A 72,089-nucleotide genomic window follows, 5' to 3' on the forward strand; every position below is an offset into this window, starting at 1 on the left:
TTAATGGTTGCTATTACTAATCCATTTAAAGGGGGCATCATACCTTCTTCCCCACAACAGCTTCCACTCACTAGTGATACAAAATGAGGTCCATGGTCACACCCCGATACTTCGCAGGGGGTGTGGTACTATCTGGCCCCAGTGCCTGTGTTCATACTTCACTACACATTATGCTCAGGGTGCAAGCCCCAGAATTCTAACTGCTGCTTGTAGAAGTCAGGAAGGGCACCCTGGCCTCTTTCCTTTCCCACCCCACTCCAACTTGTGCACCTGTGCATGAGCAGGTGGATTCTTGTCCAGCATGCATAGATGTCTCTGCATTTTGCGAAGAAAAATAGCATCTCTACAACACCAAACTAAAGGCAACTTTCCCCACCCCCAGAATAATTTACAAACCATTACCTGTCTCAGCCAGAGTGTTACTGAAGCTGTCAAGAGAAAGGAATCCATGTAGAAACACCACTTTGCTGGGAAATGTAAAACGGCAACAAGTGGGTCCCTCTTCAGCATGTCCAATACTTCATATAAAATAATGTACAACTAACCTGCAGTGAGTTCAGTGCAGCAGCTCTCTTCTGGGATGCCTAGTTGTAGGTTTTGGGCTTGTTCTGAAAAAAGAGCTTTAAAATAGTGAATGAAAAAGCTACATGGCATTTCAGTTGTCAATGTTCTTTTTCATTCCTGATTATTTCATCATAGCTTTAACTCTCTCCCCACCTTAACATGTGGCTTCCAACCTATCAGATCTCTCGACAATTAAATCTATCAAGTGAGTGGTTGAATCCCTTCCACTTCATTCTCTCCTCTTCCCGTCATACCTTTGCCCCTCTCTCCCAATGCATAGTCTGTTTCTCCAACCTCGTCTTAAACCCAATATCCAATTCATCTGCTCTTGAGCCACCTCTAGAGAGTTCCTAGTGACTTTATGGATGTCTCCCACAATGAGTTTGTCTTGTGTGCTTTCATCTCTATTTTCTTTGTCAAACAAACGCTGTCTTTCCACCTGCATTAATTTCCACACCAACAAACCACATTGTCACTTGCAAACATTTAACTCTTTTTTTTTAAACAAAAAAAAAACCCCAAGGTCTTGTCAACATCTTCAAAAGAAGATTGACAGGATCCACCAAAATGTCCTCTTTCATCCCCTCTTCTTTTTCTCTATGACTCTAAGGTCTCTTGCTTGCTGTCTTCCTCCACCCTATAGACTTCATCCTGTCCTGGCTACTGATCTCCTTTCCCTCCTCTTTGTCCTCTCTCTCCCCCCACACTCTTCTGATTAACCCCTTCAGAGTTCAAGCATGTTCTGGTGTTCCATCCCCACCTGCTTCTCCAACTAATGCCGCATCTCTAAATTCATTGTACATGCCATGTACAATTACTCTGAGTTCCTTGTCCCCACCACAGTCCCGAATCCCCACCTCCTTCACTGAGACTGCTTTCAGCAAGGTTTTGAATAATCTCTTCCTGGCCAAATCACAGGGTCACTGATCCCCATACTCTGACACCTGCTGCTTTTAACACTGCTTGATGATCTTTCTCAACTGCTTGTGATCTCCAGACTTCCACACTATTGGCTTCTCCTGGTTCTCCACGTATCTCTGTCGCCATTTCTTCAGTGTCTCTTTCAGTGGGTCTCTTGCCCTCTTCTATGTTCTGTGGGGGGTCTCCTGGGCCACCTCCACTTCTCCCTTCACATTTTTCTGTGTGATCTTATCAGCTGATGTGGCTTCAGTGACTCTTTATACTGATGACTCACAAATGTACCTCTGTACTCCTGACTTGTCTCCCTCCACTCAGTCTTGAAACAAAGTCTCTTGGTGCATCATGGTCAACTTAAACATAATATGACCCAAAATGGACTATTTTGCCTCCAAAGCCTTCTCCTTTCTCCCTGTTTTCTGTCTGGTGGTGTGTTCAACTATGTCTCCCTATTGCCCAGGCCCACAACCTTTTACTCCCCCATTTCCCTCACCCCTCGCATCCAAGCTGTGTCTGAATTCTGCTGTCGTCATGGCAAAACCCAAAGGGGCATATCTTTCTTGCAGATCAGGTGACATCCAGATTGATCTCTAGCTAGATCCTTGAGATGGCAATAAGGCAAATTGTCCTCTTGAGATGGGCCTCTTCTCCTCTTGAGTAATACATGGAGTCTCCATAGAATTATTGCTGAGAAAGCACTTCATACAGGAACCACGCAATATGTAACTGATTCCTCTGTGTTCTGCAAATTCAGCAGAGTTATTTGAACTTAACTGTTGCAGGAAATGCACTTTGTGTGGTCCAAACATTTGTAAAAACTAGGTCAGAGTCTAGCACTTTAATAGTGTGGTAGAAGTCCTAAGGCAGGAATTTTCCAGTTCCTACTAGACATTATTGCCTATTAAGATGATCTGTTGTAACCGCTGTTCTTCCCTTAGGAAGCAGTAGAGAGTGACTCTTATAAATTATCTGAGTTGAGCTCTAGGCTGAGTAAATATATATGGTAATCCTGAAAGTATCATTTTGCACCTCACTCCTTTTGTTTTAATCACGGTTGTAAGACACTTGTTTTGCAGGCATTTTCCATCATCGGATCTTTGGGGCTAGTAGCAGATCTCAAAATGTGATGTATACATTTTGACGGGGAGGATACAGACAACATTTAAATGGAACTGATTTAAAAAATAAATAAACCAAGGTGTTTGTCACCGAGACAGAGACAGCTGTGTATTGTACAGCTACGTCATTGTTTCTTAAACTGTCTGTATTTGAAAATCAATGACAGAGGAAGGTGCAAAATCCCTCTGGGCTTCCTGCCATTCCATTATCTTAATCATGCTGTAACTTCACGTTCATTAAGAATACAAAAGGATTTTCAGCTATACTAAGGCCCCTTTACCCCACGCTGTCGAGTAAAGGAGGTTATAGTGAGTAGGCCTGTCACAGGAAGGGCTGGCCCTTACAGGTGGGGCTGAATCCAACTCCCCTGAGCCTAGTCATCTTGGGTTTGAGTGATTTGGGGTTGGGGTGGTGGTTGGGTCAGGTGACCAGCATCAGTGGGGGCATTGCTTCTGATAAAAGGCAGCCGGATCGCCTGGGAAAGACTGACAGGCAGGGTGTCTAGAGAGGCTCTCCACACCCACCACAGGGAAAAGCCTGGCTACACTTACCTATAGTGAGGGGGAGTAGGGAATTGATAGCCCTGAGGAAGGGTCTGGTCCTTCCAGAGGGAAGTAGCCTGGATTGGATAGAGCAGATGGGTAGTGAAGGGAGTTAACACGTGTTTAGGAATCCCGACTGGGACATCCTGTGCACTGGGCTGCTGAGCCCCGTGAGGGCACATAGGCCAAACAGGGCAGGACCCAGCATGAGGCTGCTGGGCATCTGTCCAGTTTGTGTTGAACTGTGTTGTGTTAATAATAAAGTAGATCCTGGCAGGGGTGGCCACTTGACTTGCCTGGTGTCAGGGACAGTTTTGAGAACCCCAAGAATGGGGAAACTAAGACAGCAGCCGGGTCTGATGGTGGATGAAGTGAAACCTTGTTACACAGCCCTCGTCTATTACCAGAGTGGTGTAAAGAGGTGATAGTGCAGCTGGACTAGATCGGAGTCTTTTTCAAGGAGTTGTTTGCCCACCCCAGGCACCCGCCAGCTTGGCTGGCTGGCTAGTCTGGGTGTAGGGGGTGCTGTGCACTCCCTACCCACTTATTCATATTGGGGATTAGTAGGCACTGCCCTCATTCCCCTCCCCCTTTCCTCAGCTAAAGTAGTAGTTTGAGCAGGGCTAAGCATGTGATCTCTATTCCCCTACCTGGCTGAATCAAATCCTCTGAGAAGGATAGTCTGGTGGTTAGCACGCTAGGGTAGGGTGCTGCAGAAACAGGTTCAACTCCCTACTTTGACTTACACACCTGACAGCTGTGGCATTTAATTTTGTGACTCAGTTTCTCATCTGTAAAATAGGGACAGTCATCCCTAGCTCACAGGGTGGTTGTGTGAGGAGAAATACATTCAGAATGGGAGGTTCTCAGATACTATGGTAACAGGGACAATAGCAGTACCACAGACAAGACTGACAGCCTAGCCCTTCATTTTTAAATAAAACACAGAACCTTCTCTCTGAATGTCTCTGCTACTGCTGCAAAATCCATACAGATGTGCACACACTGTGCGGTAATTTGATTAGGGAGACCAAGATAGTAACAATTAAACAAGTAAAGCCACATATTTATTCTGTCAGTCCGACTTGCTCACGCTTCAGTTGACACTGTTTGAAAGTTCCAGCACTTGAGAGAAAACCCTGTAGCTCAAAGGCCTGAGACGGGGTGAAGAATACCTAGACGAGATTTTGGTTTGTAGGGAGAGAAGCTCCAGTCTTGGAACTTTTGATTAAGGTAGGGACCTTTGGATCGTGTCATCCTAATGTGCCATAATTCATTTATTGGTTAGTTCAAAGGATAGTGCTGTTCAGCTGATTCATGCAGGCTGAGATTTGCTTTGAATGGTTTAATGAATTTGGGCTCTCTTATTTGAACAGGAAAAAAAAGTGTGCATAGGTTTGGATCATCTGGATCTGAACCCAGGTATTAATTTGAAGTATCACGTAGAAAGATGCTACAGCAAGTATTTCTGGGGGTTATGTTTTTCACAGCTAGAGAGCTAGTTCCACATTTTGGCTCTGGGTTCATGGGCGATGTGTTGGTTTGCGGGACTCTTGTCTTTAAAAAGGACATCTCTTCAGCCCACGTTACCATCATACAGAGTTAAACTCAGTTTGGCTGTTTGCGCTCAAGGGGGCCATGCCTGGGATATCGAGGAGGGTTGCATGTCAGGCATGAGATGTACCAGCATAGGAGCGGAGAGGAATCATATAATATCCAACCAATGTAACTATTCTTTGACAATTCCTTCTCTGAACCATAGGATCCAGTGGTAGAAAATAAGATCTTGGAAGAGGACGGATAATGTAATAATGAGATACAAGCCTATTGCATCTTTAACGTAACAGCCATGCCCCACTAACATACCACATTTAAGTATATTTAACAAATAAATAAAAGCACTCTCAGGAATGTGTAGTATTTGCTTAGTAATTCCTCAAACACTGCAGACAAATTTGCAAGTAATTTTTCACTTAAATGAATGAATAAAGTGATGGCAAAACTTACTGTACGGCCTGATTGTACATACACACTGCTTGTCAGGTGACGCTGCAAAGCACGGAGTACCTAACTCCCATTAAAGTTAGTCAAGAGTGCGTTAACTGAGGGTAGTATTGCCTAGTGGGCAGAGCACTGAACTAGGACTCAGCTGTAAAATGGGGATAATTATACTTTGGTAAAGTGCATGGAAATCTACTGATGAGAGGTGTTTTATAAGAGCTAGGTATTATCCTATAGCACCTTGCAAAATTGAGCCATTTGTTGTTCATTATTTAACCTTTACAATGTGTTAGTACATAGGTCTCCATCAGGTCAGTGTCCCATTGTGCATGGGTCTACAAACAGTTTCAGCAGTGGAAAACAGTTTACATGGATGTCTTTTACTTTTAATCGAAGTAAATTTATCAGCATATGCACACTGTTCCCCGCCATTCGACAGCATCATCATCAGCCAGATGTAGAGCTGGTAGCCAATTATTGATACAAGTCACTTGGCACTCATCAAGGCTATGAGACCTAGTCTGAAGTTGACCACAACTGCATTGCGGGTCATTAGAAACCCCTCAATTAAAGCTCAGAGGGGTAGCTGTGTTAATCTGGATCTGTAAAAAGCATGTATCTGACGAAGTGGGTATTCACCCATGAAAGTTTATGCTCCAATACATTTGTTAGTCTATAAAGTGCCACAGGACTCTTGGTTGCTCATTTAAAGAGAATGGCTGCACAGTTGCCCTGTCCCATTTGAAACAGGAGCGCATTACTCTGCTGTTGAATAGCAGAGGGCAAGAGCTGATGTTCAAAGTGTCGGGGTGCTCACACCTCAGGTTGAACCGGCCAATTTTCTGGGCAAGTTGTTCTGAGTATTGACTTTGACCACCAGCTTCCTCAAGTGGTTGCACTATATTAATGACTTGTCCAAGGTCACAGAGGTAAACGGCGTTTGAGTCATGCTGCAGGCATTGGCCATTGAAGAAAACATTTAACTCATGGCTTGTGCTTGCATTATGCAGATGAAATACACTAGAAGCCATCTTGGAAAAGCTCAGCTGCAGGCATCACTGACTACAATAGTCCATCAGGAACTTCCTATCATTCAAGGCCTTCTTAGTTTTAAGAAGGACTGAGCATGGTAGCTGCAGCAGATGTCATCAGCATAGATCAACTTGTGCGAGAGTGTAGCTGCTCATTGATGTACACATTGAATGGGATCAGTGAAAGAACTGAGCCTTTAGGAAGGCCATTGAGCTGACACTTCAAGAGCTACAGCAGTTTCCCATGGGTACTCTAAATTGCCTGTTTTGGAGAAAGCTCTACTATTTCGACCACTCGGCAACTTAGAGAGTTTAAACAAAAGGCCTCTGTGCCAACCTGTGTCATAGGCATAGGCGTCAGCTCCATGGGTGCTCTGGGGATGGAGCAGCCCCACTCGCTCCCCCATAAGCTCCCCCCCACCCCATCTCCCCAGCACCTCCAGTCTCAGCGCTTCCCCTCCCTCCCACCGTGATCAGGTGTCCCACAGCATGTGGGCAAGGAGGCTCTGAGGGGAGTGGGGAAGACTCAGTGCGCTCAGGGGAGGGGGCAGAACTAGGTGGGAAGAGGCAGGCTGGGGGTGGAGTGGGGGCAGGGCCTATGGCCGAGCTGAGGGTCGAGCACCCCCCGGCACTTTGGAAAGTCAGCACCTGTGGTCATAGGGGGCAGTCAAATCCAAGAAGATGGCTCCAGTCGTTGGTTTTTGTTGAAAACCATTTTCGATAAAGGTGGTCAAGGCCAGGACTTGTTCACAGGTGCTACATCCTTTCCTGAACCCTGCCTGCTTGACTTTCAAGACATCCAAATCCAGAGCAATTCATTGGTGTCTGATAGTTTGATCCTCCTTGAAGCACACTGACAGCAAGGATATTTGGCAGTAACTTGACATGTTGTAGGGGTCCTTGCCTGGCTTAAGAATGGCAATAATCTTTACTGGATGCCAAATACATGGTAACTTCTTTTCATTAGTGACCCATATGTAGAAGATAATAAGCCACTGTGATGCCTTTGGTCCAAGGTGTTTAAGGATTTCCAGTAAGATGTTATCATAGTCCGTCACTGTGCCTGGCTTGATGGAGTTAAGGGCCTTATCTAGTTTGTTGACTGTGAATGGCTCTGGTTGTCTCCTACCCACATTCTGATATCGCAGTTGGTGCCATTTGTCATATACTTTGCGTTTCAATCGCTTCTCCACCGGGACCTTTGCTACCTGCAGTAGATGACTTGAAGTAAAGACAATATATGAATACATCAGCCAGTTGGGTTGAAATTCATCCTCTTTCCAGGTCTATGCAGAGATTAATTGATTTTAAGGCCAGAAGGGACCATTAGATCATCTAGTCTGTCCTCAGGCATAACACCAGCCATAGAACTCAATTCAGGACACTCCTATACTGAGCCCATTTTTGAGTGTGTATGGTTCATAGGCCTTGTGTGAGCACACTTTCAGGAGGGGTGAATTTCACCCTGATATTCATAAATTTTTTAAGAATGAAACACTCTCCGGGCTACAAATTTACAAGTATCAAATTGCAACCTCTTCCTTCCCCCTTTTAGTACATGAATGCCTTCCCAAGGTCAAGATCCAATGGCACCATCTTTTGAATGTTCAAACTGCTGGGATTGAAAGAAGTGGGTACTGTTTTCTTCCAACCATGTATAAACTTGGCAACATGCAAGGATGGAAGCTGGCTCATTTAAACAGCAATGGAACAGTGGCATTTTGTGGCACTTGTCATGCTTACTAATGAGCTACCTCTCTGTAGTAGTATGCCACATGCCATCAGGGATATGTAAGACTTAGTGGACAGACTATGACCTGATAAAGAGCACATTAGTTACATAAACTCTTACTGTGGCATTGTAATGTTTTTATGCCTATTGTTTGAGAGAACTCATTTAGAGCAATCCTTTGGATCATCTGGGGCTCTTCTCTTTTGGCCCTAATGTGTATGTTCCAGACTACTACCCTGCAACTGATTCCTAGGGCTGCATATGGGTGCAGAGGGTCCATCTGTATGGACCCAGTTGTATGATCAGGGCCTATGTATCCACAGATAGGCAAGTGCTCATTATAATTTCAGATTATTAAAATTAGGCAGTCAGTTCTGTACTTGGCAGATCAAACATTACCTTGAACAGATAAAGTATACTCAACTATCGCAATACATATATCTATATGACTAGCTATTGGCTGAACAATGACCATTCATTTCTGGAGCGGGACACTTCAAACTCTTTCCCCATCCCTCAGGAAAGGTAGTAGATCAAAGCTGTGCATGTCAGGGCCTGCACAGGGACTAGAATAAAGTTGAAAGTTAAGTGAAAATCTCCCAGATGGAAGAATTTTATCCTGAGTTTGGATTAATATTAACTGCAACCATTTCTGACATGTCTGCTCTTAAAATACATATGTAGTTAAAGACAGACTGAAATACAATACAAGGCCAAACTGTGGAATCTTTAATTCATGTTTGATAGTACTTTTGCTCCATGAACAGTTCCATTGACTCCACTGGGATATCATCTTGGAGTAAGGCACTGCATCTGTACAAGTAAGGATATCACAATCTAGCCCTTCAAAAATCTGTATTTTAAAAAGCATTTCCCTAATTCTTAATCTCAAATACTTATATCTATTGGGAATCTAACAATTTCAAAAGAGATGAATAGCATCGCTGTCCAGATTTGCATTTTTTGAGCTCTGCTAGAATATCAAAGGAGTATGGACATAAGAAATTCTCAGACCTTTTAAACTGGTTATTAAAACAAAAAAAGAGCTTCCTTGCTCTGTTCCTTTGTGTCATTATAGGAAACATGCTATATTCTAGCATTAACTTAAGTTAGATACTTGGGAAAATATTGGAACAAATTATTAAACAATCCTTTGTAAGCATGGAGGATAATAGGGTTATAAGGCATAGCCAGCATAGATTTGTCAAGCACAAATGAAGCCAAACAAACTGAATTTCCTTCTTTGACAAGGTTGTTAGCCTAGTGGGTAGGAGGAAAGCTGTAGTTGTGAAAGATCTTGATTTTTAGAAAGGCTTGACACAATCCCACATGACATTCACATAAGCAAACTAGGGAAACAGGTCTAGATGAAATTACTAGAAGGTGAGTGCACAACTGGTTGAAAAACCATACTCAAGAAATAATTCTCAGTGGTTCATTGTCAAACTGGGAGGTTGTATCTAGTGGCATCCCGCAGGGGTCAGTTCTGGATCTGGTACAATTCAAAGTTTCATTAATTATTTGGATAATTGAATGAAGAATGTGCTGGGAGGGGTTACAAGCATTTGAGGATAGGACTCAAGTTCAAAGTGACCTTGGAGAATTGATCTTAAAAAAAAATCAACAAGATGAAATACTGTAAAGACAAGTGCAAAGTACTTCACTTAAGAAGGGAAAAAAGCAAATGCTCAACTACAGAATGGAGTAACTGGCTAGGTGGTAGTACGGCTGAAGAGGATCTGGGGATTATAGTGGATCACAAACTGATTATGAGTCAACAATGTGATACAACTGCAAAACAAGCTAAGATTCTGGGGGTGTTGTGAGAGCCTGGCACCCACCTCTCACAAGCACTCCTTCTGATTAGGTGTGTGTGTGGTCTTTAAACAGCCTCAGCCCTGGTAGCGGGCCATAGACCCAGTGCTTTGTCCCCGGAAGCAACAGTTTTGCCTCTTGGTCTATTCTGGTCTCGGCTGGGGCACTAAGTAGTTCAGTTCCCTTTCTGGGGTTTAATCACTGTCTGATTGTAGGTCGGTTCCCCAGTAACCCATGTAGGGAGACCCAGGCCAACCCACTACTCTGGGTCCCAGCCCAGCAACCCAAAGAATAGCAGCGACATATTGCAATGTCCCTTTAACTACACAATTTTCAGTTCCCTGGGCCACTTCCCCACAGCTCCAGCCTTCACCCTTACCTCAGTGCTAATCTGTGTTTAGGCCCAGCAGCTAAACAGGAGCTCTTCCTCACTGCCCCTCTCCATGAGCTGAGCTGAGCTGTCCATGGTGCTGCAGTTCCCTTTAGCCAGCCAGGAGCACCATCTACACTTCTTCCTAGCTCCAGCAAGGAACTGACTGTCTCTGCAATTCTTTTTATATGGCCCTCCTGGACCCTGATTGGCTGCTCCCTGAAGCCTCTCTGATTGGCTGCTTCCTTTGCATTCACTCTAGGCTGCTTGGAGAACTCCTCAACTGCTCCTTCCCTGGGACAGGTGTGGCAGGACACTGAGGCCTCTTCGTCTAGTCCACCTTGCCCCCCAGGTGTATTAACAGGAGTGTTTATGTAAGACAGAGGAGGTAATTTTCCCACTCTGCTCAGCACTGGGGAGGCCTCAGCTGGAGTACTCTACCCAATTCTGGGTGGACAAATTGGAGAGATTCCAGAAGAGAGCAACGAAAATGATAAAAAGTTCAGTAGAAAACCTGACCTATGAGGCAAGATTACAAAAATTGGGCATGTTGTCTTGAGAAAACAAGACTGAGGGGGAACCAGATAACAGTCCAAATATGTTAAGTGCTGTTACAAAGAGGATGGTGATCCATTGTTCTCCGTGTCCACTGAAGTTACGACAAGAAATAAGACAGATTTAGGTTAGATATTAGGGAAAACTTTTTAACTATAAGGGTAGTTAATCTCTGGAATAAGCTTACACGGGAGGTTGTGGAAACCCCCTCACTTGAGGTTTTTAAAAACCAGTTGGACAAACACCTCTTCAGGGATGGCCTAAGTTTGCTTGGTCCTTTCCAGCTCTACATTTCTATAATTCTGTGATTTCTGTGATTTTTTTATATTCAGGAAACAATTCTGGGGAAATTATGGCTTCTATTCAGCAAAGCGTGTAAGCACATGCTTCAGTCTCATTGACTGCAAGGTTAAGTTCTCTGCTGAACTAGGGCCTAGTACACCTCTTATTATGCCAAATTAGATAGTATTGAACCAGGGGCGGCTCTAGCTTTTTTGCCGCCCCAAGCACAGCAGGCAGGTTGCCTTCGGCGGCTTGCCTGTGGGAGGTCCCCGGTCCTGCAGATTCAGCAGCATGCCAGCGGGAGGTCCCCGGTCCCGTGGCTTCAGTGTACCAGCCGCTGAATTGCAGCCGAATCCACAGAACTGGCGGACCTCCCGCAGGCAAGCCACTGAAGGCTGCCTGACTGCCATCCTCGCAGGGACTGGCAGGCTGCCATCCGCGCCACCCCAGGCACACGCTTGGAGCGCTGGTGCCTGGAGCCACCACTGTATTTAACACACAGGGCTAGATACTAACCAAGACTGTGCACTCAAACAGGGACCTAAAGGAGTGTAAGCTAACATTCCTGGATCAAGGGGAAATGGGGGAGAATCATGGCTCTCCCTGTTACTGTGCAGTAATGCACCGCTCCTTCCTAAGAGCTGTATCCTACAGACATAATCTAGCCCAGAGATATCAATCATGATTCTGTGTTTTTAAAGTCTTTGGTATTGTGACTGTTTTTTAATGTGGAAGTCGTGCGTTTATAAAGGTAAGGTTTCCCACTAATGCATCTCTCTGTCTGTCTTTGGCAGTGGAACTAAGGTACACAAGCTTAGTGCCAGAAGATGAAAATTATTGAAATTAACAGCAGCTGAGCTTTCTCTATCTGATCTGTTTTTTCTCTCTCTCTCTCTGTGTTATTTTTCAATGCTTACTCTTGAACATGAAGCTCTATCAGGCATCAACACTATCAGAGAGAAATTGTTGAGGTACATCTGTTTGCAATCTTTCTCATGTTGCTTGTTTTCTTCAGTCCCTTTGCCAACCAGTGGAATGTTTTGTTCTTGTCTGTCACTGTCTCCTTTTCTTTCACCTTCCCGGTAATGAATGTGCTTTCCAGGAGTTTGAAAGCTACTTGGGATTCTCTGGGTGCCACATAGAAAATAATGGGCTCTCTCTAAAGATAGGTTAACAAAATGCACTATAGTGGGGAAAGGTAACAAGATCCGATTCCTTCAACTGGAAGCTTTGCTTACACTGGGAGACAAATTATTTTTCATCACTTTAGAAAGAATGTTTCATGCTTAATACATTCCTGCTGCTCTTATTTACTCTGTACAAAATATAGATTGCGACCATTTCACTTCTGTTACCTATATCCTATGTAAGCAGAGTCTGAATGAACTCTCCCCTGACAGCTAGTATGGGAGGGGGAGAGACTTCAGGAGCAAACTGTATTTACATGAACACACCTACTCTGCATAGGTATCCAACGGACAGGAGTTGTGTAGCTCCAAGTGATCAGCTTTGGCTAATGTTGGGTTACAAATTACTTTTGTATGGAATGCAGGGGTAGGTAAATGTTACCAATGTTGTTATCTTCGTTGTATGACTAAAGGGGAGCAGAACTGTGCTGAGCTTGTCCCAACTGAGGGGTGACCTCAGCTGAAATGAAACTTGCAAAGCCAGGAGCTCAAATGCCAGACCCTTGTGAAATTAAGGGGAATCATAGAATCATAGACTATCAGGGTTGGAAGAGACCTCAGGAGATCATCTAGTCCAACCCCCTCCTCAAAGCAGGACCAATTCCCAACTAAATCATCCCAGCCAGGGCTTTGTCAAGCTTGACCTTAAAAACCTCTAAGGAAGGAGATACCACCACCTCCCTAGGTAAACCATTCCAGTGCTTCACCATCCTCCTAGTGAAAAAGTTTTTCCTAATATCCAATCTAAAGGAAGGGGGATAGGTGTCCCAGACAGCCAGTGTGGACTCTCCCTAAGAGTTCCCTGTCTGGTTTTTAACCTGTTCCTCCCCACTGTTCAAAAATAGAGCTAAATAGACTTCATTAGGAGCCTTTTCTTATCTTGAAGTACTCAATAAGAGCTGAAATCACTTGGGGTGGGGCAGTGTTTCTTCCCAGCCTGCAAAGAGCTGAAAATCACAGCAGAGGTAGGTGGCAACAGAAGGTGACTGATAGTTGGCTAGCGAATGAAGAGGTGGTAAGCAGAACGAGTGGCTGGTGAGGGGGCCAGTGGAGAGAAACCACAGCTGGCAGGACGGCCAGCAGAGAGGGACTGCAGCTGGTGGAGCGGCCAGGTGGTGAGAAACAGTGACTGGTGGGTTGGCCAGCCAGAGCAAGGGCTCAGATGATGGAGCAAGCCAGGTGCTTTCTTCCCCAGGTGGGAGGTGAACTCAGAGATTCACCTCTGAACCCTGGGTCCTCACTGACCAAGGACAACCACTGTGAGTGGGGTAGGGTGAGGGAGCAGAGGGGGGCACAGAAAAGGAACTTTTGGTTGTAGAACTCAAGAACAGGAGGAAGAAGACTGCCCCACACTCTCTCTGGAGGGTATCATGCTCACAGTTTTATGATTATGAATCCTGCTTGTGGCATTTTCCCTTATTAATGCCAGGTGACTTCTCTCCTTTCATTAAAAGTTTATTTTCTACACTCAGACTCTGTGCTTGCGAGAGGGGCAGTATTGCCTCTCAGAGGTGACCAGGGTAGTGTGTAATTTCCCCAGGTTATTGGGTGGGAGCTCGAGCCGGTTCTGTGTTGTATTGTTGAAGAGGAACCCCTAGATATTGAACCCGGCTCTGGTTGCTGCCGGCTTCACCTGGCAGCATGGTTACATCTACCTATAAAGTAGTATCCCTTCATTTCTCTTCTCTGTTTTATTTCTGTCTGCACAAATTGTGGTCCTAATTCTGACACTCTTACTGTCATTGAGCTCTACCTTCTTCTACAAACAATCCCAATTAAGGCCCCTGATCCTGCAACGGGCATATGCAAGTTTTACTCATGTGAGTAGTAGCATTGAGTTCTGGGCCTTATCTACAATTTAAAAAAAAAACCTGCCAGAAAATTAGATGAACAATTGCATGCCTATTTTGCATGCCTAATTTTTTCCCCAAAATAAAGGAACTACCCACTTCAGTAATTGGCCTCCAATAAATAAATGTTTTTTTACATAATGTTGGTATCAATGGACCTATGCCAGTTTACACCAGCCCTGTATAATATTTCTGTTCTGCAATTAAGGACCTGATCCTGCAATCCTTTCACATCCAAAACTCACCAACTGTGTTATACTTCTGTTCATTTTATTCTGCTGTGCACTTTAATATATTAAAATTGCCTTGATAAAAATCCAGGGAGTATACTGAAGAATAAAATAAGTATAATGTACATGGCAAACACATATGGAATCATGCATGCTCCAAAATATACACAATTCCCCACCATATCTTAATTTAATTCAGAAGATTTCAAATGCAAGATACACACATGATCCATTTCTTTTTGCTTTAATTTTGTGGAGCAAAGCAAATTTCTAAACTGCTGTCAGACTTTCTCCTAGCCTTCCCTAATGGTTATCTAGTTAATGAACTGTTAGGTGTGGAGATGAAGAAATGACTACAGGGTTATTGCTCAGCCCAGTCTACCATTAACTACAGGGATTTGTGTAACTTCAACTGGTAAGTCTCTTTAACTACTGTGTGACTGTAGTGCTATGCTGTATTTGGAGTTTACAATATTGGGCATTCATTTTGCAGTATAAAAAGGGGTGGAAATCAAGCTAGATCTTGGTGCTATAGAAATGTTTTGATTGGGATATTTTAAAATGTATTGCTTTTAGTATTACTTTGATGGCAGCTAAGTAATTTGTTAGTCTCTGGGAAAGCAAATGAAGTAGTTAAAAAATGAGAACATCGTGTGAAACCTTGAACAGTAGTGTTTTTGTTAGTAATACAGACATTTAATAGGCACAGTCCTTCAGTCATCCACATGCAAAACTCCAACAGACTTCAGTGAGAGCTGTGTTTGTGTAAGGACTGTGGTACTGAACCAGTAGTGATCTCAGGCACAGCTTTAGATGGGAAAAGGGCAATGCAGAAACCAACTACTGTATTTCAAAGAAGTCCTCCAATTTTAAACTGTTTGAATAGGACACTCTAAGTACGTCTGCACTTACGGCATCATGTAGAGTACTGATACTGCACACCCAGCTAGCACAGAGCAGGCAACTGAACCTGGTACTCCCACATCCTAGGTTAGTACCCTAATCACTGGCTCTCAAATAATTGTCTGGATAGATGTTCCAGGAGAGGTGTATCCCTGACGTACACAAAGTCCAGTGTAGATGTGCATTGAATGCCATTTAATAAGACAGCACTGACAGAGTTACCACGTTGCGATATCTGAGATACGGCAGGTGTGCCTTGTGATGGGGTGTACTAACCCCGCACTGGACGACAAGGAGTTAAGGAACTGGTCTGGGCTCAGCCAGCCCCGCCCTGTCACACCTGTAGGAAACGCACCAACCGGAGGAGGAGTTAAAAGGCAGGGAAGCAGCTTGCTGGAGGCAGACCAGGGAAGAGAACAGACATGCAATCTACAGCTCCAGCAGAGAAGGGCTGAGAGCAAGGTGGACTCTCTCCCCATGACAACTGCCCAAAGGTCCCTCCCTGAGGGAAGGGAGGGCCTACTACAGAGACAGCTGAGAGGGAAGTGTTTCCCTCTCCCTCTCGTACAAACTCTGGACTTTGGTAATTCCCTTTGGTTGGTTGGACTACACCAGCAGGGGAAAGCCCTAGGACTGGGCTGGCCCAGGAGGGTGGGCCATACCACAGAAAGAGGTAGTTGCTGCCTGAGAGAGGAAAAGAGCTACCACGCTACATACAGCCTCCAGAAGGTACCTTTGGGTATGTGACCACCCTTCACACCACCTTAACCCAGATGGTGACTTTGGGACAATCACAGTAGGGAGATAGATGTGGCCCAGTGAGGGCAGCCTTAAGCAGCCCCCTGGCTGTCAGAGCACTGATAGCCTTCAAAGGGCCTGGGTTGGAGCCCAGTGAAGTGGGAGAGCCCTGTTCCCCTACCAAGTCCTGGGCCTAAGCCCTGACCACTGTGTGATGCTGCCCTACCAACCAGCCCCCAAGCAAAGACTGTTGCATACCCCTATATTTTGAATAGAAAATAAAGTCCCAGTTCAGAAGACACTTGTACATGCCTAACTCTAAGTAATGAGAAGTCTCATTGAAGTCAGTGGTACTATTCACATACTTGGTTAGGCATGTGCTTAAGTTTCTTGCTGAATTTGGGTCTAACTGCAGAATCTCCATTACACACAGGTATTACATATCCCATCAGTAAGTGTTGACATCTCAGGGGTTACCACAGTCAGCAGGTGGACATTTGTACTTCACCGATATAAGCAGGGTCTGAATGAGCACCTTGTGATGGGCTGGTGGGGAAGACTTCAGGAACTGACCTTGTTGGGAAGTACTGCCTCTTAGAGGTGCCAAGGGATAGTGTGTAACTTTCCCAGGTTACTGGGTGGGGGTTCAAGCCAGTTCTGTGTTGTATTGTTAAAAAGAAATCCCTAGATATTGAACCTGGCCCTTGTCACTTGTGACTTCACCTGGCAGAAGGGTTACACTTTGTTAAGCAGTTGAACTACTCCTGATGTGTTCATCTCATGTTTTGATAAATAATAGTTGAGTATTTTGGCAATCTAAATTGTTTTAATCTCTCCCTTCATCCCTGTACGTAGTGTGGCTACAACAGCAAATTAAAGCTGACTGCCTCTTTTTTAAGCTATCAGCTCTGTTGGGGAGTGGAGAGGTTTCTACACTTTGGAAATAATACTGAATGTACTACACATCTAGAGCAATTCAAGGGTTCCGTCATAGACTTTCCTAGTGATGGACATGAGTGAAATCTCTTTAGATAGATAGTAAGAAAGAGAGCTTGCCTTTTTCTCTCTGTGTGGGTGTAATCGGGATCATTACCCACTGAAATTGAGCAGTAAATCTAGTGTCAGCTTCAAGGTTAGTATCATCTGGGGGGTTCCAATAAAAACGCAGGTTTGCTGGGATGAAAAATGTTGACTTACTGCTATTGAGCTACTCTTGATATAGTTCTTCAGCCTTCTGAGCACGCCTCTGGGGCCGCTTCCCATCTCTGCCTCCTTAAGAAGATTTTGGGGGGAACGTCATTTATGCACAAAGGATGACTTTACACACACACACATATATATATATCCAGTCCAGGAGTGGTCATTTGCTCATGCTGACCCTCCTTCAGCTTTTTGAACAGTGAGTGGCATGAAGGAGTACAGCAACACTTTACACTAGGGGCTCCTCTCAGGTGCAGGGGGTGGGGGAAAGCCACCATACCCAAATACCTAGATCATTCACAGGTGGTTAGGCAGGCTCTGCTGAGCCACCATTGCTTTTCCTTATCTACACCTTCTCCAGCCTCCCTGCGCTCAGGGCTGATTACTAGCTTTCTCAGCTAGTTGCTTCACTGAAAGATTCTTAAAATTGCTTGCAGCGTGCCTCCAAAACAGGCTTTCATGGTCCTCCTGCTGCAGGCCCTGAATCAGCAAAGCCCTTGAACACATACTTAACTGTAAGAAGTAGAAGCGGACTTAAGCATTTGCTTAAAGTTAAGTATATTGTTGCCCCTTTTCAACCTGAGTGGCGAGTCAAGGTTTGGGGCCCAGGGAGTAGAAACTGGTGATAAGTATTTCTTTGATGCAGTTTTGTTTATTTACAAAGTCCTCTGACTCTAAACACAGATGGAATCAAATAGGAGGAAGCAACTTCTTTTGCTTATACCTAAGGCTGCGAGTTTGTCACTGAGGTCACAAATCCCATGACTTTCCATGACATCTGCATTGGCCAGTGCAGTTGGCCCAGGGCCCGCCTGAGCAGCTCAGGCAGTCTCTGGGCCAGCTGGTCTGGCCGCTGCTGGGGCAGTCTTGGGTCACCATCCCCTCCCCCACCAGCAGCAGCTGGAGTTTGGGTGAAGGGCTGGGGGTTGGGGAACGGGAAGGAGTGACAGTTCTGGGCAGCGCTTACCTTGGGGAGGCTCCCTGGAAACAGTGACATCCCTCGGCTCCTAGGGGGAGGTATGACTGAGGGCTCTGTGCACTGCTTCCACCTGCAGGCACCGCCCCCACAGCTCCCATTGGCCATGGTTCCTGGCCAATGGGAGCTGCGGAGCTGGCACTTGGGGAGGAGGCAGCGCACAGAGCTGCGTGGCTATGACTCTGACTCCACCTAGGAACTGAGGGATGTTGCCGCTTCCAGGGAGGCACAGAGCCAGGTAGGGAGCCTGCCAACCTCTCCCTTCCCCTGCATCACCGGGGGTCCAGAGCTGTGCACTGCCACTCCAGCACCAGCGGGGTCCCACCCCCCGCCCAGCACCTGTGCACTGCCCCTGGGCTGCCCCCACCCCAAGATTTAGTCTGGGGTATATAGTATGAGTCATGGACTGGTCACGGTCTGTGAATTTTTGTTTACTGCCTGTGACCTGTCCACGACTTTTACTAAAAATATCTGTGACTAAAATGTAGCCTTACTTATAGCACCAACAACTCTCTTCAACCTACACCCCAACCCAAAAATCTTTCTCCTGGGGCTATTCCAGAATCACCCCCTGTGCTTTCAGCTGTTCCTGCAGGCGTGGGTGCTCTCTCTCTCTCTCTCTCTCTTCTTTTAGTTTGCTGTTCTCTCTGCAGCCACACTCTTTTCTCCCCCCCCTCCCCTGTAGTCATAATACCCAATCAAACTCTCCATCAACCTGGGGCTAATTTCTGGGCAGACTAATAGGCTTTATTTTATGTGTGGCCTCTTGATTGTCTCTTACATCTTTCTTAAATGAGGGATTCATTCACACATTTTAACTCAATCCATAACAAGCTTTCACTCAGCTCATAACAATATGCTGAAGTGTTTTGCTGAATTAAGGCTATGTGGCTGAAGGAGTTGGTTCTCTCTAATGCTGCCTCACCTCCAATTAGATTTGAAAGGTATCAGTGCAGCAAAACCTCTCCAAAAGAAACCGGAGAGGTTTCTCCAGCACTCTCACTTTGAAAGGCTGTATCCACTTTCTTATCACTTGGCTTATAAGTGGCTCCAGGGCCTCCCAGATCCTAGCTCTCCTACTGAGACACAAGTCTAGTGAAATAGAGAATCCTGCCCCAGAGGGATTATAAGGGTAAGAGCCTCAGATTTATCATAATAAAGAACTGGTGAGCCTGTAACTACACATTAAAAAATTGAGCATAGATTCTGAGTGGGTGTAATTACAGAAACCAAATTATATGTGTTGGCTGGCATTCCAGAGCAGCAGGCTTTAAATGTGGAGGGTCAAAGCACAATGCTCAACAAATAAATTAATGGGAAGCCCGTGAAGGCATTTAACTGAGGGAGTTGCAAGAGACAGGCTACGTCTTCACTACCCGCCGTATCGGCGGGTAGCGATCGATTTTTCAGGGATCGATATATCGCGTCTCATCTAGACGCGATATATCAATCCCCGAACGCGCTCCTATCGATTCCTGAACTCCACCACCGCGAACGGCGGTGGCGGAGTCGACATGGAGAGCCCCGGACATCGATCCCGCGCCGTGAGGACGGGTAAGTGATTGATATAAGATACTTCGACTTCAGCTACGTTATTCACGTAGCTGAAGTTGCGTATCTTATATCGATTTTCCCCCTTAGTGTAGACCAGCCCACAGTGAGAACAGTGAAAGCTAAGTTCAGCCATTTTGATTACTGACAATACTTGTACTATGCACACAGTGATCTGTTTTGTATTGCCTGAGCACAGCACAAATGTTAAACAAGTTACCCCCACAATACCCCTGTGAGATAGAGAATTGAAGCACACAGAGGTTAAGTGACCTGACGCAGGTCACACATGAAGTCTGTGGAAAAAGTCAAAGACTGTAGCTAGATCTCCTACGGTCCAGCCCACACCCTTTATCACAAAACCACTCTTTCTCCCCAGCTGATACCGGAGAGCCACCAATGAGGTTATTAGAATAATCCAACTGGAAAAGGACTGTCGTGCCATCTTGTCTGCAGTATTGTTGTAGCTATGTTGGTCCCAGGATGTTAGAGAGACAAGGTGAGTGAGGTAATTAATATCTTTTGTTGGACCAAATTCTGTTGGTGAAAGAGACACGCTTTCAAGCTGCACAGAGCTCTTCAATATTTCCATCTTTGCTACAAGGCTTTATTCCCTCCTAGCTCATTAAGATATGCTTGTAAAAAATATTGAAAGTACTGTTTTATGGCTTGTGGCTGGAGCCTGGGTTTATTCTATTGCTACACACCAACCCAAACATCAGTAAAGAGTTCTGAATAGGTTTTCTTTTCTTTTCTTTAGTCAAGAAAGTACTTACGTAAGTCCCATTATCTGTCTTATAAATCTGTCCCTGTGCTATATTTCATGACTCTTTCCCTGACTTAATGTTACATGGCTTTTTTCAAGCTTGACTATCTGTATTATGGCAAAATGTTCATGGAGGTAATTGAAAAGATCTCCGGTTCTGAATTGTGCAAAATACGCAGAGTACGCTAATGCAGATATTTCTTCTAATGTGGCTAAGGTCACAGTAACTCCCAAACAAATTCTGCTCTCATTTTACACCTGTGCAGAATTTCAGCCGTGATATTTCAAAGCCACATTTGAATCACAAAGGTTTTTAATTTTGCAGAGCTCCATCAGACATTGAGGGTCAGATTTTCATAAGCCCAAGCCTAATGCTCATGTATATTTTTCCACTTGCATACCTATTTTTATGGATGCAAGTATCACAGTTGCATGGGCAAATCAGGATTTTGCTTATGCAAATGGGTGCTTAGATTTGTATACATGTGTCTGTACTTGCAGAAAATGGACATGCAAAAGCAGTAATGCACGTAAACCTCAGGCTTCATTTTATGAAGCTCCAGCCTTTATTAGTAAACATGGGTGAGAAACAGAGTTCAGCAAAGATGTTTGCATGGTTGCTTTTATAAGTGCCTGAGGCCTGCCATTAATTTCAGTGGGAGTTGCTGTCCCTCTGCACCTCTCAAGATTTGGTCTGTTAGCATCACTATAATCTAAGGTTCCCATCTCTTGGGAAATGGGCTGAAGCATGGGCAGAATGGGTTTCACTTTACCTTCCTAAATAGAATGTATATAACATAACCCAAAATAATAAGCCTGTCTATGGATGCTGTAGGAACTGGATACTATTTCCTCCTCAGGTTGCTCGCTGGCATGATAACTTTATTTGGTAATAGCTCATAACATGATTGACATGTCCATGTCTCCTTGTAAGGTCAGGATAATGGGGGCTTTCAAACAACATTGCCATGGCTTACTTGGAGATAAAATACAGTGTGTGCTATCTGGTAACACATGGACCAAGCTGATATTTGCAATATAGCATGTTTCCTTCTTCTTAATGTTGTTTTTAGTAGACAGCCTAATAATCTGTAACATACAATTATAATGTATTATAACTAATAGGCATGAATACTATCAAATCCAATCACAGATGCACTGAAACATGAAGGACACAGAAAAATAATCAAGCTGTGACTCTAACTCTTATGATGAATCAGAGCTCTACAAATGCTTTTAATGAATAAATACCACAGCATGCTTTAGTGGCTCAGAAAGAAAGTATTACAACTCAGTATTTAGGAAATCTGAATAATTCCCAGTAAGGTGCTGTGCATTAGTAGGCTTGGCAGAATTTTATTTGTATTTTTTATCATTTTGATGGATAACAATGTTAATTTTAAAGCATCTTTTCCAGTTTTATTCATGCAAAATTATGGGCTTCAAGTATTTTTTTCTATCTTTATCTATTAAATTTTCAGTTGTGAGAAAGTATGGAGGTAGATGATTATTATTTAATGACTGTAGACATTGAGATTCAAAAAGTTAAATCTTTATCATTAAAACACAAATTGTCAACATCAGATGTCACAATATACAATTGGCCAAACTCTAAGTTTTCAAGCTGCATTTTTCTTACTTTGCCTACTCTAAATTTTGATTATTATTGATGGAAAGGGGTTTTTTTCCCCATCAGTTTGTGTGTATGTGGTGAAATCAACATTTACTGATAAAAATCTAAGCCTCCCAAGCCTCATTATTATTCACCATTTTTATGATACCATATGATCCTATTCAGGAAAGCACTTAAATATGTGCCTAACTTCCATCGACTTCATTGGGATGGAACATGCTTAGTGCTTTGCTGAATCAGAGCCTTACTCTGAAAGTAACCCCATGGGAATCCACAGAATGTGAGTACTACTCAGCATGAGTCAATGTAGCAGAATCAGAGCAGAAGGATGCTCCAGTGGTTAGGATGCTTAGGAGCCAGCTTTAATTCTGTTTGACCCCACAGACTTCCAGCGTGACCTTGGGCAAGTCCCTTGGAGCAGTGTTTATCAACGGCTGGTCCCTGAGATCTCCCTGACACAGTTTAGGAAGTCAGCAAGCCAGTCCCTGGTATCAAAAAGGTTGAGAAACCATGACTTAGGGCGAGATTCACAAAGGGACTTAGGTGAAGTAAATCCAACATGGAGACACCGTTGGCATTCACAAAACCCCTGCTCAGCTACCACCTAACTCTGTAGGTACCAAAGTCTCCACCATTAAAGTTCCCAAGGTACCTATAGTTCGATAGCTGCGCAGCCATAGAGTTCCCTCAGTCTTGTCACTGCCCTGCAGCTTGGCACCTAACTCACATCTAAAGTTCCAAGGAGGGCTGCAAATTAAGCAAAGCATCACTTATGTCTTGCTTGTGAACCCCACCCTGTGTGCCTCAGTTTCTTCACTTGTAAATTGGGGCTTATAGCACCATCCAACCTCATAGGGGTGTCGTGAGGGTAAATAAATTAAAGACCATGAGGTGCTCAGGTACAACAGTGATGGGGCCATTTGAGTACTTTAGACAGGTAGAATCAGACACTAAGGAATTGCATTTGCCTGAGAAGAGCACCTGGAAGGAAACCAGATCAAAGCCAAGAAGAAGATACAAGGGGGAGGGGGGAGACCACCTCTACCCCTCAAAAATAGAAAGATTTCTATCTTAACACCCCACAGGCCTTGTAAAAAGAATAACCCAGTACAACAAACCTCCAGGAAAATGGCATTGCTACTTTATCCCACAGTCTAGCTACGCTCTAAAACAGAACGTAAAACCAGCGTTTATACAAAACATTGATATCTATAGGTTTTTGGAAAATTTTACAACTCCAGCAAGAAAAATCTGTGTAATTTCAGTGTTCTGCAGATAGGAAAACAGGTGAAACACACTGCTTGCCGTTTCACGAGACATGTTGTCTTGGTTTTATCCAGAGGCCCCTCAAAGTCATGATTTATGACTACATGGTTTAACCTCAAATCAGATCATCCGGGAAGATTAGCTTTCCCTTTCTGTCCCATAATAGGCATTGCAAGCTTCAGCCCTATACAGTCAAGTTTTTTGGGTTCACAGCAATCCGGTACATTATGCTTTAGCTTTCACAGATAACAGCTAAAACTTGCTTTGGAGAAATATGCGAATGACTAATTTTTGATACAAAATTAAAAAAACTAGAGGCAGGTGAACCCTACTTCGAATTTTCTGGCCACTTCATAATTTTGAATGAAAGGCAGAGTCAGAATAAAGGCTCTGATAGATGCCTGGAGGACAAGGTCGATTGGAGTTGTCCCTCATTGTGCATCATATTGAAGAAGTTCATTTACTGCAAAAATGCAGCTTATTAGAGTGGAACAAAGGCCCCAGTTCTGCAAGAAGTTCCACATGGGCAGACTCCACTGAAATCAATAGGGTGTCTCACAGATGCAAGGGGCTGCCGCCTGTATGGGGCTTGCTGCAGGATGAGGACTTGTGTGTGTGGTGCCTTCATTCACCAGTTTGGTAATTCTGTTAAGAACCAACCCCAAAAGGCTCAGACACAGATACTGGCAAGTCTGCTGTTGATCATTCAGAAGCTCTATTCTATGCTGTCATTGGAAACATTTCTGTGTTCATGAGTGTTGTTCCTTGCATATGAATTCAGAACACTTTCCATGGTCTGTAATAGCCCAGAGGCCTTAAGGGCATGATGCAAGGCCTATGCTTTCTCCTGGGCCCAGTGGCAACTGGTAGAGGGCTATGACTGCAGGTCAATTCTGACTGTGATTTTCTTAGGGCATGGCTACACTTGCAGATGTAGAGCGCTTTGAGTTAAACCAGCCTTCGTAGAGCACAGTAGGGAAAGCACTGCAGTCTGTCCGCACTGACAGCTGCAAGCGCGTTGGCGTAGCCACATTTGTGGTACTTGCAGCAGCATTGGGAGCAGTGCATTATGGGCAGCTATCCCACAGAGCACCTCTTCCCGTTCTAGTACTGTGGCTTGTGGGAAGGGAATGAGAGGTGCAGGGCATTCTGGATCCTGTCCCAATGCCCCGTGATGTATCGCTTCACATCACAGCAATCCCTGTGCTTCCGTCCACATTTGGCGCCATCTGTCAACATTTTTTGTACTGCACGCTGTCTTCCCTTTTGGTCTGTGGGAATGGAGCTCAAACTGCTGAGGAATATGCTGACAAGTCTCACCAGCACGTCACGTTTGGCAATCGAGTTACTCCTTAAGATCCAAACTGACAGTGAGGAGTCCGACGATGATATTGACTTGAGTGACACATATGACACAAGATTGCTTGTGGCATTCACGGACATGCTCACCACCGTGGAACGGCGCTTTTGGGCTCGGGAAACAAGCACTGAGTGGTGGGATCACATCCTCATGCAAGACCAGGATGATGAGCAGTGGCTGCAGAACTTTTGGGTGAGAAAAGCCACTTTCGTGGGACTGTGTGACGAGCTCGCTCCCAGCCTGCGGCGCAAGGACATGAGATTGAGAGCTGCCCTGCCGGTGGAGAAGTGGGTGGCTATTGCAATCTGGAAGCTGGCAACTCCAGACAGCTACTGATCAGTCACTAACCAATTTGGAGTGGGAAAGTCGACCGTTGGATTCGTGTTGATGCAAGTTTGGCCATTAATCGCATGCTGCTCAGAAGAACCGTGACTCTGGGTAACATGCATGACATTGTGACTGGCTTTGCACAAACTGGGTTTCCCAAACTGCAGAGGGGCGATAGATGGGATGCATATTCCAATTCTGGCAGCAGCCTACTTAGCCTCCGAGTACATTAATCGGAAGGGGTATTTCTCTATGGTTCTCCAGGCGCTTGTGGATCCCCATGGGTGTTTCATTGACATTAATGCAGGCTGGCCCAGAAAGTTGCATGATGCACGCATCTTTTGGAACGCTGGCCTGTTTGGGAAGCTGCAAGCCGGGACTTTTTTCCCAGACCAGAAGATCACCATAGGGGAAGTCGAAATTACCATTATGATCCTTGGAGACCCCTGCTTACTTAATGCCGTGGCTCATGAAACTCTACACAGGGACCCTTGACAGCAGCAAGAAGCGATTCAACAACAGGCTGAGCTGGTGCAGAATGACTGTGGAGTGCCCTTTTGGCCATTTAAAAGGCCGCTGGCGCTGTCTGTATGGGAAGCTGGACCTGGCCTATGACAGCATCCCCATGGTTATATCCGCATGCTGTACCCTCCATAACATTTGTGAAGGGAAGGGTGAAAGTTTCACTCAGGCATGGACCTCGGAGGTTCAACACCTGGAGGCTGAATTTGAACAGCCAGAGAGCAGGGCTATTAGAGGGACCCAACGCAGGGCTGCAAGGATTAGGGATGCCTTGAGGGAACAATTTGAGGCTGAAAGCCACCAGTAATGTTTGGTGCCCTGCATGGGAGTGAAGTGCAGTGGCTCCAATGTTAGTAGGAATCTGTTTGCGCTACGCTGACTTGCAGTGCCTGTTGCTTTCCTGGGCTAAGATATCTTTTACTTTATGCAATAATAAAGAATGTTTTCAAAGCCAAAAAATCCATTTATTGAAAAGAAACACAACTGCTTGGGAAACAGAAAGGGCAAGGGGGTGGGGTGGGGAATGGTACAATCACAGATTTGCGTATGTCCTGTTATCATACTCAGCCTTCCTGTCTGGAGTGCTGTGCAATGAGTGCTGCACTTCAGGATGGCTATAATACATGGTGATGGGGGTGAGTGCAGTGTGTAAGGGTCTTAGTTTTCAGGGCTGGGTGGTGAAGCTACAGGTGTTGGAGGCAGCTGGTGGCGATAAGAACCCGGATGTTGGGAAAAGTGGGTTGGAGGTGACATAGGGGCACAAGGGAAAGTTTTGGGACAAGGGCTGCGGGGGAGTGGGGTGGTAGTGCTCCGCCTGCATGGCTACGAGCGGCTGGATCGAGTCTGCTGGTGCTCCATGATGCTTATCAGCCGAGCCGTGCTTTGTTGCTGGAGCACCATGCTTTTGTGCTAGCGCTCCTCATTCTGCTGGTGGACCGTCCTTTCACTCTCCCTTCACTCCTGTGCTTTTAGATTCTCATTAAGGGACTGCTGCATTACTTCATGCAGCATGTCGTCTTTGCTTCTTTGTGGCCTCTTCCTAATTCTTTGCAGCCTCTTGGCCGGTGATAACACAGACGTCTGAGATCTCAAGGTTGCATCTGTAAAGGCAAAATGCAACACTTAACAGAGGCAGCATTGTTCACACCAGACAGAGCAATGATTCCCCTGTACTTAAGGGCAAGCACAGTCCACACAATAGCACAATTTGCTCATCCCAAAGCGAGTGCACATAACCCCTGGGGAGCCCCCAAATGGTGAGTAAGCACAGGGTCAAGAGGGACAAATTGTTTCACGGCCATACTGTCCTCTGAGTTTCTGTGCCTTGGGGAGAGCCAACAGCTGCAGGGGGCCCCTATACTGAACACTGTCCTCACATTTTCCACAGGAGTTCGTCCTGGAAGATATCTCGCTGCTGAGGGTGATCTGGAAAGCAAGGGAGGGTCTTCTACTAAAATGTGGCTTCCGCCCTGGCCCATATACAGCTTGCCTGTGTGCAGGAATGGTCCCCCCACCCCTCACAGCACAGTGGTGCAGACATGTTAGCCTGACTGGGACAAGGACCACAGTGGCTCTCCCAAGAAACCTGCACAAGCGGATTTCCCAACTTCTGCATGAGACCTTTGAAGAGATCACTGAGGAAATTACTGCAATGTGAGAGAGCACATCAACGCCCTATTCCGCATCTAGGCATGCATGCAGCCCTAACCCTCCTTGCCCCAAGAGCCTGCAATGAATAACTTCCTTCCCAAAATAAAAGCCGCTTCACCGGGAACCTCCTCTGGTGTTTGTCCTTCCCCAAGCACTGGCCGCCATGACTGGCTACCTTCCTCCTGGCTCGAGAACAGCTCCTGGCTGCATGCATCTAGGGATTCCGGGGTGTCTTCCTCCTCCTCAGCACCCTCGCTCCCGCTTTGCTGCTCCTCCTCCTCCTCCTGCCTTGTTGAACTATATATAACAATATAACAATACTGGAATTCAAGCTCTTTGGGGCCAGGCTCCCTTCTCTATCTGTGGTGGATGCTGTACAAATACAATGAGCCTCAATCCTGACAGTGAGTTCTGGCACTACCGCAATATAAATAATTAACAGTGAATCCTGTGATGCTGTATAAAAAGAGTGATAACCAGATGTACACTACTGCTACACTCACCAATGTACCATTACGGTAGCACAATTGCACTAGATCTGATACAAAATATGTTATTTAAGATATCAATGGAAAAGTAATGTGCTAAGTATGATAATCCTGTTTATATGCATATATCATCTTTGTATCTGAAGTTATTTGCTATGTATGTGTATCTCAAACATGTGTTGTGTTCCTGTGTGACACCCCGCTCCTAGACAAATTTACGTTCAGACTAACCATCACTGGTTGATGGGCCATCCATATGGTGATGGGCCACTGAAGGGAATCAATTCTCCAGTGAGTCTTTCCTGAGGCCACCTCAGACAGCATGGAGTCAATGGCTACCCCTATGATTCAGCAAAACATGTAAGGACATATGATCTAAGACTCCATCTTTTGCATGTGAGCTGAGCTATAACTTGCAAGCTGGGACATCACTGGTTTGTCTTCATTCCTGCTTCTTTCTGAACTGTGATTTTTCTAAGGAAGCTTTGAACAAAGGACTGAATGGACCCCAACTTGCTTGGGCAAACCAGAGAGACTCATTACAAATTAGCAGATTTAACATCACTGTTATTACCCTGATCTGCAAACTCTGAAAATGAGTTCAGTATCAGAGGGGTCGCCGTGTTAGTCTGGATCTGTAAAAGCAGCAAAGAGTCCTGTGGCACCTTATAGACTAACAGACTTATTGGAGCATGAGCTTTCGTGGGTGAATACATGACATGCATCCGATGAAGTGGGTATTCACCCACGAAAGCTCATGCTCCAATACATCTGTTAGTCTATAAGGTGCCACAGGACTCCGCTGCTTTTTTTGAAAATGAGTTGTAATGTATATGATTCCTTAACCATTTGATAACTCTCTTCTTTTCTTTTTATATTATTAAACCCTTAGTGCTTAGTTACTAAAGGACTGGCTATACAAGTGGTTTTGGGGTAAGATCTGAGCTATATATTGACCTGGGGAGGTGGCTGATCCTTTAGGATTGGAAGAACTTTATGAATCTGGTTTTCAGTAACCTTTCATCATAAAGACCAGATGTCTGGGTTGTGATAAGGGCTGGATTTCCTAAGGAGACAGTGTTTTTTGGCTTCTTGTTAACCAGTGGGGTGCTACAGAAGCTCTTTTTGTTACTGGTTTGGTGAACCAAAACTTCCAGTGAAATTAAAGAATGCAGGTCCTTTTTGTATGGAACATGGTTCCTTTTCAATGAAAGGCCTGATTCCTAATGTTATATGTGTGTGTAACTTCTGTTGAAATAAATGGGAGTTTTATGGGTAATGTTTCTTCAGTCCTCCCTGCACAGACTAATTCAAAATGTAACCTGTCAAACAGAGCACATAAAGGGCTTTATTTGTAGAATCAAGAGTCTGTGTGTTTTGATTGCCGATTGCCAATGTGTACTCCTAGGGTCTTGAAGCTGATTGTTTTTCATTTTGAATAATTCATCACTAGAGGATCAATTTAATTTCACCCCTCTCCCTGTTCAGATAGACTGTAATTAACAAAGACCACATTTCTTATGAGAATTTACAATTTTATATGAAAAATATGTTACACTTTTAGAGTAGACTGTTGAGTGTTCCTTTTAATGTTAGTTAGAATAAGATGATATCTTCTTGTCCTGAAAGCCCTCTTATATCATTCTCATGATGAATTTGTTATAACATCACAATGCAAATGTGTCTTTATTGATCTCTCATATGGTGGGGGGGGGAGGGGGAGAATCTAGATGGCAGCTATGGGCCTGATCCATTGACGTCATTGAGCATTGGGTAAGGTCCTGTATGATCTGTGCCTTTTATTCAGGAAGGGTGGTTGAAAGAATTGCTTTTTAATAAACAGTTTTGGAAAGACAAAGAAGCCACCTTCGTATGACTTGGTTTTTCTTTTGTAACTGTCCTAACACCTGTACTCCATCACATGCTCCATTCCACTGATAAATGATACAATTGCTCCATGTGCTGGGCTTGGTGCAATGAGAATTTCTGTCTCAGAAAACCATGGTGGTACCTTCTCACTCTCTGCGCAAATTCTAGGAATGCTGAACACTTCTTTCATGCACTGTGAGTTTTCTCATCCTCTCGCAATTCACTTCTAGGACCACTAAAATATCTCTAATGACTCACTCAAATTAGTTAGGTACTGAGAGATGATATGCCCTGCTTCTTAAAAGGATTCAGCTGAATCATTATAGATTTTAGTGCTAAACTGGATGTTACTATGTGCATTTTAAGCATTCACTCTATAATACCACCTTTACATACCAATTTCTTTATACATCTCTGATCATCAGTAACTTTTAAAGTTAGCAGCAGCTCTATAAAGATAATACTACACAAGATACTGTCAGGGATGCCTGAAGATGTGATTATATTTTCTTTTAGTGTAATGAGTGATTGTGTTTAATATATATGGCTAAAATAGGCTTTCAAGGTAACACACCATGCCATGGGCCCAATCCTGGAACATATACCTAAGCTGAGGGTTCCATGCAGAGGCATTTCACTGGGATGCAGATGGAATCCACCACTCCAGAGTGCATCCGGGCCATTCTGTGCATGCTGCTGCACTTTCAGGGTTGCAGAAAGCCAGTGCATACAGCCAGAACATGCTTAATCCTCGTCCACCTCCCTGGGTCTTTCTCAAAGGTTACACGTATCAGCACCCTAGTGCAGTTGTTCCAGGGGGAAGAAGTCCATTTATATCACTGTCAACCTGGACTTTTATATATGGAGACTATGCATCTAATTTCCTTCTGATTTCCACCTCCATTAGATTTTTAGCAGCTTCCACTATTCCTCTGAAGATGGTCTCAATTTGCAAACCAACACACTGGTATTGGGGCTGTTTTTAGTCTTTTAGTTACAGTTGGTGATGTAAATGTCTTGTCTTTCATTTTTTCTTTAAAGCCTCAGTGGTAAACCACAAAGTTTCTTTTGTAACTTTTATACTATGGGGAGTAACTCAATAAAACCTCTTGCTATAATTATAAGGTAAATTATGTACAGGCCAGGGGCGGCTCTAGGCACCAGCGGGCCAAGCGCCCGCTTGGGGCAGCATCCTGGGGAGGGCGTCATTTGGCTCCGGTGGAGCTCCCGCCGGCATGCCGGCGGCAGGTCCACCGGAGCCCGGGACGAGCGGACCTGCCGCAGTCATGCCTGCGGCGGGTCCCGTCTTCCCGCGGCTCCGGTTGAGCTCCCGCAGGCATGACTGCGGCAGGTCCGCTCGTCCCGGGCTCCGGTGGACCTGCCGCCGGCACGCCGGCGGGAGCTCCACCGGAGCCAAATGCCGCCCTCCCCAGGATGCCGGAGCCGCGGGAAGAGGGGACCCGCCGCGGGACTGGGGAAGGGCGGCGCAGCGCTCCGCGCTGCTTGGGGCAGCCTACTTTGTAGAGCCGCCCCTGGTACAGGCCCATACAATTTGTACAGAAAGTGCAAGGTAAACTCTTTAAGACATACAATGCCTTCCATGTAGTATTTTATGAGCAATTATTGCATACAGCGGGGTGGCCAGCCTGAGTCTGAGAAGGAGCCAGAATTTACCAAGGTACATTGCCAAAGAGCCACAGTAATACGTCAGCAGCCCCCAGTTTGCTTCCCCGCCCCAGCGCCTCCCGCCCCCTGGCAGCCCCGCCAATCAGCGCCTCCCCATGCCTCCCCACACCACCTGATCAGCTGTTTCGTGGCATGCAGGAGGCTCGGACGGGGAGGAGTGAGGGCACAGCAGGCTTAGGGGAGGGGACAGGAACGGGTGTGGTGGGAGCAGAGCTACCTCCCGGCACATTAGAAAGTTGGCACCTGTAGCTCCAGGCCTGGAGCTGGTGCCTATACAAGGAGCCACATATTAAGAACATAAGAACATAAGAAAGGCCGTACCGGGTCAGACCAAAGGTCCATCTAGCCCAGTATCTGTCTACCGACAGTGGCCAATGCCAGGTGCCCCTGAGGGAGTGAACCTAACAGGCAATGATCAAATGATCTCTCTCCTGCCATCCATCTCCATCCTCTGATGAACAGAGGCTAGGGACACCATTCTTACCCATCCTGGCTAATAGCCATTTATGGACTTAGCCACCATGAATTTATCCAGTCCCCTTTTAAACATTGTTATAGTCCTAGCCTTCACAACCTCCTCAGGTAAGGAGTTCCACAAGTTGACTGTGCGCTGCGTGAAGAAGAACTTCCTTTTATTTGTTTTAAACCTGCTGCCTATTAATTTCATTTGGTGACCCCTAGTTCTTGTATTATGTGAATAAGTAAATAACTTTTCCTTATCCACTTTCTCAACATCACTCATGATTTTATATACCTCTATCATGTCCCCCCTTAGTCTTCTCTTTTCCAAACTGAAGAGTCCTAGCCTCTTTAATCTTTCCTCATATGGGACCTTCTCTAAACCCCTAATCATTTTAGTTGCTCTTTTCTGAACCTTTTCTAGTGCTAGAATATCTTTTTGAGGTGAGGAGACCACATCTGTACACAGTATTCGAGATGCGGGCGTACCATGGATTTATATAAGGGCAATAATATATTCTCAGTCTTATTCTCTATCCCCTTTTAATGATTCCTAACATCCTGTTTGCTTTTTGACCGCCTCTGCACACTGCGTGACATCTTCAGAGAACTATCCACGATAACTCCAAGATCTTTTCCTGACTCGTTGTAGCTAAATTAGCCCCCATCATGTTGTATGTATAGTTGGGGTTATTTTTTCCAATGTGCATTACTTTACATTTATCCACATTAAATTTCATTTGCCATTTTGTTGCCCAATCACTTAGTTTTGTGAGATCTTGTTGAAGTTCTTCACAATCTGCTTTGGTCTTAACTATCTTGAGTAGTTTAGTATCATCTGCAAACTTTGCCACCTCACTGTTTACCCCTTTCTCCAGATCATTTATGAATAAATTGAATAGGATTGGTCCTAGGACTGACCCTTGGGGAACACCACTAGTTACCCCTCTCCATTCTGAGAATTTACCATTAATTCCTACCCTTTGTTCCCTGTCCTTTAACCAGTTCTCAATCCATGAAAGGACCTTTCCTTTTATCCCATGACAGCTTAATTTACGTAAGAGCCTTTGGTGAGGGACCTTGTCAAAGGCTTTCTGGAAATCTAAGTACACTATGTCCACCGGATCCCCCTTGTCCACATGTTTGTTGAAAAGAACTCTAATAGATTAGTAAGACACGATTTCCCTTTACAGAAACCATGTTGACTATTGCTCAAGAGTTTATGTTTTTCTATGTGTCTGACAATTTTATTCTTTACTATTGTTTCAACTAATTTGCCCGGTACCGACGTTAGACTTACCGGTCTGTAATTGCCGGGATCACCCCTAGAGCCCTTTTTAAATATTGGCGTTACATTAGCTAACTTCCAGTCATTGGGTATCGAAGCCGATTTAAAGGACAGGTTACAAACCTTAGTTAATAGTTCATAACTTCACATTTGAGTTCTTTCAGAACTCTTGGGTGAATGCCATCTGGTCCCGGTGACTTGTTAATGTTGAGTTTATCAATTAATTCCAAAACCTCCTCTACTGACACTTCAATCTGTGACAGTTCCTCAGATTTGTCACCTACAAAAGCCAGCTCAGGTTTGGGAATCTCCTAACATCCTCAGCCGTGAAGACTGAGGCAAAGAATCCATTTAGTTTCTCCGCAATGACTTTATCATCTTTAAGCGCTCCTTTTGTATTTTCATCGTCAAGGGGCCCCACTGGTTGTTTAGCAGGCTTCCTGCTTCTGATGTACTTAAAAAACATTTTGTTATTACCTTTGGAGTTTTTGGCTAGCCGTTCTTCAAACTCCTCTTTGGCTTTTCTTATTACACTCTTGCACTTAAGTTGGCAGTGTTTGTGCTCCTTTCTATTTGCCTCACTAGGATTTGACTTCCACTTTTTAAAGGAAGTCTTTTTATCTTTCACTGCTTCTTTTACATGGTGGTTAAGCCACGGTGGCTCTTTTTTAGTTCTTTTACAGTTTTTCTTAATTTGGGGTATACATTGAAGTTGGGCCTCTATTATGGTGTCTTTAAAAAGCGCCCACGCAACTTGCAGGGATTTCACTTTAGTCAATGTACCTTTTAACTTTTGTCTAACTAACCCCCTCATTTTTGTATAGTTCCCCCTTTTGAAATTAAAGGCCACAGTGTTGGGCAGTTGGGATGTTCTTCCCACCACAGGGATGTTGAATGCTATTGTATTATGGTCACTATTTCCAAGCGGTCCTGCTATAGTTACCTCTTGGACCAGCTCCTGCACTCCACTCAGGATTAAATCTAGAGTCGCCTCGCCCCTTGTGGGTTCCCGTACCAGCTGCTCCATGAAGCAGTCATTTAAAGTATCGAGAAATTTTATCTCTGCATTTCGTCCTGAAGTGAAATGTTCCCAGTCAATATGGGGATAATTGAAATCCCCCACTATTATTGGGTTCTTAATTTTGATAGCCTCTCTAATTTCCCTTAGCATTTCATCATCACTATTACTGTCCTGGTCAGGTGGTCGATAATAGATCCCTAATGTTATATTTTTACTATATATTAACTTCTGAAGAGCCCCATGTGGCTCTGGAGCCACAGGTTGGCCACTGCTGGCATATATTATGTGGCATTTGTAACATAAGGGTGAACACCATATGATGTCATGTGAGCAGTACCTTCCCTAGAAATACATTTAGAATTTTTTATTCCTGACAAAGTATGTTTGGGACGGGGGGAATAGGTCTTATAGCACTTATGCTAGTGATCGCTGACCTATTTGTTCAGTTGCTCATAATTTTTGTGAACAAATTTGCTAGTGTGAAGTTCGCTGAAATTTTTCATGTGTGGCCTTTTCCCAGATGTAATTTTTATTTTCATTTCCCTGTGGTTAAAAACAAATAAAAAGATACAACACACACTTTTGTGGTAGATGCAGATCCTAAGTTGTGAACACGTACGAGTTTTGCTCAAAGTTGGGTTGTTTTGTAAATCTCACTGCAAGCTAAAGAACAAGCAAGTTTTTAAGGAAATTGCCTGAATGGTTTAGATGTTGAAAGCTTGAATGCCGCAGTAGGAGTTTCTTTTGAGTCCCTTTGCTCAATCTACTGTTCAGAACATTAGGGGCACAGATGCAACAGAATCTTTTGCTGCGTAGTATTTAGTCCATCTGAAGCTGTAACCTAGTTTGGAAGAACTTTTTAAAAGTGTCCAGAAAAACATCTAAAGATGTTTGCAACATTGTAAATCCTGAAGAGGATGAAACTCTTTGGAGGGAACATGACCTACATAAATAACCCTAGGCTCTGAGACCAGAACTCCTATGTGTGATTTCCTCTTCTAGCCCTTGATAGTGCTGTATGGTCACTGTATACAGCACTTCACATTAAGGCTTGTCACCATGCCTCTGAAGGAGCTAAATACTTTGAGCCCAGCTTTACAGATGGTAACACTTATTGCACCTCAGTTTCCACATTTGAAAAACTGGGCTAATAGTACTTACCTTCCTCACACCCCTGTTCCCTAATGTAAATGGCCCCCACTTTACTGGCATTTCATCTCTTGACTTGGGAATTACATGGGGAAAACAATTCATCATACAGCAAATATAAGAGGACAGACCACTGGCACTATGGGTACGTCTACACTACCCTCCGGATTGGCGGGTAGTGATCGATCTGTTGGGGATCGAGTTATCGCTTCTAGTGTAGACGCAATAAATTCGATCCCCGATCACTCTGCCGTCGACTCCGGAACTCCACCGCGGCGAGAGGCGGAAGCGGCGTCGACAGGGGAGCAGCAGCAGTCAACTCGCTGCCGTCCTCATGGCCAGGTAAATCGACCTAAGATGCGCCGACTTCAGCTACGCTATTTGCTTAGCTGAAGTTGCGTATCTTAGGCTAAGTCTACACCGTGGGGGTTGACCTATGAGTCTGATTTGCAAGAGGTGTTGAGGACCCACAGCTCCACCTTATGCCAATGGGAGCTCAGCATTTCTTCCAACCAGGACAGGTGTGTTAGCACATTCAGTTGGTAAGCTAAAAAAAAAGGGGGGGGGGACATTACACACTGGGCATCTACCTTCCAATAAATAAATAACATTCTACCCATAATCTGCACAGGATGAGGCAGGTAATGAATGCATCTACTGCCTCTCGCTCTACCTTGGGTTTGTGGCCTAGAACTCTGAAGCTAATGGAAGTTGTGTACGGTTTTACTTCTGGGGGAATTCTGCACCACTGCACACACGTAGACTTAATGTCCCCTGTCGATTTTTGTTTTCTGCACAATATAGATTCTGCTGGAGAATACTGCGGTTACACGTTTTGCCCGCCATGGGCTACTGTGGTGCCAGAAGAGAGGGCAGTCAGCCGGCGGCTGTGTTCCTTACAGCGGGGGCAGGTGAGGAGGCATGGGGCAGACAGAGTGAGGCACTCAGAGCTGATAGGTGGTCACAGACTGGGATTCAGAAGGGCTAGTGGGGGAGACAGACAGGTGTGGGCTCAGGAGCTAGTGGGGTGACAGCACTGAGCCAGGGCTGAATGGGAGGGGGGCTGCAGGGCCACATTGGGACAGAGGGTAAGGGGGCAAGGATACACAGGGACGGGGTAGATGTGCCTGAATGGAAGAGGCTAGGGGTCAGCCAGGGTCTGCATGGGGGAGGCTCCCCAACTCCCTCCCCCACAAACCTGTTCCATACTTCAACCATACCCAACAACCCTCAAGGTCCACTCCCAGCCTCCTTCCTACTCCCTCAGCTCCTCTGTTACCCTGACTCCTCCAAGCCTTTGCGCTGCTTCTCAGGGGTGCCAGAGATACATTTCTATATTGTAGTTTAAATCAGTTACTCACAGTTCTGTATTAATATGCCTAGTAAGTAATCTATTTGTCAAAAAAAAATCCTGAATCTTTTTTTGTTGTTTGTATTGTTACAAACATACTTGCTGAGAGGTATTTTTAAATAAATTACCCAAATAATTGAAATTGGTGTGACTATATTATGTTATTTAGAGAAATAAAATATGTAGAATTTTGCAGACTTTTAAAATATTATGCATAGAATTTTAAAATTTTTGGCTCACATTTTCCCAGGAGTAATGTAAAGTTTGTAGTAAAGCGGTGAACAAAGGGGTAAAGTGGGTTACTCAGTATATTATGGGTTGGAGTAAGCTCTCTTCTTTCGAGTGTGGGAGACCCCTCCACCCATACCCTGTTGTTTGTTATGTACCTGAATAAAGCTGCAGGTTCACAGCCTGAAGTCCTGTGAGTAGAGTATGTGTCTTGTGCACTCAGCAATCCCTTTACAAGAATGTTGTTGTGTAACAACTGACCTAGACTGAGGCTCACATATGACATGGTTTAGGGCAGTGGGTCTCCAAACTTTTTTGATCGCGCACCCCTATCAGTAAAAAATGTTTGAGCACGCACCCCCCCAATATGTACATTTATTTATGTATAAATTATATACATGTACTACTGTACTAATATGTACATTATAAAACACACACAAAAAATAGAAATTAAAAAAGGATGAGATAAAGATGAAATAAACAATATTTTTTAAATTATTTTATTTATTAACGGTACAAAAAACCTTTTTGCTTTCTCAAAAAAATTATTATTAATATTTTTTAGTGAGAGCAATGTGATTGAATATGCTTCATTATTTCTGAAAATCTTGTTTTAACACTTTGATACAGCAATTCGAAGGTCTGGATTAGGTTTAGGGTACGGGAAGGCACTCAGGGTGGGGTGCGGGGTCTGGGAGGGAGTTAGGGTGCGGGAGGGTGCTCAGGGTGGGGTGCCGGGTCTGGGAGGGAGTTAGGGTGCGGGAGGGCACTCAGGGTGGGGTGCAGGGTCTGGGAGGCAGTTAGGGTGTGGGAGGGCACTCAGGGTGTAGGTGTGGGAGGAGGCTCAGGGCTGGGGCAGGCAGGAGGTGCAGAGCAGTTACCTGGGGCAGCTCCTGTTTTGTGCAGGGGGTGTGCAGGTGGCTCTGCGCAGCATGGCACCGCCCCCATGGCTGCGATTCTGGGAGCTGCCCACCCCCCAACTCGGGCAGGCAGGGCCACCTGGAACACAGCGGCTGCAGGCCCCTGGGCTAAGGGGGCCCCGGGGCTCTGGCCTGCAGCTCTAAAGCCCCTTTCGGAATGCGGCCCTGCGAGCACGGGCCGGAGGACTCAGGAGGAGCAGGGGCAGCCTTGCAACGAGCCGCCGGAGAGAAGCTCCACTTTCCCCTTCAAAACGCTGCTTCTCTCCAGCCGGCTTTGAAGGGGAAAGTGCCACTTCTTTCCCGCCGCTGGCTGCAAGGCCGCCCCTGCTCCTCCAGGGGCCAGAGGAGTCAGGGCCGCATTCCGAAAGGGGCTTTAGAGCTGCAGGGGCAGCTTCCCTGCTCGCTCACTCCTTCCCTCCCTCCCTCCTCCGGCCATACCACCCTTTTGCTCCGGCAGCGCTCCTCCCGCCGCGCCCCCCAATGGATCATCTTGCGCACCCCCTACGGTGCGCACCCCCCACTTTGTAGACCACTGGTTTAGGGGACTCTTGTGTAAGGCATATGGTCTAGTCCATAGGCTGGTCATTGAGAAACACTGGTCTACTGGACAGGACCTGTGACTGGGAATTACAAGACTAGGGTTCTGTGCTCAGTTCTGCCACTGATCTGCTGTGCAACCATGATCAAGTCACTTCATCTCTTTTTCTCTGACCATGCTTTGTCTCCTCCATTTAAATTGTCTGTTGTTAGGGGTAAAGACTGTCTCTTGCTATGGCCATGTCTACATTTACCAGGTATTAACGCTGCTGCGATCGATGCAGCAGGGGTCGATTTTGCATGTCTAGTGAAGAAGATCTACTAAATCGACCACAGAGCGCTCTCCGATACTCCACCGGTACAAGAGGGGTAAGGTAAGCTGGAGGGAGAGCGTCTCCCATTGACACCGCGCTGTGTCACACGGCAGTAAGTCGACCTAAGTTACGTTGACTCCAGCTATGTTATTCACGTAGCTGGAGTAGCATAACTTAGGTCGACTTACCGCAGTAGTGTAGACAAGGCCAACATGTCTATACACTACCTAGCACAATGGGGCCCCTCAGTCCTACTGTTAGACAAACAACAAACAATCCTAACAATATCAATGTTCTGGTGGATGCACATAGGTCTGGGAAGCCCAGTTCTGACTATCAGATTGAAAGCTACATTTGTATACAGCATCCTATGACCAGTTTGCAAATTGTCACATCTGTTACATGGCTGCAAGGCATCTCTCATTTCTTCAGAGCTGATTTTTCCTCACAAAAGCTCACTTACAAATTTTCATATAAAATCAGCAAATTGTGCACAGTTGGGTCACAACTTGTGAAATAAGGCAGAGATATCTGACAAACAGGCCTTGTCATTGCCTTATTTTACTTCTTGGGTAGAATTTTAGGGCAGCATGAGCTGTCTTCAAATCCAGGACTTTTTCACTGCTGCACTTATTCAAGAGTGGTTTTATTTTTTATATTCAATTGCAGTGAAAATGAGACGATGGATAGTCTGGTGCCATGTTAACGGCATCTCATCTCACGGCATCACTGGCTGTTTCTAAAAAACTGATCAAGTATCAGAGGGGTCGCCGTGTTAGTCTGGATCTGTAAAAAGCGACAAAGTTTTGTAGCACCTTATAGACTAACAGAAGTATTGGAGCATGAGCTTTCGTGGGTGAATACCCACTTTGTCAGACACATGCGATGGAAAAAAAACGCATCTGACGAAGTGGGTATTCACCCACGAAAGCTTATGCTCCAATACTTCTGTTAGTCTACAAGGTGCCACAGGACTCTTTGTTGCTTTTTAAAAAAACTGATATTACCTCTAGACAAGAGTGTCTTTCTGTGTTGTGCCAGATTGTCTACTTTTCCTGCTTGACTTATACCCATTGCTTTATGTAAACTTCACACAACTGAGCTTGTAGCTCTGGAAAGAGTTTAGAGAAATGTTTTCAGCTTGTTCCTCTCTCTGATATTTATTGTATTATTGGCAGAAATTACTCCAAGTATGTCTTGACAAAGGGAAAAGGGTGTTTTTCAATTAACATAAGAATGGCCATACTGGGTCAGACCAAAGGTCCATTTAGCCCAGTATCCTGTCTTCCAACATTGGCCAATGCCAGGTGCCCCAAAGGGAATGAACAGAACAGGTAATCATCAAATCATACATCGCCTGTTGCCCATTCTCAGCTTCTGGCAAACAGAGGCTAGGGACACCATCTCTGTCCATCCTGGCTAATAGCCATTGATGGACCAATTCTCCATGAATTTATCTAGTTCTTTTTTGAACCCTGTTATGGTCTTGGCCTTCACAACATTCTCTGGCAAGGAGTTCCATGGGTTCACTGTGCATTGTGTGAAAAAATACTTCCTTTTGTTTGTTTTAAACCTGCTGCCTTTTTAATTTCATTTGGTGGCCTCGAGTTCTTGTGTTATGACAAGGAGTAAATAGAATCATAGAATATCAGGGTTAGAAGGGACCTTAGGAGGTCATCTAGTCCAACCCCCTGCTCAAAGCAGGACCAATCCCCAGAAATATTTTTGCCCCAAATGGCCCCCCTCAAGTATTGAACTCACAACCCTGGGTTTAGCAGGCCAATGCTCAAGCCACTGAGCTATCCCTCCCCCCACTTCCTTATTTACTTTCTCCACACCAGTCATGATTTTATAGACCTCAATCATATTCCCCCTTAGTCGTCACTTTTCCAAGCTGAAAAGTCCCAGTCTTATTAATCTCTCCTCATACGGCAGCTGTTCATACCCCTAATCATTTTTGTTGCCCTTTTCTGAACCTTTTCCAGTTCCAATATATCTTTTTTGACATGGGGCAACCACATCTGCACGCAATATTCAAGATGTGGGCATACCCTGGATTTATATAGAGGCAATATGATATTTTCTGTCTTATTATCTATCCCTTTTTAATGATTCCCAATATTCTGTTTGCTTTTTTGACTGCCACTGCACATTGAGTGGATGTTTTCAGAGAACTATCCACAATGACTCCAACGTCACTTTCTTGAGTGGTAACAGCTAATTTAGACCCCAACTGAGTTAACTTAAGATGGAGGCAAACACATTTGAAGTCTAGACTTAACCGGACTTTTCAAAGGTTTTGAGCTAATTTCATTGCAAACACATGAATTGGAAAAAATACTCCTTTTTAGCCTGTCTGGGCAGAGCCCTGGTGATCTGGAATTATTGTCTTTGAATGGATTCATTCTGAGTCATTTTCTGGTTTTGTCACAATCAGCACAATAATGAAAGCTGAGGGCCAAAGCCCTCCTGAAGATTCCTCTATTTAAAGCCATGCAACCCTATTGGGACAGTTCTGCTCTGTCCTGCTGCTGTAGACTTGGAGTAACTCCATTAATTTCATTGGATTTACACCAGGATAACTCAGCATTAATTTCTTGTACATACTGTACGTCACTGTGCTTATCTAATTGTTCTGTGTTTCATGGAAGGAAAATTTGTATTTAAAACACCTTGGATGAAATCCTGATCCCATTCAAGTCAAAATCAGTGGGACCATGGTTTCACCCCTTGCGCTTCTCTTAAAACCAAATGTACACTATGGGCTTGATGCTGCAAGGTGCTGAGCTTACTGGCCCTGCTCCAGCAAAGCACTTAAGCATGGTATTGACTGTAAGTGCTGCAATGGGTCTATTTATCTGCTTAAAGTTAAGCAGGCACTTAAGTGCTTTGCTGGATGAGGGCCAACAGAGAATTGGGCCCATGGAATTTTTGTAAAGAAATATGAGGCTGGTTCTGTGACTTAGATGGACTCTTCTGAAACACAAGTTAATATGTATATATTAAACATTTTTGTTAATGAATTTAGACAGATTGTCCAATAGAAGTATAAATGAAGAAGTGGAGAGGTGCAAAAAATAAAACCACATGCTAGGTGAGAAAAGCTTAACACTGAAGAAGAATGAAAGTCTTCAGCTGGTATTTCTCCATCAGTGGCTACAACAATAATAATATAGTATTGAACTACTACAATATCTTTTGTCTGATTATTTCAAAGTGCTTTATAAACACTTAGAAGTAGTCCAACTGATTTACATGGAATTACTCACACTAGTAAAATTAAATATGTGCATAAGTGCTTGTAGAAATCTGGAAGTGTTGAACATAGTGATAATCTTCAAGCTACTCCGATGTGTAAAAGAGAACAAGATTTTTTCCAGTACCATATATCTACTAAGTACTGTTAGTCTATCAGAGTCTATTCCTGGTCTTACTGAAGTCACTAGAAACACTTACATTGATTTAAATGGAAGCAGGACACCTGAGGAAGGTTAGATCAAAAGACTCAAAGCCAGACATCATAATGATGACATGTCTTGTAAATTGTATTGATATTTTTTAAAAGTCTTTGATTTCATAGTTAACAAACACAATACGGTTTTTACAAGTATATGACCCTCCCACACCAATTACCACATGTATGTTCCTGTGTTTATTTATATTTATATCTCTATACAAATAAATATAGGAACATAGATGTGCTAATTATTACACAATTGTAGGCAAAGCTACTCTTAAACAGTGTTTTTAATTACCTATAAAACAAAGGGGTATTTAATGAAAAAAACATATTTATTTTAAAAATTGGCAAGGTCACCCAGCACAGAGAAACTTTTTAAAGCTGTGTATGAGTGAGAGCAGAGGTAGAGGGATAAGGTTGTATCAGAGAGGACTAGTGAAGCCAGACTGAGACAATCAGAGATCTATGTTAGCTGGAGGCGGAGGTGAGGTGTAGACTATGGCACACTGTGAGCCAGAAGCAGTTATTCATGGTTTGTGGCAAACTGATTGGTCCCACGATAGTGACTCACCACCCTGGTTCCAGCTGCAATGCTAAGTTGCACTAAGCGATAGCTAAAAATACATTAAGGCCAAGATTTTCAAAAGCAACTTCATTGTTTTGTATGGTGTCAAGTATCAGAGGGGTAGCCGTGTTAGTCATGCATCCGACAAAGTGGGTATTCACCCACGAGAGCTCATACTCCAAAACGTCTGTTAGTCTATAAGGTGCCACTGGACTCTTTGCTGCCTTCATTGTTTTGGGAGCCAAACTTGAGGCTTTTTAAAGGGCCCTGGTTTTCTGCAAGTGGCTGATCACTGCTCAGTACTTCCTGAGAGCCAAACCCATTTAGAGCTTGGCAAGAACTAAAAAACAAAAAAAAAAAAAAAAACAGTAACACTTGCTAGATATAAAGACTAACAAGAGATGAGACATGACAGGAGATAGCAAAACATAGAACATGCAGAGAATGGAACACAGAGACAGATAGAGATAAGAGCAAGAGAAGAAAAATGAAAGAATTTATAAGATGGCAAACAGACAGTTCATATTTAATTGAGATGAGCCATATAGAAAGGAGGAAAACTGAGAGAAGTGAATTAAGATAGAAATATTAATTCCATAGAAGAAACCATCAGATAAAATAATATCAAAATTAATTCCAACCATCCTGAGTCTCAGTGAGTTTGTTTAAACCACAGTTAATGTTATCTAGTTTTAGTTCAGTTTTTGTGTCAAGTGTCTCTCTGTTGTTGTTTTTTGTTTGTGTTTTTGTTTTGCGAACTCTGTGTCTGTTTTTGGAGTTTGGTTTAATTTATGTTTTTTTGGTTTCCACATGTTTTTGTTTCTATGATGACTGATTTGTCAGTGTTTATGGCATTTGATGGGTTGTCACATGTGGAATGGGATATGATGGCTGTGGAGGGGGATGGATGGTGCTGGATGATTAGTGCCTGTGATGGTGTCACTGTAATGGATGTGGTGTGTTGGATGGATATGTGGGTCTGATGTGGTGGATGCCTTATGTTGTGGTGGATGGTGCTATATTTTGGTAGCTGCCTGTAATATGTTGAGTTGGTTGGGAAGCTGTCTATAAGTTGGGACTGGCCTGTCTCCCAAGATCTGTTTGGAAGGAGGTTGGAGAGAGGATATGATGATCTCTGTTGAGATCTGTGGATTTTAGTGAGGATCTTGCTGTAGGGCTGTTGGGGGCTGTAGGTAATGGCTAGTTTTTTTCTTTAGGTTCTTTTGTTTTCTTCTGGCCTGGTGTTCTTTTCTGTTTTTTCTGTTCTAGGTCTGTAGCAGGTGGGTATTGTTCTTTTAAGATTCCTGGTTCTGTGTTGTTTCTTTTCACTTTGTGCAGTAGGGATAGGATCGTTGTGTGGATAGGGATAGGCTGGGTGTATATATCTAGTGTGTGGGAGTGAGAGGGTGGTGGTGTGTCCGTGGTGTGGAGTATGTTGGCATCGTGTGGTTTTCCGGGGGTTAGTGGTGCAGGTAAGTGTGGGTGTTATGGTGGGGTTAGCTAGGCTGGGAGTAGGTGTGGGTGGGTCTATGGGTGTTGGTGATGGGATGGAAAGGGGTGGTGGGTGGGTGTGGATTGAAGATGCTGAGGATGATGGTCTTATTTGTGTGAGTTAAGATGAGAGAAGATGAGGAAAATGTAGCCAGAATAGGAGGGTGGAAAAAGTGGAGTTAGAGAGTTAAGGAAGTAGGTGTAGCAGTACTGGTTTACCAAAGCCAGTCACTGAGGGGCCATTGACTTGAAGATGTGATAAATACCCAAAATAAGAGATATATTAGTGTGAGGATAAAGTTATCCCAAGTGGTGATAAGTTCAGGTAGGTGTTAGGCCATATTAGCGTGTGGATTGTGAGTGTAGGAGTTCTTGGTTGTGATGCTGTGGTGTAGAGGGCTTCATGATCCATAGTGGCCAGAATGGTGTTTTCTGGAAGATCACTGTTTTCTGAAGTTTCTGATGGAAGTCAGTGGTTGATGGAAGAGCTGGTGGAGTGCTGGTGGCATAGGGAGAGAGGAGAGAGTCAGATGAGGAGAGAGTCCACAGAGTACCAACAAAAGCCATGAGATCCTGGGCGTCCAGGAGATGATTTTATGGATGGGGGGTAGCCAAATAGAATACACCTATGGGTTCTGGTAGCATGTCTGTGGGTCTGTCTTCCTGTGTGTTCTCTTCTGTTTTTGTTTTTGTCTCTTTGCTTTTTTTTTTCTTCATCAGTGGGATCAGGTTTCATCATCAGTGTGCTCAGAGGTAAGTGGCTTAGAGAACGTGCTTGTAGAGAGCCGCCCAGCAGCTTGTGTGATTTCATCATTCCCCATGATGACCTTTGTTTTGATGTTGTTTGATCTTGTTGTTTTTGATGCTGTTGTTGGTGTTGGCTGTTGATGGGCATGTGTTTTTATGGGGCAGGTGATGATTGTGTTTTTCAATTTTTTTTTTTCACAGTTTGTGAAGCAAAGACGGTGAGAAGTCTAGTCTGTTGTTTTGACCCTTCTCTCTTTTGAGTGCAGAATCTTTTTATTATAGTGGTGGGAAGGTAGTTGTGTAGGGGTTAGGGTGTAGTTGTAGGTGTTGTTGAGAGGTTTGTTGAGTCGAGAGTATGAGAGTATGATTTCTAGGTCACTAAAAATGTATAATATTGGAATCACTCTGGATCTGAAAGGAGAGAAGGAGAGAGGAGATAGAGATTCTAGAGAGAGGCTAAAATAGCTGGAAAGATTAAATTGTTGTTTGGGTGGGGTTAAGGGTGTTTGTTGTTGTGGCTTGTTGGCTGTAGCTGCAGCAGTTTAGTTTAGTGTTTTTTTTTTTTTTTTCTTTTTTTTTTGTTTTTGTGTTTGTTGTGTTTTTTTTATTTTTTTTTCCATTTTGAAGTTTGTGAAAAGTTTGTTTTTTTTCAGAATTTCTATTTAGTTAGTAGAGTTTAGATTATTCTTCCCTAATCTTATGTATATAGGAGATGATCAGGGGTTTCAGTTTTTTTTTTTTTGAGTGTGTGGCACAAATCTGTAGTATAGTCTGTATGTAGATTGTAATGTATTTTTTTTTTTAGTCCTTTGGTTTTTGATGTCCATGTGTGCATTTTTGCAGGAAAGGAAGATCAGTGTGTATCTGTGTGTAGTTTTTTTTTTTGAATGTTGATGGATTTCCACTCCATACGGCTAAATGCCCATTTAAGTTGTTTCAGGTAGTTAACCAAAAACGGAGGCATCCAAAATTACTGGTCAGTATGAAAATCTTGGCTTACAACTTTTCCTGCTATTACTTTCTCATGTAAGCAATTGTAGTTACCTCAGGGATAGTCTGTGTCCATGATGCACCCTCTTCATATTAAAATACAGATCACGCAGAACGTGTACGAGAACTAAAACTGGTCACGAATTTTCCATTTATACTGTTTTTGATAGAAAATTGGGTTTTTGATGCAATAAACTTTTTCATGAGAAGTTTCTGCTTTCTGTGGAAACTTTCAATGTTTTTTCAATTGAAAAACCAAAATATTTTGACTGGAAAACTGAAATGTTTTGATTTGGAAATGCTGCCATGGCACTTTGTAGGAGCTGTAGTTCAGTTGCCTCATGTCCCCATTCTCCTCTATGGGCCAGGCTCCCTGGCTGGGCTACAGTTCCTGTGATGCACCATAGCCAAGGACTCCCATGATGTTCTCCAAGAGGAAAGACTGCAATGCATTGTGGGAGATATAGTCTGACCATGGAGCCTGGCCGTTAGAGGAGAATAATAACACTGAATTACAATTCCTGGGGGGCACTACGGCAGCATTTCCAAATGGAATTTTTTCAGTTTTAATCTGGAATCTTTGTTTTTTGAATTTTTGTTGAAAAATTGAAAATTTTCATGGAAAACTTAAATGAAAATTGTTTTTTGTCAAAATTTTCTTCTGGAAAAAAAATGTTAACCAGGTCTCATAAGAAGCTATGGCTAAGAGAGAGTCTTTTGACAGAACAACTTTTCCTCCCTTTTATGAATTTTCCACCTGATTTGAAAGATGTGAACAATGGGAATTTCAAAATTGTCTAAGTGATTAGGAGCACAGATCCTTTTGATTTTTTTGGTATTTGTAGCACTTATATTGCTAAATCACATGGTCAATTTTGAAAGTCTCATCCAACTTGTACAGTGCTAAAACACTGCATAATCCTGTGGATGGTTGGATTAATAGAGTCACAGTATAAATCCTCCTCTTATCCTACATGTGGTGCCAGATCCTCAGCTGGTGTAAACCGCTTCGTTGACTTCTCTGCAGCTATGCAGACTTGCACCAGCTGAGGATCTGAGTTACCCTCTTAACCTGCACACTCCTGCAGAAGTGGGATCTAAGTAAAATTACTTCTTATGGACCTGTTAGAGTAAAAGGCAATGTATTCTTAATCTAGTTTTAGAAATATTCAAAGGAAATGTACAGTGGGTGATTTTTCTGATGTTATATAATCTACAGAGATTATGTAACCTTTTTGTAATATGCCATATATCATGATGTGGTTTAATACCCCTTAGGTAGACTTTCAGACACAAGTAATGTGAAGATGGAAGTCTATGAAAGGCCATTAAGTATCAATAAATTAGAGTGAGATCTGTACTTGTACTGAATGAATAACCACCCCTGATAATCTTAAAGTCTAAAAAGTGTGACTGGATTATTACTAAAAGCATGCTAAGTGTTTTACTAACAAAAAGACAAGGTCCCTGGCTCAAGGGTCTTACAATCTAAGGCCACAGGTCTGCAGGCTGCTCTGCACAAGTTGAACCATGTATCTGCATGGAGTGCCAATGAACTTAATGGAGATCCAGATGGATGCAAGGATGTGTTTGTGAGCAGACAAGGTCAGACTGAAAAGACAACAAGCAGGCAAGGGAGTGAGTGAGCAGTGTTATCTGCAGGCATTGTATGGGCCAGTGTTTGTTTTTCGTTTCTTCGTGGTAGTTTTGAGTCTCTTCTCCTCTCATTCTCACCAGCATCTCCTGGGGTTTGTAGGCTTTGTAGAAGAAGTAGGTTTGAGGGGGTGAAAGGGAGGCTTGGCTAGGATGGGGACTATATGTGTAGGGGCCACATGGAGGAAGGCAATACAGATTAAACACAGCATTGTATGTGTGCTTTATCCATTTCATGGATTGTCAAAGCTTTTGGAAAGATCGGTTGCGATACTCTTCCCAGTGTAAATGCCTGTTCTAGGTCAAAGTTGTAGGTGAGTTTGAATAACTCATATTAGTTGCTTGTGTCCCTATTAATAAAGCCTGGAAGCCAAAGCAGAAGGATCCTTTCAATGCTAACATCACAGAGACTGTTTCTACACTGGCATTTCCCCACCACTGCATTAGCACTGATTCAGCTCCACAACTGGTAGCAACAACAGGAGTTCTAGTTTAGTCCACCATTAGCATTTTACCACTGTGTCATCTAACTTTGCTTAGAGCAGGCCTAGAGAACACAGACTGTCAGCATTTTAACCACTTTATACTAGTGCACCCACTGTTGCACTTACAGTGGTGGAAATGTTAAAGCAAAATGCTAGCACAGATGAGGCAAAGGGGTAGGGGGCATATACTCACAGGGGACCCCCTAATTAATCAGTTTTTTTCATATCGGCCTTAGCTGAAATAGTGAATGATAATGTGACTCTCATCTGTGAAATCTTCATGAGCAGGCTTGTTACAATTCTTCTCTAGCTGTGTCCACTTCAGTGGACTCAAAAAGCTCAGCCTGGCTCCTGGCTATGACTAAATCATCTAATTATAGCATTCCCATGCTGTGCTTTTTGCGTTCATTCCAAATCCATCAACACATTGATTTTTGGAATGGATTCTTTACTACTCTGTAGTCTTGTTTCTCAAGACCTCCTTGTTTCCTGTGCTCCTTTCACGGGTCCAGGTTCTCCACATACAGGCATCTCCTTTTCTCCAAGCCTTGCCTTTATTTTACTTGCCAGCTGGTATTTGCCCACAATCCTCCTCCTAGATGGAGCATCTTACCCAATGTAAATTGTTTCAATCCATGTGGATTCATACACTCTGGGTCTGATTCTCCATTGCCTCTACATTTTGCATAGTCACTTATACCTGTGCAAAATATTCCATTACCATTCAGATGTGATTAACTCACTGTGAACCAGTGTGACTGACTACACCTGGTGCAGAACAAGGGCGAATCTGACCATCACTGAGTTTTGCACTCAGTTTGCAGTGAAGACAAATGGAAAAATTCAGTCAACATTACATCAAGTCTGCAGGGTTAAGTTGATAACCTGCAAAACCATGGAGTGCATATAACAGTGAAGCAAAACTCTAAATAAGCCCAGTTCTATGTGACAATGAGCTACCTCGGAAGGCTCATAAACATTATCAAATCTTTCAAGGGTCCTGTTCTAAGTCTGGAGCTTGTGATGAAACCAGGTGAGTATCACAGCATTGCCAATTCTTGCAGTATCTCCAGTCTAGCAATATATGGGATTTCTCTTAAAGCCCTGACTCCTAACTTTGAGGCTGTCAGCGTTTTTTTTTCTCTTTAATATGTTTCTAGTCCCTCAAGGGTACAGAGAAAATCTGAGACATGTGTAATCTCTAGGCTCAAATCAGAAGGAAAATAAAAACCTTCGGTATTATTTTTTAAACAAGAATCTCATGATTTTAAAGCCAGTCATGAGATTACCTTTTTAAAATAATACATCTGTTTATTTTGGGGGTCTAACTAATGCCTCGAGTACTTACAGTTGGCAAAATGATTTTACATAATTCTGAGTTTGGTTGTGAATATTTTGTACAGCTCTAGCTCTGCTCCCCAAACAAATTTATTAGATGTTCTTAAAAGTAGGACTAAGACCTCTCCTTTTTTAATACTGTTCTCAGCTGAGTATATATTTAATCCTTTTCAAAGTGCAAAATGCCCTAGGATGTTTCAACAGTGCTTCTTAAATGACAGCATAGGTTTGTTCTTTTGCACTTCACTGAACAGCGTATGTTGATCTATACACTATTTTTTGTCATACACATTTTAAAATTAATATTTGAGTTTGTGCCACTTCTGGCCTTTGTCTATTTGCATAGCTTGCAAAGTAAGACATGCAGTATAATTTAGCCTAAAAAACAATATACTGTAATTATTTTATTTGTATTATGGTAGTCCCTTATCCCCCAACTGAGATAAGAGCTGAATTATGCAAAGCACTTTGGGGATACATAACAAGAGCCAGTCCCTGCCGCAAAGAGTTTACAATGTAGACATGACAGACAATGGCTGGGAGAAAAGTCCCCATATCATCCCCATTTTGCAGATTGAGGAACTGAAGCACAAAACGTTCATTTCCCTCAGGTCGAACAGGAAGTCTGCGGCAAAGCTGGGAACATAAGAATGGCCATATGGAGTCAGACCAATGGTCCATCTAGCCCAGTATCCTGTCTTCTGACTGGCTGATACAAGGTGCTTCAGAGGGAATGAACTGAACAGGCAATCATCGAATGCTCCATCCTCTGTCATCCGCTCCCAGCATCTGGCAGTCAGAGGCTAGGGACACCAAGAGCAGGGGCGGCTCTCGCCATTTCGCCACCCCAAGCATGGCATCATGCCGTGGGGGCGCTCTGCCGGTCGCCGGTCCCGCGGCTCCAGTGGACCTCCCGCAGGCGTGCTTGTGGAGGGTCCGCTGGTCCTGTGGCTTCGGTGGAGCCGCGGGACCAGCAGACCCTCCACAGGCACGCCTGCGGGAGGTCCACCGAAGCTGCGGGACTAGCGGACCCTCCGCAGGCATGCCGCCGAAGGCTGCCTGCCTGCCGCCCTCCTGGCGACTGGCAGAGCGCCCCCCGCGGCATGCCGCCCCAAGCATGCACTTGGCATGCTGGGGCCTGGAGCCGCCCCTGACCCAGAGCATGAGGTTGCATTCCTAACCATCTTGCCTAATAGTCAATGATAGACCTATCCTCCATTCACTTATCTAATTCTTTTTTTAACTCTGTTATAGTTTTGGCCTTCACAGCATCCCCTGGCAATGAGTTCCACAGGTTGACTGTGTGTTGTGTGAAGAAGTACTTCCTTTTGTTAGTTTTAAATCTGCTGCCTATTAATTTCATTGGGTGACCCCAGATTCTTGTGTTATGTGAAGGAATAAATAACAGTTCCTTATTCACTTTCTCCACATAATTCATGATTTTATAGACCTCTATTATATCCCTCCTTAGTCGTCTCTTTTCCAAGCTGAACAATCCTAGTCTTTTTAATCTCTCCTCCTACAGAAGCTGTTCCATGCCCCTAATCTTTTTTGATGCCCTTCTTTGTACCTTTTCCAATTCTAATCTTTTTTTTTTTTTTAGATAGGGCGACTAGAACTGCACACAGTATTCGTAGTATGGGTGTGCCATGGATTACCACTGGAACTGAATCCAAATCTCCCAAGTCCCAGCCAGTGTTTTAACCACAGGCTCCACCTTTCTCTTTAATAGTCTGATGTTTATTAGGCCTTTGAAACAATTAGACAAAACCAAAGTATTAAGAGATTCTTTAAAAGCAAAGTTCTCCTCTTGTGAACATTGAGCTCTAAGCTAACTGGGGGCTGCCATTTTTTTATGGCAGTGTGGTCCAATGCTCTTTTTTTCAGGGAAACAGATGAAATCCAAGATAAAAGTGCCCATGGGTGGGAAGGACATGTAATACCGGGTAGGCCTTTGTCTGGGTGGGGGATAGAATGCAAGAAGACTTCCCTTCCTGCTCAGGGGCTTCTAGCCACCCCACTTGAGTGGCACATAGAGAAGGCAGAGTCATAGCCATGTGTCTCCCCCTCTCCCCCCCAAGCACCAGCTAGTGGAGCTGGTTTGCTGCAGCATTGTAGCGATTCTCCATGCAGCCAGTCTCTTAGGCCTGGTCTACACTAAGGGCTTCTCTCCACTACGGGGAGACACTGTTGCAATCGATGCAGCATGGGTCGATTTAGCGCGTCTAGTGAAGACCTGCTAAATAGAAGGCAGCGCGCCCTCCGGTCAACCCCGGTACCCCACCTCCAAGAGAAGAGTAAGGTAAGTTGACCAGAGAGAGTCTCCTGTCGTTGCAGCATAATGAAAATAAGTCGACCCAAACTATGTTGACTCCAGCTATGTTATTCACATAGTTGGAGTAACGTAACTTAGGTCGACTTACCCCGGTAGTGAAGACAAGACCTAAAAATTAGGTGAGTATAACTGCGTTGCTCAGAGGGGTGAAAAATCTACACTCCTGAGTGACACAGTTAAACCAACCAAACCCCCAGTGTAGACAGCACTAGGTCAGCCTATCTTACTCCTCTTGGGGAGGCAGATTACACTATTGTGTTTTAAGTGTAGACCAGCCCTTAAAGCAGGTCTGCACAACTCGTAAGACGGCGAGGGCCATATTACTCCAAAGAAACCCCCTAGCCCTGTCGAACCCCCCCCCAGCACCGCCAAGCCCCCCTGAAATACTCCCCCCACCCAGCACCACCCGCCCCATGGAAACAAACCCTCCTTCCCCAGCACTGCCCCACCGAAACAGCGGTATTGAACCTTGGTAATATGTTATAGCGGGCCCCTAAGGTAGTATAATTAAGGTGTAAGAAAAATGTCTTTTTGCTAGAAGTAGAATAAGATCTTCCCCCAACTTTGTAATCAATTGCCCTTTTGAATGAATGAGGTGTGACTGAGGAAAGCATGGAAGGCAGCACCTCCAGACAGCTGCAACCCTTGGAGAGGGGATGGGAGCCAGAACAGGTCAGTAGAACAGGTCAGCCACTGACTCCTCGCTCGCCTCCTCAGCCCCCCACCCTTCCCGGCTCACCTCCGCAGCCCCCACCACTGGCCGCCCACTCACCTCCTCAGCTCCCCAGCCCCCCGGCTCGCCTCCTCAGCCCCCGCCACTGCCCGCCCACCTCTTCAGCCCCCCTCCCTCACCCACCGCTTGGCTACTCACCCCCCAGGGGCTGCACAGTGAGCCCACGTGGGCCGCATGCAGCCTGCCTTAAAGACACAATCTCATACTCATATACCTGCTGTATCCTGCCAGTGGTCTTTGTGGTAACTCCTTTAAAGAAACAAATTTTAAATACAAAAGCCATTCTGAAAGAAGAAGACCTGCCAAGTATTCAGTCTGTGTAACAACGGTGTATGTGAGAGATTGAGGAGGAATATTGCTTTTAACACTCTTTTTTGTGGTATTTACTTTTTGCAGACCTAAAAAAAATAGGGGAGCAAAATAATAGAACTTTCTTCTATTCCATATAGTGGACAACAGGGTCTAAGACATTTAAAATCTCCTTTGGCAGTCCCCCCACCCTGCCCCGGCTGCATTTTGTAACAGCAACTGCAGATTGTTTCACCAAGGGGGCGCACTGCATGTCCCAGAGCAGCAAACTCTGCTAAAAGAATAATATGCAGCACTACCCATAAAATATGCAACTCACAAATTATATCGTTTGATTTATTAGGTAGCATCTTGCTCAGTAAATTATGAAAACTGAGCCAGCAAACTATCCAGCCAGATCTGTAAACTTTAAATCGTAATCAGTATGAAGAGGAACAGCCAGCAGAGATGTGGACCAAAAAAAAAACAACAAAAAACCCAAACAAACAAAAATATCACTGAGTGTATAGTAAAGTTTGCCAGTCTAAGATGCCTAATCAGTGACCGTAATGCTCAAAGTGAACAGAAGCTTACTGATGCTGTGTCTCAGGAGGAGCTGAATGACATCCCTGGGAATTAAAGATGGTTTTACTAAAGCAAGGGAAAACCTACCGAAAATTACAAGAACAGAGTATGGGCAATAAAACATGTGAGCACATAGGGGAATAAGGGTTGGCCCCCGAGGAGATGGTTTCTTGCCTGGGGGACCGATTTCCCCTATTGTGTATCCCTGGTGTGGTGTATGACACTGCTGACTCTCTTAAAGCCCACCCAGGCCACCCTGCTAAGAGGGAGGAAGATAAGCTATGACATTCTGGGTCAGGGATCAGGGAACAAACACTTCCCTGGCTCAGAAGTTAGAGGAGAGGCTCTGACTGTGCCTTTACCTTCTAGCTAAGCTGTTTTATGGTTAGCTATTTCCATGACCCTATTCTTGCCCCAAAGATCTAGAGTTGGAAGAAAAAATTGTCCAGCCCCCCCAACCACACTACATGGTAGAGAAAAGAGCTCTTCTGGTTCCTGGGCTCCTCTTTGGAATGGTTGATGGAGGGAAAGAATATTTCTCTGGCCCTCTGAAAGGATCCATTTTACCACCCTGATGTGTGTGGTGGAGAGGGGAGGAGGGGGGTAAGGGTCATATGAACAAAGGCTGCAAGGGGAGCTTGTGGGAAAAACTGCACAGGCAAAAGGATGTAATCCACTGAGGCACCTTCTGTATCACATCAGAATCTTCAGTGAGTCTCCATGAATGTGGATCCTTTGTTATCACAGGAGAAACTGGTGGCCAACAGACAGCTGAAGGGAGGAATTTTGGTGACTGCAATGTTCAGGTTGGGAAAATAAGCACCCTGAAGTCAGGAAATCAAAATCGGGAGATTAAGACATTATGGGTCCTAAAGCAGCTTTAACTCAGCCATGTAGGCTACACACACAATGGACTCAGGTCTCCCTCTTTCTGTTTTATTTTATGGGCCAAATGGACCCTGGGGCAACCTCTGTGAAGTCAATGAAGTTACTGCAGGAATGAATTTGGCTCTGTACTTGTAAATTTTACCATACCGTGCCTGGGCAGTCCAGCATTGCTAACCCCTGCATTCATGAGGGAGGCACCCAAAAGCAGGAGACTGGTTTAAAAAGGGCGAGATTAAAAATAGTAAGTGTTGGGTTCTTTTTCTTTGCCCTCAGGTTTCTGGGTCTTCAGGGTGCCTTCGGGTCACATTTTCAAGCTTTTCTCTGCAATCATGAGGGCTACAAATGTATTTTCGTTTAAAAAATGAAAGCTGACATTTTTTCTTAACTGACTCCCAGAGTTGGGACTTTAAGAAAAATACCAACTATGGTGAGACTTGCAAACATACTGTGAGTGTTGGCAATGCTAAGGGTATGTCTACGCTGCGGCTGGGAGCATGCTTCCCCATGCAGCCCCACCCCAGCCCATCCAGCACCTGGATCTTGGCACTATTTGGTCCCCAACCCCAAACTGTACAATCCAAATAGAAAACAAGTGTAATTGCTCTTACTCCACTGCAAACAGCTGGACCCTGATTCATCCAACCCCAGAGCAGCTGGAAAATGCTTCTCTGGTTCCTGCCAGTTTTTAAGCCCGCTCTCTCGATTCTTCTGGCAACATGGGAATAACATAGAAGTGGTCCTTGCAAACACCCAGCTCTCGTTGCAAAGGCAACAGAAGTCTGGGGCCAAAACTGGGCAGGATTCAGCCTTTGGAAGATTTTGCTGGCCCCAACCCTGCTGCCACCAGCCAGGGCTCGCTGTGCTCAGAAAGTGGCCAGTGTGCTAGTTACTGCAGGCGCAGTGGAAGGAGTGGAGCACGGGCCCCTGCACAGGCAGGGCGAGAGGGGTCTGGCCCGGGCGGGGAGCAGCCAGGCGGGAGGGGCTCCTCTCTGTGCGTCTTCGCCAGCGCGTCCCGCCGGTGCTCTCTGCTGCTGCTGCTTACTGGGGCGGGGGGCGGCTCCTGGCAGAGCCTCGCGTGCCCCCTCCTGACGGTCCCGGGAAGGCGCCCGCGGCTGGGGGAGGCAGGCGCGCGGCGCGCTCATTAACCCTCTCGCGGCTCTGCAGGTGCCGGTGCGCTCCGAGGAGCGGGCCCCGCGGAGCTCTCCCAGCCGGAGCGAGGCGGGCTTTGCCCTTGCCAGGCAGAGGGCGCGGGGCCCGGCTGCTGCCCACACGCGCATGACTCGGGGCCTCCGAGCGGGAGCCCGTTGGGGACCAGCCAAGGCGGCCCCCCGGAGCCTGCCAGCCACCCGCTCCCCGCCCTCTTCTCCGCCCGCCCCCGGCCGGCCCTGGCCTTGTCGGCAGCAGCAGCCGGTCTCTCTTGGCGGGGAGCGTGAGGCGCCCCGAGCCCCAGGGCTTGCTCCGCACCCCCTCCCGCGGCCGGGAGCAGAGCGCGGGAGTCCCCGGCCGGGAAAGCGCCCCGCCCTGCCGGAGCCCAGCAGCGCCGCCTGCAACTCCGCAAAGTCTGCGAGCGCCGCGCGCCTGCCGGGGAGGAGCGGGCGCTTGGTGCAGCGGGCGAGCGCGCCGGAGGGGACCCTTCCCAGCAACTTGCTCCGAAGATGAACCAGACAGCCGGGGTGTCCAACAGCGTCCGCTGCCCTAGCGGGAAGGGGCCGAAGGTAAGGGCGGCTCCGCGGCGCGCCCCGCGTTTGCAGGGGACGGGGCTTCGAAACAGCCCGTTGGAAAAGTTGTTGGTGCAAAGCAAAGGAGGGAGGGTGACATCGGCTTGTGATTCAGTGCCCGGGATGCACCGTTGTTACAGCAGCACTAGGACAGTTCGCCTGGCCTGGCTGGTGTTTGCAGCGCCGGTCGGCTGCTTTATCGCGGTGGTGTTTGTTTGTTCCCCCAAGGAGAAGCTGTTTGGGGGAGAGGGGGGTTCAGCAGCGCCGCTAAGTGCTGTACTCAGCGCCTCCTCTGTATTGAGCGAGGCTCGAACTGCTCCCATCTGATCACTTCAGGGCAGCGTGTGTGTGGTTCTGCTGATAAATAGCAGCGTCAGTGGTTCCGTACCGGAGAGCCTGGCTGGAGGGATGAAACTGTGATTTAGCTGCGGGAGGGGAGATGTGGGGCGTGGATGGGCAAAATTGAAAACTCCTGAAAAACGTGAGTTTTGCCTTTCCCTTGTGCCCCTTGTTGTGTCTGTAGCGAACGCTCTTGTCGTTAGCGGGTGTGTGTTCCGCAACAAACAGCGAAGGGAAACCTTCCCCGGCGAGGAGTTAGTGCGACCCAGGCAATGCGAGGTCCAGCGAGGAGGAAACACACGAGCACACGGGGCTGTGATGTGTAGGAACGAGGGGAAGCCCCAGGGAAAGGATCCTGAGTTGACACACTGTGTGATCTACTTTGCTCGTAGATATTCACTGCACAAGCATGAACACCAAACGCCTGTTTTTCATTTAGCCGTTTATGCGGGGAACTCCGGCATCTCTGTTTCTGGAGCATCCCTGGCCGTAGCAGCTACTCACTTCATGCAAAAAAGCACCACCTTAAACTTTCTTAGAGAGACATTGATTATCCATGTGCTGTACTTCGGGTTAGCTGCTTAACATATCTTAAAAGTTTCCTTAACAAAGACAAACACTGCTAACCACATGCTGTGCTATTTAACCAGGTACAGACACTTCGATCGCGGCATGCTCTGTTCAGGATAACCTTTCTCATGTTTCCAGGGCAAGTTTTCCGTTTTTGTAAAGAATTTCAAATACGTGTCTGTAGCTGGAGTTTTGTATCGGATGTTCTGTGATAATGAAAGGGATGCATTTTAAAGAAACAATGAATCACAATTTTTTCCAGAAACATTGTACACAATTATTTTTCCTTGTATTTTTCAACACTGAAATCACGTTCTCTCTTCTGGGTTTTATTTCATATAGTATGATTCAGTGCTAATTCTTGCATGTTCTGCAGTTTTGCTTTTTAATCACTGGAGTTCTGACTACACAAACACTTGTGTATGTTAATCTGTCCTGTATCTTAGTTCCCCAGCTGTAAAATGGGGATAATTATACTTTCCCTCCTCACAGGAGTGTTGTGAGGCTAAACTCCATTAATGATTGAGTTCATGTGCATGTGCACATGATGAAAGACCTACAAGTAAGACTATGGTTTAGTCCATGGGTATTTTTAGTAAAAGTCATGGACAGGTCATGGTCAATAAACAAAAATTCACAGCCTGTGACCTGTCCATGACTTGTACTATAAATACCGCTGACTAAATCTTAGCTGGGGATGGGGGGCACTGCTCTGGGGGGCCGAGGGGCTGCTGCTGTCAGGGGCCACCGAGGCAAGTGGCACTAGCTGCCAGAGGCCAACCCCAGGGCTGCCTACCTGCTGCTGCTCTGGCCATTCCTGGGACCAATGCCAGGGGCTGCGGAGCTGTGTCTGCTCCTGCTGCCCCCAGGCCCGCTGCTCGGGCGGTCCCCGGGGCCAGCTGCCCAGAGCCGCCTGAGCAGCTGGCTGCGGGGCTGCCTGAGCGTCTGGCTGAGGAGTCACTCGAGCATTGGCCAGTGTGGCTGTCCGCAGGGCTGCTTTAGCAGCTGGCCCCAGAACCAGCCTCACCGGCCACTGCAGAAGTCACAGAGGTCATGGAAAGTCACGGAGTCCATGATTTCCGCAACCTCCACGACAGACATGGAGCCTTACCTAGAAGTATCTAGAAAGATTAGATGAGCTCACTGAAATCAGTGGGCTCCTCTTCATGGCTAGTCAGTTAAGCATATGCAAGACTGGTGCCTAAATCTGCAGAAATGAGTCTTGTAAATATTTTCATGGCGAGGCCTCCTTTGACAACCCTGTTTTTAGTCGGGTGAAGGTTATTATTTATTAATCATGTAATAAATCATATCAAATGCTGCTCTATCATTTATTTAGTGGAAGGGGAAGAGAGGGAGTCCTATTTTTTTGTTCTGGATTTATACAGTGCCTAGTACAGTGGAGTCCTGGTTCATGACGGGGCCTCCAAGGTGTGGTAGTAATACTAATTAATAATACAACAGTTTGACCCAGTAGGTCAAACCCCAGTATACCTACCAGACAATTCATATAGTTTTAATTTAATTCAAAGACATCGGCAGCATATTTTCAAACATTGTAAGCTGTACCCATTATTTCTTTTGGAAATGTATTTCTTTTTCAAGACAGATGATTGATGATTTAAGCTTTTTAATTAAAACATACAAACTCTGTGCATGACTAATTCTGTTTCAAGGAAGCCTTCCAGAGTTCAGAAATAATATCACACAGGAAAGGGCTGAAAACAAATAGCTGTTTTGTCTCTCGTCTCTTTAAAATTAGTTAACTTGCCTGTGATGCTAGATTTTGAAGAGCACAGAAGTTTTCAATAAATTTATATATTCCCCCCACCCCCACCCCCGACGTGTTGGCAGACAGTGTAGATTCAGTGCCTTAAAAGAGCCACGATTGCCAACTTGTTGGGGGCAAGGTCAGGCTGAGTCCTGGGGTAGATGTTTTCTCTCTCTATGCAGAGTAAATCACTGACAATAACTTTTGTTTGCAAGAATTACAGCTTTGTATGGTTGCGATGATCAATGGAGCTAAAATTTTAAAGATGGAGAATGCTATTAAATGAATGATACAAGTGAATAGATTGATTGTAGCAATATGTAAGCATCCACTAAAACCATTTGCATCTTATTGGCAAAACCATTTGACTTCTTTAGCAGGCTTAATAAACATCTGACTCCATGTTACTCACAGTTACCACAGACAGACTACAACTGGTTGGCACGGTTTCTGAGGAAATATTTTGTATACGGATAAAGGGCCTACTCTACTTGCTTTATGCCATGTGAGTAACCCCATTGTGAAGGCAATGGGGTTACTCACATGGCATAAAGCAAGTAGAGTAGGCCCTTTATCTGTATACAAAATATTTCGTCAGAAACCGTGCCAACCAGTTATAGTCTTTCTGCGGTAACTGTGAGTAACATGGAGTCAGATGTTTATTAAGCCTGCTAAAGAAGTCAAATGGTTTTGCCAATAAGATGTGTGAACAAGATGAGAAGAATTTTTCCACAATGGTACTCATCGGGAAACGTCCTCTATTAAAGGCTTCCTAAATTTGCAGACATTATGGGTATGGGGTGCACCTCTGTTTACAATGAAGTCATTGGGAGAAATCTCCTATTGATTTCAATGGAATCAAGATTGCACCCAAGTTAGTAAAGTCTCTCTTAAAGGAAGGATGGTCCAGTAGTTGGGGGTTTAGCTTAGGACTTGAGAGACCTGCATTCAATTCCCTGCCCTACCAAACTTTCTGTGTAACCTTGATCAAGGCATGTAGGCCTTGTGGGTATGCCTACATAGGGAAGGGCAGCCTGTGGCAGTGAGTCTCAGAGCCCGGGTCCAGGGACTTGTGCTATGAAGCTAGAAATAGCTGTGCAGACTTTGTGGCTTGGGCTCTCAAGTGCACCCCTCTTCCTAAGTTTCAGAGCCTGAGCTGCAGTGTCTGCACAGCTATTTTTAGGGCCATAGTCCAAGCTTGAGACTCTCACTGAATGCTCTGAGACTCACGACCACTTGCTGTGTAGCTGTCCCCTCTGTGCCTTCGTTCCCCATCTGTAAAATGGGATAATGTCACTGCACTGCCTCACGGGCTGTTATGAGGTTAAGTACAGTACAGATTTAAGCACTCAGATACTGTTATGATGGGAGGCATGTAAGTAGAGCTAGGCAGGAAATGTTTTTCTTATCCTGTGGATATTTTGTAGAATTTGACTTTTTTCCCCATCTCAGAATAGGACAAAAAGTCAAAATACTGAAAATATTAATAAGCTGATAACTGAAATGTTTTTCATGTTGGCTCAATCAAATGTTTCATTTTGTTTTAAAACTTCATTTTATTATATATATACATATATACACACACATATTTGGTCAGTATAAGTAGCTTAAAATTTGAAACAAAATAATTTGGAACCAGAAAGCTGGAATTTTTCATTTTGAAACCAACACAGACATTTTCTGTGAATTGGAATTTTTGATGGAAAAAACAATATATTGAAAATTTCTCAACCAGCTCTACCTTAGCTATCTAGAAAATATGGATTCTGGAAACTTCCAGATGGGAAATTATTGTACCTGCCACAGATACAAATAATACCTCCAATCACTGTCACTGAAAGAAGCTAGGAGGGAAAATATATCTTTGTCTTGTTTCCATTGTGCCTTTGACAGGACCTTGTGCATAGTCAGCTTCACTACTTTGCTGATGGTCCGTGTCACTTCCTGTCTCATGCACTCATGTGATGACGGCATTCTCTTGTGCTGCCTGGAGGGTTGCTCAGGTGCACTCTCTTTCACAGGTCTTTCAAGAGGGTGTCTGGGGTCAGGAGGCTGACTCCTTTTCCCCTACTCCCTGCATGGAGCTGGGGCTGGGGAGGACTATGGGAGAATTTCCTCCTTCACTCAGTCCCCTGCATAGAGCTTGGGGGGCGGGGGGGGCAACCAAGGGCAACCAAACTTCGCTACCCAGTTCCCTGCATGGGGGGCGGGCAGGATCACCTTAACTCCTTGCACCTGGACGCGGAGCTGGGGTGCAATGGAAGGCTAATGGGGAGCAGCTGGGGACAGGGTCATTCTTTCCCTGGCACTCCCCTGCAGATCCCAGAGAGAAGTTCAGAACTGGGAGTGGAGCTTACCTCAATGCAGCTGCTTAAAATCCTGGTAGGCAGCAGGCATGGGCACAGATGTAGCGGTGGTGTGGAGAATGGGTATGAGGAGCAGAGTGCTGTTTGACTTGTCTTTCCAAACATCATCAGGGAGACTGGAGAAAAAAAGTGTGTGTGTATGGAGAGAGAGGCAAATTTAGGACATATTGAGGATGTTCTCTCAGAAAGCTCGATTTCTAAAGACATTAGTCCATTAAAAAAGCTCATCTCATCCCTTTAAGGGCCAGATCCTGTGCCTTTTGAAGTCAATGGGACACTTTCCATTGTCTTTCCTGCACACTGGGTCAGATCCTATAAATGGCCAGAGTATAAATCAAAAGACTGAAAAGGTTTGAAATCACTCACAAATAGAGTAAGCATGAATGATGCATTTTGGTCAAATCTAATAATATTGCATTAAAGTTGAGCAAATGGGAACTAAAGTGATGGAAATAGTCACTAAATGCTGCTAATGGGACACTCTTTAGGCTATTGGGGATATTTACTAACCATGAGCCGTATCTTGGCATTAAAAATGTAAGTAACAGGGCAAAGCTGGTGCATTAAAGAACTGTGTTTTTTTGCACAGCAGTCCGAATTATTGTAACCTGACCACTCCTTAGCAATAAAGAATGCCTGTGGATAACAATAAACGATTTATGCAGACTTTGTTTTGAGGAAAAACAACTGTACTAATTAGCAATACCAACCTCTAAAAAGGGGGCTGGGGAAAACAATTAAAGGGTTTTTTAATTGCTTGCTGCCCTTATATGAAGTCCTTGCTCCTTTAAGCTTAGGCTAAATAAGATTTTCAGGACTGAGTGTGATGTTGGTAGCTATCCTACTACTGTGAAAAGAATAAATTTCATATATGAGAATGATAAGCTGCTAATTTGTATAGAGTGGAATCCACAAATGTACTTGGGTGCCTAAACACCATATTTACACATCTAAGTCCTGGGTTTAGGCACCTAAGTCCCAGTTGTGGGTCCACTGTGATCCACAAAACTCTCTCCAAACCCTGTGGACACCTAAGCTCACTCGGCACTTAAGTACACCTCTACCCTGATATAACGCGACCCGGTATAACACAAATTTGGATATAATGCGGTAAAGCAGTGCTTCGGGGGAGGCGGGGATGTGCGCTCTAGCAGATCAAAGCAAGTTCGATATAAAGCCATTTCACCTATAATGCGGTAAGATTTTTTGGCTCCCAAGGGCAGCGTTATATTGGGGTAGAGGTATATTTTCAAGCTCTGGGTAGGCATACTGCTGTTCCCCTCCAGGTATCTGTGCACCTATCTCCCACATAAGCCTCAGAGTGATTCATGAACCAGAGGAAGATTGGTCATCACATACCACTTAAGCATTTGGCCACCTATCTCATAGGTGGCCTCTGAGCACATCTACCAAATTCGGTCCAGTTCAGAAATCCGGCAGGGGGCAGACGCATGCTATCTTTTAACTTTTACCCCATTGGTTAGAGCACTTGCTTGGAATGTGGGACACCTAGGGTCATCCCCCTTCTCTATGGCAGAGGAGAGATGATTTGAACAGGGGGTCTCCCACCTTTCAGGAGGCTGCTCTAACCGCTGAGCTATGGGGTATTTTGTTGTCAGGCTGTCTCCGTCTTTTGTGTTGAAGCTGTTCCACTGAGGCTAAATAATGAAAGAGTGATGGGAGCAGGGGGACTGGACCTGGGTCTCCCACCTGTCTGATGGGTGCCCTAACCACTGGACTACAGAGTTAGTGTATCTCTCTCCCTCTCACTCACTCACTCCCCGACCACTGTTCCCCTGTGGATAAATACTTACTACATCTTGCTGTGTCTACATTAAGGTGTTTGAAATGTTAGCTGGGCCATTTTAAATATATACCTCCTAGCCTAGTCTAGCCAGTCCCTTAGTAATCACATTTCTCTCTGAACAGTTTTACCTACTAATGCTGTATTACCGTAACACACTGGGATTAGGGCCTCATTGTGCTTGATGCTGTACACACACATAATAAGAAACAGTCCCTGTCCTAAAGAGCTTACCATGTAAATAAGACAGTAAGTGAGAGAAATGAGAATTGTTATCCTTATTTTACAGACAAGTGAGCTGAGGTTCGGAGATTAAGTGACTTGCCCAAAGACAACAGGAGGTCTGTGACAGAACTAGGAATTGCTTGTTAAAAGTAACACCTAAGGCTACTATAATGATGCACTAGAAACATTTTTTTATATGTGTGTTTCATTTGATAATATTTATGTAGAATTGATTTCACTCTTTTCTCTGTATGGTCAGTCAGTTTTCCCTCTTGTTTGTGTGGATCTTTCACATGACAGCAGAAGAGAGAAAAACATGTCAAACATCGGAAAAAATGTCCAGAAAACTAAAAAAAAATTGACAGCGGGACTCTGGAGGGTTTAATCCTTGACACTACTTTTTCTCTTTTTTTTTTTTTTAAATTGATGCTGTCTCTTTAATGAATAAAATTAGTGAGAAATGTGTTTTGCAGCTGTTGATGTAAATTAAAAGAAGTTGCTTTTGTAAGCCTCTTAGCCAGACTTTAATTAATGCTACAGTGAGAATTCTAGTATTAATGACTCCTTGTGAGGATCTTGGCCAGAGCTTCTGTCTCATTTTATTTCAGACATTAGAGTTTCTGCCCTCTTCATATTTTTCCTTGTAAGCCTAGTGTTTATTTTCAGTGAACTCCATATATGTTGCAGTGGGGACTCATTTGGGTCAGTTCTACTATCAGCCTTCCTCCAACTACCATTACCATTACCATTACCATTAATGGGAATTTTGCATACAGAACAATGGCAGATTCAGCCCCATAAATTGCAAAGAAAGTCTTGACTCATCCTTTTAAAAACAAAACGACCCCCTAATATATTTTCTCTTCAAGAGAAGAAGGTGACACCATAAAATTTATTGGCAACATAAATATCTGTTAGACACTAAACTTTTGAAAGTTCAATGAAATAGATGGCCCATCAATTTGTCGTCTTTATCAGTCCTTCCAGGTTTCGAACACTCCGGCAAGGGGAGGCAACAAGATCTAGTGGACACAGCACTGGACTGGGAATCAGGGTTAGGCCACACTCCCCTCCTTGGCATTCCCTATTGGTTAGCTTAGGCAGCTCCCTGCTCGGTCTGCTGTGGGGGGCTGGAACAATTTGTATAGTGGGAGTGCTGAGAGCCATTGAATCAAACTATAAGCCCTGTATATAATGGAAACCAATCCGGGGGTGCAGCAGCACCCCTAGTACCAGCACCTATGGTCTGCTGGATTTTGTGAATCCCATTTTGCATTGTATAGGGAGTCTGGGTACCTAATTTGCAGTTGTGAATTCCACCAGGTGGCAGGGTGTTTAAACACTGTACACAGCAATGCTCGGTGTTATAGCACCTACAGGTGCTAGCTGACACCAGGGGTGAAAGCAGGCTGGTACTCCGTAACAGTAAGAACCCGCACCAGCCCATACCCAGTCCACATTAAAGCGCTGCCGGTCAGCCGGGGGCGCAGCAACGTTAAAGCACTGCCGCGGCAAAGGGCCCTGCAGCGCTTTAATGTCCCTGCCCCATTGGCCCCCGCCTCACCCACAGCCTCCGACCGGGGAGGGGGGCAAAGGGGCCGGCAGTGCAGCAGCAGCATCCGGAGCCCCGGGCCCTTTAAATCAACATGGGAGCCCTGGGTGGTGCGGGCCAGGCGGCCTGAAAGGGCTGGTTGGGGGATGCTGACCCCCAGCACCGCCCCTTCTGCCTGAGGCCCCACCTCTTCTGGGGCCTGGAGCTCCCCCCCCCGGCCCGTACCGGTAAGTGGCCTAACTTAATTTCATCCCTGGCTAGCACATTAAAAATAGCAGTGTAGATGCAGTGCCACGAGCAGTAGGATAGGGTAGCCACCCAAATAAGTACCTGTGATCCCAGGAAGGATGGTATTTGGGCAGCTAACCTGTCCCATTGCCTGTGTCACTGCAGCTATACTGCTATTTTTAGTGCAGTAGCTTGATAACGCTAGCATGTGTATATGTACCTGAGCTGAGAATGTGTATATGTACCTGAGCTGAGAATGTGTATATGTACCTGAGCTGAGAATGACACCTCCAGCTCGAGTGTTGACGCACCTTAAGTCCCCTTTGTAAACCTAGCTCTATGTGTTTGTACAGGGTCTAGCATAATGGGGCCCTGATCATATCTGGGGCATCAAGGCACTATCATACAAATAATAAAAGGTGCCGATTGCTTCGTTCCCTCAACTCTGCCTGACATCAGTAGGAGCAGAGGGTGCTCATGATTGAGCCCTTTAAATCCCCCACCCCAAAGTAATCTTCGGGAATACATTAGTGAATGCATTAGGAATACAATGTAACAATGAATACAAAAGCAACTTAGAATGAGTCTGTATTCAGCCTGATGCAGGGGTCCATGCACTGTGGGGCTTAGAGCTGGGGAGGGGTTGGAAGGGATGAGCAGAGTCTTTCCTTGAGTTTCTTTCCCAAACCAGTTTAGAACTTCCTGATTTTTTTTTTCATCTGCACTGTATTTTTATTTTATTTTTAAATATTTTGCAGTATAAAGGGAGTGAGGTGCTCCTTGCCCCTGGCTTTTTCTCCCGCAGTATGAGAGCTACCCAGAGCTTGGGCTGCTATTATTTCCAGGCTCTGCCAAGTGGGTTGTAATGGGGAGGAGGATGGTGCTCCCTGCAGCTCCAGGAGTTAATGTATTAGTGCTTGCTTCAAACACACACCAGCTCTTGGGTTGGTGTATCACTGCACTGACCTCCAACACAAGGGGGTGAGAGAGCCCTCAGTGTGTGTATTATTGAGGTTGTATGTGAGGTCAGCATTGGGAGGATTCCAGTGCTAGTCTGGTCTGTGGGTGCTGATCTCTACTACTGTTTTTCATCACTAAAGAGAGAGAAACACATCATAAAATTTTATTGGGTGTTCATGCTGACAAAATTAGCTGACAGTTGGGGCTTTAAAAACTCAGAGCACCATCGCTAGAATATGCAATGGCTTTTTAACTAGTGTACAGCAGAGATCTGCAAATGTCTGAGAACCTAATATGAGTTAACAGTTTCATATTAATATTTATCTTAGTTAAAACAGGGGAATGGAAATTCATGAAAAATTTTACTACATATGCACAAATTAAGCGGCTTTCATCAGATTAAAAACTCCTTAAAGGAGCTCCGTCATTAAATAACTATGAGCTGTATTAAAGCAGTGATGTTAACTTGTAATATTGAGGCTAGTGCACTACTTGAGTAAAAAATAAACTAGCCTACCAAACACTTAATTCAAATAACGTGAAGATTTATTTTAGCATTTAAATGATTTTATGTCCCCATAAACCAAAAATTATATGCTGTGAATATAGTATGGGTCATCTAGCGCCACTGCCATTGACTTCACTGGGAGTCAGACTGGTCCCCCAGGCTGTGGGGGGTGGCGGAGGAGGGGAAGGTGACTTCCTTTCAGACTCCTTTCCTTGTTCACTGGAATCAGGTTGGGTCATTTTGATATCAATGTTGTTCTATCAAGAGGGGAAAGATTTATTTATTGAAACTTCACCAATGCTGGGCCCTTTTATTCTCCCTGAATATGCTGTCTGGATAGAGTTTGATTTTTAATCTCTAAATTGTGAAAAGACTCTGTAGTCCTTCATTCCCACCTTTAAAACAGCAGGTAAGGTTGACTCACCTGTGTGGAGTTTTTTTCTGTGGATAAAGTAGTCTGAGTATTGGTTAGCTTTCACTGGGTAAGGTGCAGGTGGGTGTGTCTGTCTATGGGTCTGGGTACTTGTACAGCTGTCATCTCAATAGTGTCAGAGAGGAAGGATGGCCTGGTGGCTAAGGCACTGGGCTGCGATGCAAGCGTTGGGTTGATTCCTGGAGTTAGGACAGACTTACCCAGTTTCTGGGTAAATCACTTAGAGCAGTGGCTCTCAACCTTTCCAGACTGCTGTACTGCTTTCAGGAGTTCGATTTGTCTTGCGTACCCCAAGTTTCACCTCACTTTAAAAACTGCTTGCTTAAAAAATCAGATATAAAAATACAAGAGTCACAGCACACTACTACTGAAAAATTGCTGACTTTCTCATTTTTACCGTACAATTATAAACTAAATCAATTGGAATAACATATTGTGCTTACTTTTGTGTATAGTATATAGAGCAGTATAAACAAGTCATTGTATGTAAATTTAGTACAGACTTGTGCTTTTTATGTAGCCTGTTGTAAAGCTAGGCAAATATCTAGGTGAGTTGACGTACCCCCTAGAAGTTCTCTGTGTACCCCCAGGAGTACGTGTACCCCTGGTTGAGAACCACTGACTTAGAGTCTAATCCTGCACCATTGAATCAGTGGGAGTTTTGCCATTCCAGGATTGGAGAGGTTTTCCATTCTGGGATTGGGGCCATTATCTATGCTCAGGGCCAGCTCTAACTTTTTTGCCACCCCAAGCAAAAAATAAGAGCTCCGCCCTGCTTTACCACCCGCCCCCCCCGCAAGCACTGCGCCGCCGAAACCCCAGCACCATGCTGCCCGAAGCCCCGCCCCTGAGTGCTGCGCAAGCCCTCACCCCCCGCAGTGCTGTGCTGCCCGAAGCCCCTGCCCCTCCTCCGAGTGCTGCGCCAAGCCCCCGCCGCCCCCAAGCGCCACACCCCCAAAACAAAAAAAATCCCTCCAGCGCTGCCCCGACGAACCAAAAAAACAAACAAAAAAAAACCCGAGCGCCGCCCCACCCCAAGATGCCGCCCCAAGATGCCGCATGTGCTTGGTAGGCTGGTGCCTGGAGCCGGCCCTGTCTGTGCTTCATTTCCCCAGTCATAGAAATAGGGATGATAATACACTTCTACCCCGATAGAATGCTGTCCTCGGGAGTCAAAAAATCTTACTGCGTTATAGGTGAAACTGTGTTATATCAAACTTGCTTTGTTCCACCGGAGTGCGCAGCCCCGCCCCTCTGGAGCACTGCTTTACATTCGAATTTGTGTTATATCGGGTCGCGTTATATCGGGGTATAGGTGTATTTACTTTGTCTGTTTTCATTTTAAGTTATTAGGGGCAAGGACTGTCTCTTACAGTACCTAGCTCAATAGAGCCCTAATCCCAGCTGGGGCCAGGTAGTACGACTCTAATATAAAATAATACAAATCTGAGCACCTCACCTTAATGTCATTAATTAAGGGTATATAGTCTTTTTCCCAGGGGAAAAAAAACTCCTAGAAGGGACAGAAATGCATAAAAATGTGCACAAAATATGCATAGGAAGTTTCCATGTGTCATGCCATCAGATATGCAGAAAGAAATAAGTTGTAGCAAAGCAAAGGTATGTTCCCTGTGAAAACCCCAGAGAGCTGAAACCTGCAGATCACGGGCTGGGGAAGATCTTAAGCACTGGGATCCTTCAGGTGTGCCTGCAAATTGAACAGGAGACAGGGGATCAATGTTTTTGAGCCCCTTACTGTGTGAGGTCAACAAACTCTCACATATTTGCACATGGCCTTTCTGTGCTTGGCATTCCAGAGACATTGCTAAGAATAATTTACTGCTACCCAAGGCAGCAGTAACTTGCAATGTATTTTTTTCTTTTAGTGAGTTGGACTGTGCTTGCAGGTTGCTAACTCATGTACTTTGGCTTTTCTCTGACTTCTCCCTAGACATCACAGACATATCCTCATGTTTGCTAATTTTTGGCCAGGTATCTTATTAAAGCAGGAACTTGCTCAATGTGGCATCATCCCAAATCTGAGGTTTTAAGAATCTCATGAGCTTTTGGGATGGAGTATCTGCCCTGCTCATCTGAACCTATGGAAACATATGACTTTACACAAAAAACAGTATAATAAACATTCAATAACTGCTACTGCATTCTAATATTACAATTTGTATTGAACTAGCCCCTAGGAGCCCCAGTCATGGGCCAGGATCCCATTGTGTGGTTGTACAAACACAGAAGAAAAAGATAATCCCTGCCCCAAAGAGCTTAGAGTCAAAGCTAGTTTTGATTTATTTGCTGATTTGTTTTTTCATGTGCTTATACCTTAGTCACGTGAATTAAACAGCATCAAGGTAAATACTACCAAACTGCATATGTATGCATAGGACATCTGCTAACCATTGGCACCTTTCATTCCCTCCCCTGGTGTTCATCACAGCTTCTTCCCTCTTCTTGCTCTACCTCTGTTGTATTTTTCATGGCGGGGGTGGATACTGCATATGCTACTTCTAATGAAGTATTTTAAAAGTGAATTTAGCCTTTGAATATAGTGAAATTAGTTTCGCTTCTTGTGGTGCGGCTTAGCCGCGGTTCGTCCCTCAGCGGGGCTGTGGGGTATCCCACCGCCTCGCTCTAGTTCGCCGGCCGATGGCTCTGCGGTCGTGGGGAACAACGCACACTCGGTTAGGGGCTCAGACCCTTGGAGCGGGGACTGAGTCAATAGTCAAATAGCAGCCCAGGCCCTGGATCAGGGCAGGGCAACAAGCAAACAGTCAGAGACTCAGGCCCTTAGGCAGGAGCTGAGTCAGCAGTTAAATAGCAGCCCGGCCCTAGGTCAGGGCAGGGTAGCAGGGAAATGGTCAGGGACTCAGGCCTCTCAGCAGGGGCTGAGTCACTAGTTCAATATCAGGCCCTGGGTCAGGGCAGGGCAGCAAGCAAATAGTCAGTTAGCAGGAGGTCCTAGCCTCTCCAGGCCAGGGAAAAGGGGGAGTCTGCCACCCAAGGAGTGGGTGGCAGGGGGGGGCACACTCCACTCCCACTCCACTGCGTCCCAGCCCGGGGCCCTAACAGCAGCAAGGACTCGCTGCTGTCCGTGGGGATCCTGGCCGCAACACACTGACATAGGCTCTGGCAGTGTTGCAGCCAGACTGGGGTCGGCTGCCCCCGGGTTACTTCTGCACTCCCCCTCGTAGGGTACCTGAGTCGTGGTAGCATCGCCGGCAGTCTCGAACACCATCAGTTCCTCTGGGTAAGTAGCGGACGGTAGGCCCGGCTCCTCCTCGGGGTAGCTGGGGAGAGGCAGGCTCGGCCAGTCCTCCTCGGGGTAGCTGGGGAGAGGCAGGCTCGGCCAGTCCTTCTCGGGGTAGCTGGGGAGGGGTAGGCTCCGCCGGCCCGGTGCAACCTCAGGCCGGCCGCGGCCTTCTGATGTCTCCCCCAAGGGAGCTCGGCCACAGACATCTGGCCTCTGCAGTGGCTGGTTCTTGACTGAGCTCTGCAGGTGGGCTTTTATACTTCCGGGTCGGCGCCGTGACCTCTGAGGGGCGGGTGCAGGACCCAGTGGCTCTGTCCACGTTGGTGTCAGGGGAGGTCCGTCCCTCAGCGGGGCTGTGGGGTATCCCACCGCCTCGCTACACCCGCCTCCCCCAAGGCTGGCTCCCATCCGTCGGGGCCAGACCCGTCCAACTCTCCGAGGCGGGACGAGAAGTCCGCGTTGGCGTGGTCCTTACCGGCCTTATGGCGTACGGTAAAAGCATAGGGTTGTAGTGCCAGGTACCACCGCGTTAGCCGCATATTATTATTTCTCATTCGGGCCAACCAGCGAAGCGCGGCGTGGTCGGTGACCAGTATGAAGGGGGCCCCCAGGATGTAATAACGCAGGGCGTCACAGGCTCATTTTACTGCCAAGGCCTCCTTCTCGATTACTGCGTAGTGCCGTTCTTGCGGAAACAATTTCCGACTGAGATTTATAACTGGGTGTTCCTCCCCATCCACCTCCTGAGACAGTACCGCCCCTAATCCTACCTCTGAGGCGTCTGTTTGGAGGACGAACCCTCGGGTAAAGTCGGGGCTGTACAGGGCGGGTTTGCGGCAGAGACAGTCTTTGAGGGCCCGGAAGGCACGGTCACACTCCGGGGTCCACTCCACCCGTCTGGGACTGGTTTTGGTCAAGAGTCCTGTTAATGGGGCTGCGATGGAGGCGAAGTCGGGGATGAATCTCCGGTACTAGCCTGCAAGTCCGAGGAATTGGCGGATGTGACGCTTCATAGTGGGGGGTGGGCATGCTGCTAGGGCTTGAACCTTTCCCACAAGCGGTCTCACTTGTCCCCTTCCAATAGTGTACCCCAGGTAGGTGGTCTCCTGCCACCCGATACGGCATTTCTTCGGATTGGCGGTTAATCCTGCAGCTCGTAGGGACCTCAGGACAGCCGCTACCCACTCCAGGTGGTTCTCCCAACGGTCACTATAAATGACGACATCGTCCAGGTATGCGGCTGCGTACCCTTGATGAGGACGAAGGAGGCGATCCATGAGCCGCTGAAACGTTGCGGGGGCACCATGGAGACTGAAGGGCATCCGGGTGAACTGGTAGAGGCCCGTGGCCATGGCAAATGCGGTCTTCTCCTGTGAAGCGGGGTTGAGGGGAATCTGCCAGTACCCTTTGCTTAGATCAAGGGTCGTGAGGAAGCGGGCCTTGCCTAGACGGTCCAGCAGCTCATCTACCCGAGGCATCGGGTATGCGTCAAACTTTGAGATGGATATGACACGGCGAAAATCAATGCAAAAGTGCTGGGTGCTGTCCGGTTTGGGAACCAGGACTACGGGGCTGCGCCACTCACTTTGCGATGGTTCAATAACTCCCAGCTCTAGCATCGCCTGGACTTCCTCTTCGACGACCTGCCGCATCTGATAGGGTAAGGGCCTTGTTGTCTCTCGGATTACCACCCCCAGCTCCGTCTGAATGGTATGGTATACGAGGGTCGTATAGCCCGTCTGGGCGGTGAATGTCCCACGGAAGGCCTGCAGGAGGCACCCGATCTGTTTCCGTTGCTCCTCAGTTAGTGACTCTCCAAGCTGAGGCATCACGGCATCTTCAGTCGGGGTAACCTGGGGCTCTAACTCGGGCTCTGGCGGACAGGGATTAATTAGGAGACCTTCCCGTTCTCGCCAGGGCTTCAGGAAGTTGATATGATACCACTTGGTTTGCTTCCGGCGGTCTGGCTGGTTAATCTCATAGGTGACCAGCCCGACCTTCCGAATCACCTCATATGGCCCCTGCCACCGGGCCAATAGTTTTGACTCGCTGGAGGGCAAGAGAAGCAGAACTCGGTCGCCAGGTTGGAACTCGCGAACTTGGGCCCCCCGGTTATATGTGTGGGCCTGGGCTTCCTGCGCCGCCTTCAAATTCTCTCGAGCAAGACTTCCGGCTTGGGTGAGACTCCCTTTAAGCTGGAGGACGTACTGCAGAAGGCCCTGAGTCGGTGAAGGGGTCTGCTCCCAGGTCTCCCTCATAAGGTCCAGGAGCCCTCGCGGACGATGGCCATACAATAGCTCGAAGGGAGAGAATTTGGTGGAAGCTTGGGGTACTTCCCGGACAGCCAGGAGCAACGATGGGATCAACTGGTCCCATCGGCACAGGTCTTCGGGGGAG

The sequence above is a fragment of the Mauremys reevesii genome, linkage group 2, assembly GCF_016161935.1.
Source record: "Mauremys reevesii isolate NIE-2019 linkage group 2, ASM1616193v1, whole genome shotgun sequence".
Classification (NCBI taxonomy): Eukaryota; Metazoa; Chordata; order Testudines; family Geoemydidae; genus Mauremys; species Mauremys reevesii.